The following is a 72,089-nucleotide window of genomic DNA, read 5'->3' on the forward strand; positions in this document are numbered from 1 at the left end:
TCTAAAGGTTGTGAAAAAAGGGTCCGAGAGGGAATGTCTCTCCAGACTCAAGCACCACAGGCGTCCCCATAGCGCAGGAATCAATGGACCGTGCAGTTTTTTGAGGGAGCAGAAATGGGTAAGCCAAGGCTGTTACTGCACAACCGCTATGCAACAGGGCATATAATCCAGGCTCTCGGGATTTTGGGGTACCATGGTCCCCAGCCTGTGCAGTCCCAGCTGCACTCCAATCATGCCTTGAGTGAGCCTTTTTCCCACACACAGGTGCAGCCTCCCCCGAGTGAAGGGGTCTGTGTGGGGCATCTCTCGTCAGGGGAAATTTCAACCCTGGAGTCCTGCATATCAAAGCAGTGGTAATGAACCTGGATCTGCCTGGCTGGCAGGTCTGTTATTTGGCTTCGGATGAACCGAGTGAGCCAGGAAAGTGCCCATGGCCCAAAGGCAAGGACCAGGAGCAGGCCTACACCAGGTCCTAAGAGGGAGGGAAGAAGGGTTGTTAGCTAAGGGGAGTTGGAAAACCAATTCTAGAACCACTCAAGCTCTTGTTCTCCTTTTCTTTTTTTTTCTTTTTCTAGTCCTTTACTAACCTACCATACTGACTACCCCGGTGTGGTCTGTAAAGAAGCAACATTCCTCTTTGAGCCCAGTACAAAGGCCACCCTGTTGTAGAAAGAGGAGATCCAGGCCTCTCCTGTTCTGTAAAACTACCTCAGCTAGGGAGGAAAGGGATGACTCGAGGGCAGAAATTCCCTGTTCAAATTGAGCAATACCTCATCTATGGACAGTCAAAGCTCAGATTAATGTTGGTTGTACAGGACCAGAGAGGCAATTCCTGTGCCTGTTCCCGTTGCTCCAACCCCCAGAAGGACTGCTAAGGTGATGGCAGTAACAGGCTCCCGTCAAGGCAGTCGTCTCAGCGCGGCTTCTCTTCCTAGAGATCTAGGAATTGATCTGAGGAATAATAGGTTAGTCTAGGTGGAAGGGACCTGAGTGCCCTGAGTGGCATCTCTGGTGCTACCCTGTTTGCTGTGCTACCTACCAGCCACAGGCTGTGTCAAGCTGGCCCAACATGGCTATGACCACCTGTGACACCAAGGCCAGCAGGTCCGACAAGTCTTTCTGACATCTTGGATGAAAAATTCAGCACTGCCCTTGGAAACATGACCCCTGCTGTCAGACTGGATTTGTGACAAGCAGTATCCCTGCTCAGCCCAGGATGTGATTGACTATGGGACTTGTATACTGTGTGAAAGGTCTCAAACAGTTTGCTGTAAAGTTCCCACTGTCCCCCCACAGGAACTCTGAGCAGATGATAACAGAGCTAAAGGGCTGGTGGGGGTTGCTGTGGGTGAGGACAACAGCCTGGAGGGCTTGCCGGAGGGAAAGCATTTGAAACAGAAGAAGTTTCCTCAGGAGAGGGGCTATCTCTCCTGGGCAGATCAGGTATATTTACAGCTCTAACCAGGCGTTCTGGTAACCATCTGGGAGCAGAGTGTATCTGGTCAAGAATGCAGGCCGAACCTCGTCCCCAAATAAGAACTGGGTTGGTACCCTTCCAATGCCCCGTGAGGGGATCTCGCCACATGGCTAGTGGTCGGGTGGCATCTGGAGAAGGGTGCCAGTGCCTGTCAGCAGCAGAGTGCCCTGCAGCATCTAAGGTGAGGAAGTTGAGAACAAACAGAGCATGGCTCAATTGATCTCTGGGGGAGGTAAAATGAAGGTTAGAAGACTTGAGGCGAGCCAACCAGGTCTTTAGGATCTGGTGGGCTCGTTCTATTATGCCCTGTCCCTGGGGATTGTAAGGTATCCCTGTGGTATGAATAATTTGTAGACTATCACAAAAGTTTTTGAAGCCTGTGCTGGTATAAGCAGGGCCATTGTCTGTCTTTATCTTAGCTGGTTTTCCCAAGGCAGAAAAGGCAAGAATCAGGTGAGAAAGAACATCCTTTGTAGCTTCCCCAGCATGAGGAGAGGCAAAGATAAAGCCACTAAAGGTATCTATAGAGACATGGATAAATTTTTGTCTGCCGAATTTGGGGCAATGAGTAACATCTGTCTGCCAGATTTGGTTGGGAAGGAGGCCTCGAGGGTTGACTCCCAAGTGTGGGGCAGGGTGAGAAACAACACAAGAGGGACATTGTTTGACAATTTCTCGGGCCTGTTGTTTAGAGATCTTAAAAAGAAGACGGAGGGTCTGAGAATTTAAATGGTGGATCTTATGGGCAGTTTGGGCCTGTAGGACTGAGCTGACCATGACAGGGAAAGTTAGCCTGGTGGCGGCATCTGCCTGTGCATTGCCATCAGTTAATGGTCCAGGAAGATCACTATGGGCTCTAATATGGCCTATAAAAAATGGGTGTTGGCGAGTCAGGACAAGCTGTTGAATCTGGGAGAAAAGTGGGGTGGCGTTGGAGGTAGGCCTTATGGCTGGAGAGGTTTCTAACAAGGGGATGGAAAAGACAATATAGGCACTATCTGTACAGATATTAATAGGTTGATCAGAATAGGTCTGAAAAACCTTTAAAATTGCTGAAAGTTCAACCAACTGTGCTGACCGGAAAGGCGTTAGGAAGGAGGTAGGGCGGCCTTGGGCCACAAAGGCTGCAACACCATTAGCAGAACCATCGGTAAAGACTGTAAGTGCATGAGAAATGGGACCAGTTTTTGTAATTTTTGGAAAGATGAAGGGATGTAACCAGGCAAAATGGAGCAAGGGGTCATCTGGGAGGTGATTATCCAAGGTCCCTGTAAACCCTGCCAAGGCAACACCCCACTTGTCTAAGGTTTGGAACAAAAACTGGGTTTGATCCTTGGAATAAGGTGTGAGTATGATATCAGGGTCCTTACCAAAATATTGGCGAGAGGTCTGTCGTCCTTTCATAATGAATGAGGCCACCTGTTCAGGGTAGACGGAAATGACTCTCGAAAGGGCAGCGGGCATGTGGACCCAGAGGAGTATCTTGCCTTTAAGTTTTGGTTCTTGAGCATGTTGCCAAAAGACTCCTGTGGGTGTGTGTGGTGTGGGCAGAACTATAAAATATAGAGGTATGGCATAGGAAATCTGAAAACAAGACTGTTGGTTAATGGCAATGGCTATCTGAATCAAAGCCTCATTGGCTGCAGGGGAAAGCACACGGGGTGATGTGGGGTCAGGGTCACCCCCGAGGATCTCGTAGAGGGGAAGGAGAGAATCCGTAGGAAGTTTAAGATAAGGCCTAAGCCATTGGATATGGCCGAGCAATTGTTGGAAATCATTTAGGGTATGGAGATGGTCAGTGCATAACTGGACGCGAGGAACAAGGACCCGGTTTGAATGGAGTTCCAACCCCAGGTAATTGAAAGGGTCCTGGGTTTGGACCTTATCTGGAGCAATCTGTAGTCCCAATCCATTAAGGGCTCTACTGAGTTCTGAAAAACATCGCTCAAGGGAGATGGGGTCAGGTGCAGCGAGGAGAAGGTCATCCATGTAATGTAAGATATATATCTGGGGCCAATTAAGTCTGACAGGGTCCACAGCCTGAGCCACGAATTTCTGGCAGAGAGTAGGACTGTTGGCCATGCCCTGGGGTAATACCTTCCATTGGTAGCGAAGCATGGGCCCCTGAAAATTGGGGCGGGGAAGGCTGAATGCAAAATAGGCTCTGTCCTCGGGGTGCAAGGGAATAGTAAAGAAACAATCTTTAAGGTCAATGACCATCTTGTAAAATTTAGCAGGAATAGCCACAGGTGAAGGCAATCCAGGCTGAAGTGCCCCCATAGGCCTCATTACCTTATTTACTGCCCTTAAGTCTTGAAGGAGCCTCCATTTTCCTGACTTCTTTTTGATAACAAATATAGGTGTATTCCAAGGGGAGTTGGAAGGCTCAATGTGGCCAGCCATAAGCTGCTCCTGTACAAGCATAGTGGCGGCCTGTAGCTTTTCTTGAGTAAGGGGCCACTGATCCACCCAGACAGGGGTCTGGGTCATCCAGGTAATTTTGTCTGCATGGGGTACAGGAGGGTCAGTGGCCGCTACTAAAAACCCGAATATCCCAGCCCATGTCTATCCTCCTTGGGAACGGGCTGAATTGGTTGGACTCTCCCCTGAGCTGCCTTGCCCAAGCCTGTGCCAGGGATATAATTCATCTGTAGCATTTGTTGTGTGACTGTAGAGTTTGGGCTATATAAGATTACTTGCATTTGTGAAAGTATGTCCCTTCCCCAAAGATTAACAGGCAGGCCCGGAACCACAAAAGGAGTGACAGTCCCCTGGTTTCCTTCCTCGTCCTTCCAGGAAAGTGTCCTCGAACTAATTAAAGGATTATTAGACTGACCGATTCCTTTTAAATCGGTGAGGGATGGAACCAGTGGCCAAGTGGATGGCCAGTGAGACTGTGAAATGACTGTGGTGTCTGCCCCTGTATCCAAGATACCCTGAAACTTCTTTCCCTCTATAGTAAGGGTGAGAGTAGGGCGATCCTGAGTAACAGGCTGGACCCAGTAGGCATCCGATGAACCCAATCCAGCTGACCCCCGAGGGGTGTTTGTAATTGAGGGATTATCACAGACAGAGGAGGGTAGAGGAACTAGCTGTGCCAGGCGCGTACCTTGAGGAATCGTGACCATGCCGTTTACAGCAGTGGCCAGAATCTTAATTTCACCTGTGAAATCACTATCTATTATGCCAGGGTAGACCTGGACCTCTCGGAGGGCCGCAGAAGCACGGCCAAGGACAAGCGCACAAACATTAGGAGGTAAGGGCCCTGTCACCCCTGTAGGGATGACCTGAGCCCCTTCAAGGGAGTTTAATACTGTTTCGGCGGCGGCACACAAGTCCAATCCGGCACTGCCTGGAGTTGCTCTCCGGAGGGAGGAGAATGGAACTGGGGCGGGAGAATTTGTTGAGGCTGGGGAGGCAAGAGGTGAGCGGACCTCAAGGCCCCAGGGTGCGCTCTTGGAGGCATTGGGGCCAGGGGCTGGCCCCTTTGGAAGTTTCCCGGCACCCGCGGAGGAAGGGGCTGACCGAGATAATTGACTTTTAACTTGCATTCTGTAGCCCAATTACAGCCCTTGTTGCAGCGGGGGCAGAGAGTGGAAGGCAGGGGCCTCATAGAGGTGGCCTCCTGAGCCAGCTGGGCTAAGGGCGCGAGGCTGTGACCTTTCTGGGGACATTCCCTAGCGAAATGTCTGGGTTGTTTACAGAAATAACAGGTGCGGGCTCCAGGCTGTTGTGAAGCCCTGACGGCAGCACCTATAGCTGATCCCATGGCATGGGCGGCGCCAACACCTGAACAGAGTCTCACATATTCAGACAGGTCTGCTCTGTTTTTATGAGGGCGGAGGACTTCCTGGCAGGCAGGGTTTGCATTTTCAAAGGCCAAGTGTTTAACAAAGGTGCTTTCGTGTTCGTTCGGCCCAAAAAGTCTCTCAGCTGCATCATTTAAGCGAGAGACAAATTCACTAAAAGGTTCATCAGGGCCCTGACGAATCTTTGCTAATGAGGTGGTAGCCGAACCCTTTGGGGGCAGGCGTTTCCAGGCCCGGACTCCCGCGTTTTGAATCTGGGCCAGGAGGCCAGGAGGGAATTTTGCCTGTGCTGCATTTGTATCGTAAGGGGGGTTGCCGAGGAGTTTCTTTACTGTCCAAGTTTTTGAGGACGGCTGTTCAATATTTTTTTGAGCAACTTCTCGACAATTTTCTGTAAATTCTGTTTTCCAGAGGACAAAGTCACCCCCAGAAAGAGCCGCACGGGCAAGAAAATACCAGTCATTAGGGGTCAACCAATGTTCGCTCTGGTTTTCCACCAAGGCTAATGTAAAAGGAGCCGTAGGACCATACTGAGCACAGGCAGATTTCAGCTTTTCAACTAGGCAGAAATTTAATTTGTGATAAGTCTGTCCTGGCCGGGGGGGGGGGGGGGGGGGGGGGGGGGGTGTCCTCTGGTGATGGTCCTCCTCCTCCTCCCCTTCTTCCCCCTCCTCATTTTGATCTTCCAAACCCCCTGAGGGGCCGCTCTGAGCGGCTGGCCGCCTTGGATGAGTCCCCAGAGGTCTGACTCCTGGTAACAGGAAATGCCAGGACAGGCTGAGGCTTACTCTTCGATTTACTAGATTTTTGAGATGGTTTTAGCGGACCGGGAGCCACCATTTCAAGGGCAAGATCTTTTAAGTTCTTTGTCGAGAGTTTTCAATTCCCTTAAAAGCTCAACATGTTCCCTGCGAGCCTGGAGGGCCCGTCTCAGTGAACCAAGATCTGGGACAGGGGGAGCCAACTCATCAAGAATAGGCCCGCAAAAATGGGGAGACGAGAAACATAGGGAGGGGACATTGCGGAAGGGGGAACTACCGGAGATTTTTGAGGTGGTATAAAAGGGCCCAAGGACTCCTGTGTTAAGGGGAGATTTTTGCAGGGGGTCCAGTCTGGATTATGGTAACGGGCCACCCCTTTCTCTAGGGAAGCCACCTCGGTGGGATGTAGAGGGGAGTTAGAGGTCAAATTATTAACAGAGGGATGAGGATGGGCAAAAGTGGACTCCTGGGGATTCCTAGGTTTAAAAGTTGTGAGCATCCCCTCTTCCATAGAGCGCAGGTCGTGAACCGAGGGACAGACTGAAGGCGGACCAGAAAGCAATTGGGGGTCTTAGGGCAGGTAGAGGGGGAGCGAAAGGCTTCTTTGAAGATTTTTTCTCCTATATTTTAATAACCTCATGTATGTCAGGGGAATGTTTATAGACCCTGAGAATATCAATAATCAACAAAGGCTTTAAGGTCTTTTTTCTTTACCCTAGTTCCTTGTATCTTGAGGGGCTCATTTAGGCCAGAAATAAATAAATCTCGTGACGAAGTTGCCTGTCCCATGGCTCGTCACTTTCTTACCTGCATCGTCTCCACCCTCCTCCGAGATCGTGTCCTGAACTGGGCGATTTCAGGGGGATCCAACAACTTCACCAAGGCCTTGGTCTTCCTCCGGGAGACGACGTTCCGAATCCTCAAGAGGTGGTTTCATCCACGTTGGGCGCCAGTTTGCCCCGCCTGCAGGGCTTCAACGGGTTCTCGACCACCCTAAGGATGAAATGATAATGACAGGAGATACAAAGGAAACACACCAAGTCTAGATTCTGATCAAGGTGCAACTTTATTTTTCTCCAAGAGGGTTTATATAGTTTCTGCAGGGTCGGGAGAGCAAGAAGCTGTCATCTGCATAAGGTGGGGCAAGCTATCAGGATGTTTGTATAGGATGTTTACAGGGTGAAAGGGTCAAGGGCTCTGCCTCAATGTCCTGTTGCTAGGCAACCTGACTGTAAGATGATCTAGTTCCCTGTCTTATGGGGGTCTGTACTTTTCCACTAACTAGAGATTCTATCCTTGTCCCTGACAAGGAATAATGGAAAATAGTATAAATAAAAGAAAAGAAGTAAATAAAAATGAAGGGAAGGCTGTAAAAGCAAAGAAAGTAAGTGGATGGGAGGGAAGGGCATCGAAGGGATGAGGGAAGGAAGAAGTGGGAAGAATGTACAGGAAAGAAAAGGAAGACAAGAGAAAGAAAAGGATGGGGAGGGAAGACAAAGAAAAGGAGGATGCGAGGAAAAGAGTCAAAGGCCGAGAAAAAAGAGGGAAAGGAAGTTAGTAAAAGAGAACTTGAAAGTGTCAGTAAATGAAGGGAAGCGACAGAGGGGAGAAGGGTGGAGGGAAGGCTGGGGAAAGAAAGTGCAAGGAAGCCTAGAAAAAAGACGGACTGAGAGGGGTCACGGAGGAGGGAGTGCACTTTATGAGAAAGGGATGGTGCAGAAGGGAAGAGAAGGAAAGGGAAGTTAAGAGAAATGTGGAGAATGAAAGGAAGAGAATAGAGGAAAGAAGTGAAAGGGAAATGAATGGAGAGAAAGGAAGAGGGATAACTGAAATGAATGGAAGGCAGAACAGAATGAAAATATAGAAGGACATTAAAACTAAGTAAAGGATATAAAGGCAAATAAAGTGAGTAAATGGGAAGCAGGATATAATGAAGGGTTGGGAAGAAGGAAAAAAGACAGGAGTAGACAGGAAGGGAAGGGAGAGGCCAAGGAATCAAGGAAGGGCAAGGTTAGCATCCAAGGAAGTGGAAAGGTAGTAAAGGAAATGGAATGAAAGGCAAGAACAGGAATGGAAGAGGAATGTGGGAACGGGAACCAGAAAAGGTGAAGTGCAAGAAAGGAAATGGGACAGACAAGGAAGGCAAAGAAATAAAGAGAAGGAAAATATTACTATCATTTTTGGCACTCCAAGTCTGGTCAGCTCCCTCTAGTTTCATTGAGGCTTCAGGTTTGTGGTGATAAATGGAGGAGGTGGAGCCTTTAGGAGGTAGGGACTATTAGAAAGAATTTGGACCATTGTGAGCATGCCTTTGAAGGAAATATTGAGTCCCCAGCTCCATTATTCTCTTTGCTTCATGGCTGCCATGAGGTCAGTAACCTCCTTCATATATTCATGTCACAGTAGTGTACTGCTTCACCACAGGTCTAAACACAGAAAGGGGAGGAAAGAGGGAAGGAGGGAAGGGAAGGAAAGACAGGTTTGGAAGCTATAGGACATGACTGGAAGGAAAGAGAATGGAAGAAAAGGGGAAGTGGAGGACATGAAGAAAGGCTTCTCAAGGGAAGAGAAGGGGAAGGAAGCCCATCTTTCAGTGTTCCATGACTTACAGCCTTTGCATTCTTGGTTTTGTGGGGGGTTTGGTTTTTGTTTGTTTGTTTGGTTGGTTGGTTGGTTTGGTTTGGTTTTGGTTTTTTGAGACAGGGTTTCTCTGTGTAGCAGTCCTGGATGTCCTGAAACTAGTTCTATAGACTAGGCTGGCCTCAAATTCACAGAGATCCACCTGCCTCTGCCTCCTAAATGTTGGGATCAAAGATGTGTGCCACCACTGCCCGGTCCAGTTTTGTGGTTTTTTTTTTAAGATTTGTTTTAATTATTATCACATATGTCCATGGAGGGATCTGAACTCTTGTCCTCTCAGTATGTGCTTTTAACCACTGTGCCATCTCTCCAGCCTTGGTTTTCTTTTTCTCAAATCAATTATTTCTTGCCTTTTATATTTTGTATGTGTATGGATATTTGGTCTGCATATGGGTCTGCGCATCACATGTGTGCCTGGTGGGTGCTTGCTGAGGCCATCAGAGGTGGTCCAGTCCCCTGGGACCGGAGTTACAGGTTGTTTTTAGATCTGAATGAAAATTCCAAGCAACCCAAAAGGACAGGTCCACTAACTAGGTCCAAAAGGACAGTCTTTGCTCAGCTCACACCAGGCTGATGATAGGATTGCTGGCAGATACTTTATGCATTCCTCGGGAACCTGTGATTCAGGTTTCTGTCTGTCAGGAAGAGTCACTTCCCTGTGTTCCCTTAGATGAGGGTTCTGGCTCCCTATTGACATGTACTTATGGTGCATATCAAAGCTGATGCTAGCCTCTGGTCCCTATTCACACACATTCACACATCTCAAAGACTACTTCAGCATCCTGGCTCCTCCTGTACCCTAATAATCTCCCAGGCAGCTCCAGTTCACGGACTTGCACCATCCCTCAGCTACTCATCCTTTTTTTTTCTTTAATGCCAAATGCTGTTTATTGAAGGAGGGAAGAGGTCTGAAATACAGGCTTACAGCACAATGGGAGAACCCTGGAGGGCAGAAGTTCGCTACCTGATGTTTTACAATCTTGCATCTACGCTGTTAACGCCCATTATGCAGGATACACAGACAAGGAACTTCCCTTAAGCATTCAGGAGGGTAGAATCCAGCAGGAAATTAGCATAGGGAAGATATCAAGGTCAAGGTCAGCAAGCAAGGCAACAGTTACCCAAAACAGTTACTAAAAAATGAGCTTCTGACTTAGGTTGCATGGGAAGTCAGCAGGTCACCTTACTCATCATGGAGACGCCTGCCCAGGCCACACAGGCACTCTGTCTTAGGTTGGTGGGCGCCCCCCAGGTATTACCCATCTCAGAATACTCATTATCTATCATACAGGCTCAGTTGTGTGTGAGTTGCAGAGTTAATTGCTGCCAAAGATCTCAAAGTGGCACTGGGCTTGCAATCTCTGTGTTCGACATAGAAAAGACCAACAGAGGTCCTATCCCACCCATAACCAGTAGGTTAAAGGCAACTGAGCCATTCCCTTCCTTAACAAGCCTTAATGCAAATTGGAGTTCTTGTAAGATGGTATCCTAAAAGCAAATGGAACTTGAGTTTATAAATTTATAATTTTCAAAGCCAATCGAAATGTATATAACTATTGAATTAAATTTATCATGCCCAATAGAATGAAAGATTAATTAACTGTTGTAGCTACTTTTGCTGCCAGGGTCTCCACTGTGCTAGCTGTAGTAAGCAATTATGAAATGGTAATCCCAGAAACAGTAGCAACGGTGGCCACCACTGCTATAATAGCAACAACAGCAGCAGCAATGTCAAATTCTCTTCTGGAGCGTGTGGACATCCACTGGCATGGATACAGCTCCAGGAACAAGAACCGCCAAGGCCCATTTTTCTTGAACCCAGCAAGACTTAGGCTGGCAGCTCTTCTGGAGAAACCAAAAGCATGGCTACAGTTCCTAGGCTTACTTTAATGTTTGCCAAAGCTGGCCATATTGGGCTCTCAATCTCCATTGGCATCAGAAGGGAAGAGTTTTTCATTAAGGCCCAATAGGTCTCTGTCATGTTGGGTTTCAGCAGCAGTCACAGGGCGAACACAGTGCTCAGGAATCCAAAGAGGAACCTCATTGTCCTGAGGAAAGACATAAATAGAACCCTGGGCCTACACCAACACCAGATCGGGTCTCCTTCAAATGCTAGTAGAAAGATCCTTCCATCGTTCCAGAGGGTGATTTGCAACAGGAGACCTCCAGTGGATCTGGATACTCCAGCAGAAACCACAAATAAAAAATTTAAAATATATAAAACAAGGGAAAGAATAGAATGTGAAGAGGAATGATGAGTCCCCAGTTCCCCCCCCCCCTTTTTTTTACTCCAGCAAAGTATGTTTGTTTGGCTCCTTTTTAAACAGTTTAAATTTTTTCTTTTTTTTTGTTTTTTTCATTTTTCACTATTTCAAATTAATCAATTTATCCACCTTTCTATTATCAGCTTGATACAGTATGTATTCCCATCTTAATTGTGAAATGTTTCATTGAGGCTTGCTCAGTAATTGAGTAAAACCAAAACTTATTATAAGCCACAGTCATCCTAGGGTCCCCCATGCTATATATATATAGTATCCATGATTCTGTGGGTTGTAGTCTGATTGTTCTTTATTTTATATCTAGAATCCACTTATGAGTGAGTACATACCATGTTTGTCCTTCTGGGTTTGGGTTACCTCACTCAGGATGATTTTTTTCTAGTTCCACCCATTTGCCTGAAAATTTCATGCTGTCATTGTTTTTCTCTACTGAGTAGTACTCCATTGTGTATATGTACCACATTTTCTTAAACCATTCTTCAGTTGAAGGGCATCTAGGTTGTTTCCAGGTTCTGGCTATTACAAATAGTGCTGCTATGAACATAGCTGAGCATGTATCGTTGTGGTATGAATCAGTGTTCCTTGGGTATATGCCTAAGAGTGGTATGGCTGGGTCTTGAGGTAGGTCAATTGATTCCTAATATTCTGAGAAACTGCCATACTGATTTGCACAGTGGTTATACAAGCTTGCACTCCCACCAACAGTGGAGGAGTGTTCCCTTTGCTCCACATCCTCTCCAACATTGACTGTCATTAGTGTTTTTGATCATAGCCATTCTGACAGGTGTAAGGTGGTATCTCAGAGTTGTTTTGATTTGCATTTCTCTGATGATTAAGGATGTTGAGCATTTCTTTAAATGTCTTTCATCCATTTGTGATTCTTGTTTTGTGAATTCTCTGTTTAGCTCTTTAGCCCATTTTTTAATTGGATTGTTCAGTATTTTGATGTCTAGTTTCTTGAGTTCTTTAAATACTTTGGAGATCAATCCTCTGTCAGATGTGGGATTGGTGAAGATCTTTTCCCATTCTTTTTTTTTTTTTTTTTTTTTTTTTTTTGGTTTTTTGAGACAGGGTTTCTCTGTGTAGCTTTGCGCCTTTCCTGGAACTCACTTGGTAGCCCAGGCTGGCCTCGAACTCACAGAGATCCGCCTGGCTCTGCCTCCCGAGTGCTGGGATTAAAGGCGTGCGCCACCACCGCCCAGCTATCTTTTCCCATTCTGTAGGCTGTCTTTTTGTCTTATTGACTGTGTCTTTTGCCCTGCAAAAGCTTCTCAGTTTCAAGAGGTCCCATTTATTAATTGTTGTGCTCAGGGTCTGTGCTGTTGGTGTTATATTTAGGAAGTGGTCTCTGGTGCCAATGCGTTCAAGAGTACGTCCCACTTTCTCTTCTATTAAGTTTAGTGTAACTGGATTTATGTTGAGGTCTTTGATCCACTTGGACTTGAGTTTTGTGCATGGTGACAGATATGGATCTATTTGTAATCTTTTACATACTGACATCCAGTTATGCCAGCACCATTTGGTGAAAATACTTTCTTTTTTCCATTGTATAGTTTTGGCTTCTTTGTCAAAAATCAGGTGTTCATATGTGCATGAATTAATGTCAGGGTCTTCAATTCGATTCCATTGGTCTGTATGTCAGTTTTTATACCAGTACCAAGCTGTTTTTATTACTATAGCTCTATAGTAGAGCTTGAGGTCAGGGATGGTGATGCCTCCAGAGGTTGCTTTATCATACAGGATTCTTTTAGCTATCCTGGGTCTTTTGTTTTTCCATATGAAGTTGAGTATTTTTCTTTCCAAGTCTGTGAAGAATTGTGTTGGGATTAGGATGGGGATTGCATTGAATCTGCAGATTGCTTTTGGTAAGATTGCCATTTTTACTATATTAATCCTACCGATCCATGAGCATGGGAGATCCTTCCATTTTCTGATATCTTCTTCAATTTCTTTCTTTAGAGATTTAAAGTTCTTATCAAAAAGTTCCTTCACTTGTTTAGTTAGTGTTATACCAAGGTATTTTATATTATTTGTGGCTATTGTAAAGGGTGATGTTTCTCTGACTTCTTTCTCAGCCCTTTTATCATTTGTGTATAGGAGGGCTACTGATTTTTTTTAGTTGATCTTGTATCCTGTCATTTTACTGAAGGAGTTTATCAGCTGTAGGAGTTCCCTGGTAGAATCTTTGGGGTCGCTTATGTATACTATCATATCATCTGCACATAGTAAAAGTTTGACTTCTTCTTTTCCAATTTGTATCCCTTTGATCTCCTTTTGTTGTCTTATTGCTCTAGCTAGAACTTCTAGTACTATATTGAATAAATATGGGGAGAGTGGACAGCTTTGTCTTGTTCCTGATTTTAGTGGTATCACTTTGAGTTTCTCTCCATTTAATTTGATGTTGGCTTTTGGCTTGCTGTTTTTGTTTTGGCTTGCTTTATTATGTTTAGGAATGTTCCTTGTATTCTTGATCTCTCTAAGACCTTTATCATGAAGGGGTGTTGGATTTTGTCAAAGACTTTTTCAGCATCTAATGAGATGATCATGTGGTTTTTTTCCTTTCAGTTTGTTTATATGGTGTATTACATTGACAGATTTTAATATGTTGAACCACCCTTGCATCCCTGGGATGAAACCTACTTGGTTGTGATGGATAATTGTTTTGATGTATTCTTGGATTGGGTTTGCAATATTTTGTTGAGTATTTTTGCATCAATGTTCATGAGGGAGATTGGTCTGTAATTCTCTTTCTTTGTTGCATCTTTGTGTGGTTTGGGTATCAGGGTAATTGTAGCCTCATAAAAAGAGTTTGGTAGTGTTCCTTCTGTTTCTATTGTGTGGAACAATTTGAAGAGTATCGGTATTAGTGCTTCTTTGAAAATCTGGTAGAATTCTGCACTGAAACCATCTGGTCCTGGGCTTTTTTTGGTTGGGAGACTTTTGATGACTGTTTCTATTTCTTTAGGGGTTATTGGTCTATTTAAATGGTTTATCTGGTCTTGATTTAATTTTGGTATGTGATATCTATCCAGAAAATTGTCCATTTCTTCCAGATTTTCCATTTTTGTGGAGTACACATTTTGACCTGATGATTCTCTGGATTTCCTTGTTGTCTGTTGTTATGTCTCCCTTTTCATTTCTGATTTTGTTAATTTGGGTGCTCTCTCTTTGCCTTTTGGTTAATTTGGCTGGGGGTTTGTCTATCTTGTTGATTTTTTTCAAAGACCAACTCTTTGTTTCGTTAATTTTTTGCGTTGTTCTCTTGGTTTCTATTTCATTGGTTTCAGCCCTCAATTTGATTATTTCCTGGCATCTATTTCTCCTGGGTGAGTTTGTTTCTTTTTGTTCTAGAGCTTTCAGTTGTGCTGTTAATTCATTGGTATGGGATTGCTCCATCTTCTTTACGTGTGCATTTAGAGCTATGAATTTTCCTCTTAACACTGCTTTCATAGTGTCCCATAAGTTTGGGTATGTTGTACTTTCATTTTCATTGAATTCTAGAAAATCTTTAATTTCTTTCTTTATTTCTTCCTTAACCCATTGATGTTTCAGGTGGGCATTATTCAGTTTCCATGAGATTTTAGGCTTTCTATAATTTTTGTTGTTGTTGAAGTCTAACTTTAAGGCATGGTGGTCCGATAAGATACAGGAGGTTATTCCAGTTTTTTTGTATCTGTTGAGATTTGTTTTGTGACCAAGCACATGGTCAATTTTTGAGAAGGTTCCATGGGGTGCTGAGAAGAAGGTATATTCTTTTGTGTTAGGATGGAATGTTCTGTAGATATCTATTAAGTCCATTTGAGTCATAACATTGTTAGGTCCTTTATTTCTTTGTTAAGTTTCAGTCTGGTAGATCTGTCTTTTTGTGAGAGTGGTGTGTTGAAATCTCCCACTAAGAGTGTGTGGGGTTTGATGTGCATTTTAAGTTTTAGTAATGTTTCTTTTATGAATGTGGGTGCTTTTGTATTTAGGGTATAAATGTTCAGAATCGAGACTTCATCTTGGTGGATTTTTCCTGTAATAAATATGTAATGTCCATCCTGATCTCTTTTGATTCATTTTAGTTTGAAGTCTATTTTATTAGATATTAGGATAGCTACACCAGCTTGTTTCTTAGGTCCATTTGCTTGGAAAGCCTTTTCCCAGCCCTTTACTCTGAGGTAGTGTCTGTCTTTTAAGTTAAGGTGTGTTTCTTGTATGCAGCAGATTATGGTGATATTTTATTTGTACTGAAATGTGATTTTTATTTGCATGTTAATAAATAAAGTTGCCTGGGGATCAGAGCTATTAGAGCCATAGCAAAAGCTGGGTGTTGGTGGTGCACGCCTTTAATCCCAGCACATGGTAGGCAGAGCTAGGTAGATCTCTGTGTGTTCAAGGATACAGCCAGCATTGGAGACACACGCCTTTAATCTCAATACCAACCATAGAAGACCTGGAGGTCTGTACAGACAGGCAGTGACGAGGCAGTCATGTGGTTGGGTTTACAACCAATGAAAAGGCAGAACAGAAACAGACAGGAAGTAGGGCTCTTTTTCGGAGAGATTTCTTGGCTAAAGAGGCTAGCTGCAGCAGACGGGTAAGGGTCTTCGCTCTGATCTCTTGGCTTTCTTCTTTGCATTGGTTCTGTGTTTCTTCTTTAATAAGACGGTTGGTTACATCTAAAGCAGATGGATGGATCCTGTTTTCTTATCCATTCTGTTAGTCTGTGTCTTTTTATAGGTGAGTTGAGACCATTGATATTGATGGATATTAATGACCAGTGATTGTTAATTCCTGTTATTTTTTGTGGTTGTGTTGTGTTGTCTTTCTTTGGTGTTTGTTGGTGTGGGATTATCTATTGCCTGAGTTTTCATGGGTGTGTTTAGCTTCTTTGGGTTGGATTTTTCATTCTAGTGCTTTCTGTAGGGCTGGGTTTGTGGACAGGTATTGATTAAATCTGGTTTTATCATGGAATATTTTGTTTACTCTGCCTATGGTGATTGAGAGTTTTGCTGGGTATAATAGTCTGGGTTGGCATCTGTGGTCTCTTAGTGTCTGCATAACATTTGTCCAGGACCTTCTAGCTTTCATAGTCTCTATTGAGAAGTCTGGTGTTATTCTGATGGGTTTGCCTTTATATGTTACTTGGTCTTTTTCCTTTGCGACTCAATATTTTTTCTTTGTTCTGTATGTTTAGTGTTTTGATTATTATGTGGCAAGGGGACTTTTTTTTTGGATCCAGCCTATTTGGTGTTCTGTAAGCTTCTTCTATCTTCATAGGTATTTCTTTCTTCAGGTTAGGAAAGTTTTCTTCTATGATTTTGTTGAATATATTTTCTGTGCCTTTGAGTTGGTATTCTTCTCCTTCTTCTATCCTTATTATTCTTAGGTTTGGTCTTTTCATGGTATCCCAAATTTCTTGGAGGTTTTTGTGTTATGACTTTTTTGTTTTTAGTGTTTTCTTTGACTGACGAATCTATTTTCTCTATTGTGTCTTCAGTGTCAGAGATTCTCTGTTCCATCTCTTGCATTGGATTGGTTATGCTTGTTTCTGTAGTTCCTGTTCATTTAGTCAGGATTTCTATTTCCAGCATTCCCTCAGCTTGTGTTTTCTTTATTGTCTCAATTTCAACTTTCAGATCTTTGTTTCCTTCATCTGTTTAATTACTTTTTCTTGGCTTTCTTTGATTTCTTCCTATTTTTTGTTTGTTTTTTTCTTCCATTTCTTTAAGGGAATTTTTTATTTCCTCTTTAAGGGAGTTTTTCATTTCCTCTTTGAGGGAATTTTTTATTTCTTCTTTAAGGGCCTCTATCATCTTCTTAAAGTCATTTCTAGGATTGATTTCTTTTGTTTCTTCTGTCTTGGTATGTTCAGGTCTTGCAGGTGTAGAATCACTAGGTTCTGATGTTGTCATATAGGTCTTTATGTTGTTGCCTGTATTTTTGCACTGGCGTGCATCTACTCATCTCTTCCTCTGCTTGGTGCAGGCAGCGTCTGTGTCTGAAGGTGCCTCTCTTGTTCTAATTTTTAGTCTTGGTTCACTAGGAGTTCTTGGTTAAACTGGTGCTGTTGGGCTCTGTTTCTTCGGGAGCAGCTTAGTCAAATCAGTATTAATGGGTTCTGTCTTTGGGAGCAGTTGTTCCCAGTTGGTGCAGGGTGTGCTTATGGTTTCAGTGGTTGTTAAGTTCGTAGGGGTTATTTTTTGTTTGTTTGTTTGTTTTTTGTTTTTGTTTTTGTTTTGTTTTGTTTTGTTTTTGGTGGGGGAGCAGGGAAAGGTAGCTGTCTGGTCTTTGGGACTCCAATGGGTAGGGCCTAGGGGCTAGGGACCTGATCTGTCAGTCTGGAGATTGGAGCTTACCTGTTCTCAGTCGGTGAAGTGTATACTTACAATTCTGGTGATCTGGTTCGGTGGCTGGGTGGTGCCTTCTTCTGTGTTCTCAGGTCACGTTTTGTTCATTCATCAACTCCTCAGCTGATCTTGTTTCCTCAGACTTCAAACTGTAGGGTTCTGAATCCTCTCTCAGATGGATTTCAGCTGAGCAGGGTAGTCTCACCAACACCTCCAAGTTGTTGGGTTTCGCAGGATCAGCAGGTGGACCCTGGTTGCTCTCAGAGTATTCAGATCCATTCTGGTTCCGTCCCACGGAGATGGCTCCTTCCCCGGGTGTTGGGATTAAAGGCGTCCCTGTTCCAAGCTCTTGACTAAGAGCTTGTTTTCACTAACTCTTCAGCAGGTAATAGCTCAGTTTCTGGTCTTTATTGCAACTGTGTTTCGGCTGCCACCCGCCGCCGCGCCTGCCTGCTCTGCGGGCCGCTGCCGCGCCTGCCTCCTCATCCTTCTTATAACCTGCATGATTTTTCCACAACTCCCATCTCTCTATGCCACCCCCCACAGCCTTGGAAGTTTGAGATAAACTTTTCCTTTTCCACTTAAGAGTGGCCATTTTAGTGGTTTCTTTACTGTGGCCCTCAGAGTTGTGAGCCACTATGTGAGTGCTGGGGATCGAACCCAGGTCCTGTGGAAGAGCAATCAGTCTTTTCGACCCCTGAGCAATCTTTCCAGGCCCTATGTTGTTTCAAACTGATCTCCACATCAACCTTTTGCTTAGTGCTCTTAAGTATCCTGACTACATTTGTTTGGAGGGTCATTATATTTTACAGTTCCAAATTTCCCTTGTTTCTTAAAATTTGTATCTTATGTTTCCTGATGCCTTCTTTGTTGAAACTTTTTATCATTTATTTCAAGTTTGTTCATATTTTCACCCTCGGACAATTTTATAATGTATGTTTCCACATTTAAAAATAATTCTAAATAATTTTGGTGTATTGTATTTTCCATTTAATTTGGAGTCTTTCTGATTTGTAGTAAGATGCAGTGATATTCTTTTTTATTATCATTGCTTTAAAGAATATATTAAATATTGGGGTTTTATGGAATTTTCATACATAAATACCATTTTGTTCATGTTACCTCCAAAGCACCTTCCCTCTGTGCTGTCTGGTCCCCTTCCTTCCCTCAAATAGTCCCCCTCCTGCTTTCATGTTACACACACACACACACACACACACACACACACACACACACACACTTTTTTTAAGATCGTGAAACTTCTAAAGAGGCCATAACAGTCATTGTATATGAAAGATAGTGAGTAGGACTACAAAACAGCCAGGCATTAAAAGAACAACCAAAACACAAAACAAAAAAATTCCCCCAAACAAAGACAAGCATAATCCCAGTATAGGACCATCAGAATCTAGGCATCATCACAGAGACCAAAGCCACTCTTCTGGTGACTAGAGAGGGTTCAACAGAGTGATGTAGCTGATCAAGCATCAGCAGACATCTCTATAAGGACTCATGAGGGTCAAAAGCATCATGCTGAGGTGGCTAATGTGACATCATTTGAAACCATGACGAGATGTTGTTGTTATTGTTTTATTTTGTTTTTACCATGGTGAGTTCTAATGAAGGCTGGGGTTCCTGAGGTTAGTACACTGCTCTAGGGGACAAGTAAACATCAGCATATGCAGAGATATAGGGGTAAAAGGGCTAATAGTGTGATAAAGACTGTTTTATGTGTATGTGTGCAGCATGTGTCTAGGTGAGCATGTGTATGGAGGCCAGAGGTCAACCTCTGATGTCAGTCCTCAATTTTTTTTATTAAGAAAATTTTTTTCATTCATTTTACACACCAATCAAAGATCCCCCTCTCCCCTCTTCCCACCCCCTCCCCCTCCCCCTCCCATCCCACCCAGCACTCCCCCCACACACAAGAAGGCAAGAGCCTCCCATGGGGAGGCACATCCAGTAGAGGCAAGTCCAAGCCCTTCCCCCTGCCTCAAGGCTGCAACAAGGCATCCCATCATAGGTAGTGGGCTCCAAAAAGCCTTCTCATGCACCAGGGATGGATTCTGATCCTACTGCAAGGGGGCCCTCCAAGCAGATCAAGCTACACAACTGTCTCTCCATGCAGAGGGCCTAGTCTAGTTCCATGCAGGCTCCACAGCCATTGATCCAACTTTCATGAGTTCCCACTAGTTTGGTTTGGTCATCTCTGCAGGTTTTTCCATCATGATCCTGATGCACTTGCTCATAGAACCCCTCTTCTCTCTTTTTGACTGGACTCCTGGAGCTCAACCTGGTGTTTGGTTGTAGATCTGTGCATCTGCTTCCATAAGTCATTGGAGAAAAGTTCTGTGATGTCAGTCCTCAATTTAAAAAAATTTTATTTCATTTGTGTGTGTGTGTTTGTGTGTGTGTGTGTGTGTGTGTGTGTGTGTGTGTGTGTGTGTGTGTGTGTTGCTTGTTAATGAGTGCACCTGTGCCATGGTGCATCTATGGAGCTCAGAGTACAATTTGCATGAGTTGGTTCTCTCCTACCATGTGGGTCTTAGGGATCAAACCCAGCATTAATATTACAAGTACACACCACCAGGCTGGTCTTTTTTTTTTTTATTCTTTTTTTTCTTTTACAGGGCTCACATGGGAGGTTTATTGAGAGGAGGGGAGAGAAGGGGTAGAGAAGGGAACAGAGACTGGTACCTGGGGATGAGATGGAAGGAAGAGAGAGACGGGAGGTGTACAAGGCCCGCCTTTTATAAGGAAACAGAGAATGCCTGACAGGACCCTGAGGGCAGGCCAGTACAGATGCCTGAATGCCAACATTCTTCCCTTTTGTTTACTCTAAAAAGGTGAAGAGTTAGAAAGGGTAGCAGGTGAGGCGGGGATGAGGGTGCCGTGTTCTGTGTTCTCGAGACTGCTTCCTGCTGGCCTGCGGGGCATCAATCATCTTTGCGGGACTTGAGAAAGCTGGGGTGCTGGCCACATCCTGGGGTAGCTGGCTGATTTGATTCACCGTCCAGGCTCAATCCTCTGTGTTGGATGGAGAGTCCCAGCGATCCGCTGGGTGGGAAAAGTGGGGCTGTCACCGGTGGACCAGGTTCAGGGTCCCGGCATGTCTCAGACTGCCAGGAGAGCCTATCCAAGTCTAGGCACCAAACGTACTTTTAAACCAGCAGGGAGGAAGTCACACCATACAACAGGGCCCAAGTGGGAGGCTTATTGAGGGGAGGGAAGGGTGCAGAGAAGGGAGCAGAGACCAGTTGCTGAGGACAAGAGTGAAGGAAGAGAAAGAGACAGAGCCAGGCTGGTCTTTTATATGAGTGTTAGGGATCAAACTCAGGTCCTCCTCATGCTTTTGAGGCAAGCATTTTATTAATGGAGCTATCTCCTCAGTCCCAAGACAAACTACACTTAGTAGTAGCTAATAGCTCACCAGCAAAGAAAGATTAAAGGTTAATGTGGAGTAGGTAGACACTGGGCTAAGTTTTCATGTACCTATATATAAGTTTAGCAGACATAGCAGAAACACTAATATACAATGGAAGATGTTTTAATTAAGAAACATGAAAGTTGGGCGGTGGTGGCGCTTGCCTTTGATCCCAGCACTTGGGAAGCAGAGGCATACCAATCTCTGAGTTAAGGCCAGCCTGGTAGGTCCAGAACAGAAAAGGCTACACAGAGAAACCCTGTCTCAAAGAGAAAGAGAGGGGGGAGAAGGAAGGAAGGAAGGAAACCGAGAGATGGTGGCACACGCCTTTAATCCCACTTTAATTTCAGCACTCAGGAGGCAGGGGCAACATTATCTATAGACAGCCAGGGCTACAGAGTAACCCTGTCTCAAAAAACCAAAAAGGAAAAAAGGAAAAAAGGAAGGAAGGAAGGAAGGAAGGAAGGAAGGAAGGAAGGAAGGAAAGAAAGAAGGAAGGAAAAGAAAAAAGAAGGAAGGAAAGAAACATGAGACAGATATTTTAACTAAGAAATATGAGGCAATTGACATGTTGAGCCTAATAGGCAGTGGTAGGCTGTGAAGTACAGAGCATGCTCAGTGCTAGGGCACTACTACGTTTGTGATTGGGCTTATAAGAGTTAAAGACCCTATAATTCATGGCTATTAGCTAATCAGCAAGGTGAGGCTAATGTGGACTCTGCTACTGGGTAAGGAGCTTGTAGAGGTCAAAATCTCTGCTTTGAACATGGGGGTAAAGCTCAGTTGGTAGAGTGCTATAACCGAGTGTGCACAAAGTCCTGAGTTTGATCTCCAGAACACATGAAAACTGGGTGTGGTGGCACATGCCTGTAATCCCAGCAATTATGGGGTAGAGGCAAGAAGAACAGAAGTTCAAGGTTGTCCTCAGCAAGTTTGAGGCCAGCCTAGGCAACAGGAGACCCTATCTCAAAAAAGAAAGTTGGAGAGCCAGCAACAATATGGCTTATAAGATAAAGGTGCTTGTTGCCAAGCCTGCTAAGCCTGAGTTCAATCCCTGGGAGGGAAGAACAAGCTCGTTGTCCCCAAACATCCCATGTGTGTTGTGGCTTACACTCCCCAACACAGTAAATAAATATAACACATTGGGGGGGGGGCCTTTGGGATGTTAAAAACACCCTACAGTTTCAAGGCATGGTGGCACACACCTGTAATTCCAGAATTCAGGAAGTAAAGGAAGAAAGACCTCAACTATATAGTAAGTTCAGGCCCAGCATGGGCTATATGAAACTAAAAATTAAAAAAACAAAGGCAGGGCAAAAAAGATGGCTCAGTGGATGAAGATGCTTTACCCTGACAACCTATGCTCAATCCCCAGGACCTAGGTGGCAGGAGATCTGATTCCCCAAAATTGTCCTTTGACCTCCACACATGTTCTGGCACATGCACATAAGTGCACACTAAATAAATAAATAAATAAATAAATAAATAAATAAATAAATAAATAAATAAATAAATAAATGTAATAATTTAAACACAGAACCCCAACTGTACAGTTTGCTAATGGAGGATCAGCATCAACCATAATGGAAACTAATGTGGGTAAGTAGATTCTACTGGGGCCTAAACAAGCCAATGACACTGTCTCTATGGTTAATGAGGAGGGATTTAGGTAACTGGAGAGCAGCATACTCGGAGCCAATGTGCTATACTGAAAACACAGTGGACAAATAGCAGTGGCATGACATGTAGGGTGCAAACACCGTGGGGCAACTCAACAGGTCAAAAATATGAGAGCAGTAGCCAACCAGAAAAGCTGAAGGTTGCCATGTGGCCCACAGACATCACATTTCTCAACAAAACAGAACAAAAATTAAATTGCTCAGGATAGTCACACGGGCAAACAGCATTAAAGCATTTAGAGATATAACTGCAGATACTATCATGACTGGTAGCACAAACAATGTAATGATGATTGCCTGGGACCATCCCATCCTGAAGATCCATGAAATTTTAATGATCCTTGGGGTAGGATCCATGTGGCAAGGTCAGTTATCATCAGGAAGAGAGTGACGGATTATAACCAGGGACAAGGAACGCCTCAAAACATAGGAGAGGAATACACTAGCTCAAAATTGTAAAACCTGAGGACAAACTTCATGCAGCAACAACCTTCAGTTGTTAGCTAGTATACCTGTAGAACGGAGTAGCAAACACAAGAGCCTTAATGAACATATAGATATAGGGGTCGGGGTGAGGTGAGGAGGGGGCGTCGATGGAAGGAGAAAGAAGGAAAAGGAGCCATGGCCTCCCAGTTAGGAGGCAAGGAGGGAAGTGAGGGGTAGTAGCCCGACCCTCACCCCTTGGGCCCGGGGAGAGGTGAGGATGGACTTACAGACATGGGGCTCCGGAGCAGCAGCCACAGCCACCACCACCGCCAGAGGACTCATCCCTGAGCCCCAGTGCAGCCCCCTGAGTGAGCCCTGTTGCAGCGGGCTGCGCTCTGTTGCAGTTGGCTGTGATGTGAGCAGTCAGAGGCCGTCTCCAGAAGAGTTTACAAATGAAAACTAAGAAAATGTCTTTGTCCGGCCTAGATAACAACAGACTAGAGGCTCAGGAGATAATATGCGGACCTGGTTGAGGATTCTTGTTTAGGATTCTGCTTTGAGGCACACCAGGCTGTCAAATGTGGCTACTTCTTTCTGGATGATGTGGATCCTGAGAGCATGAAGGATTTTGAGATCATGGACCAGCCTAGTTTAGACATTTTGGACAGGTTTTCAAGCAGTAAAAGAGCAAGGAGTGTGTTTGCCCCAATTGTAGCCGCAGTATTGCTGCTTCCGGCTTTGCCCCCACCCCACACACACCTAGAGAAGTGCCTGGGAATGTCATGACAGCAACCAAAACACCAACCATCAGATTGCCAATAGCAACAATATGAACACATCTGAGAGTGACCAAGAAGACAAGATAACATCAATGACAATGGCTGGTACTATAACTCAGAGAAGAAAGCCAAGGAGAGAAGATCAGACAAGAACCCTAATTCCCTTCAAAGATCAAGTCTTTAAAACACAAAACTGGGTTCTCTGTACTTCTGCATCAAACACCCTTCCCCTTCTTTTTCTCCTTCAGGGGAACTTAGCAACTCGGCTCCTTTTAAGTACAGCAACTCAACTTGGATCACCTACAAGACCTTGGGGCCAGAAGAGCTGCAGAGCCTACTCACAATGCAGTGAGTCTTTGGCTGAGTGTCTTAGGGTTTCTATTGCTGTGAAATGACACTATGACCACAGCAACTCTTATAATGGAAAGTATTTAATTTGAGTGGCTTGCTTACAGTTCAGGGGTTCAGTCCATTATCATCATGACGAGGAGCATGGCAGCATGCAGGCAGATGTGGTGCTGTAGTATCTTAGAGGCTTATATCTTGCAAGCAACAGAAAGTTGACTGAGACACTATCCTGAGCATAGGAAACCTCAAAGCTCAACCCCCAGTGACACACTTCCTCCCTTGCACTCACATAGTAGCTCACAACTGTCTGTAACTCCAGTCCCAAGGGATGTGATGCCTTCTTCTGGCCTCTGTAAGTAGCATGCAGCCATGTGATGCACAGGCACACATGCAAGCAAAACACTGATACACATAAAATTAAAAACAAATTTTAAGCTGGTTGGTGGTGGTGCACACCTTTAATCCCAGCACTCGGGAGGCAGAGACAGGCGGATCTCTGTGAGTTCAAGGCCAGCCTAGGCTACAGAGTGAGTTCCAGGAAAGGCACAAAGCTATACAGAGAAACCCTGTCTTGAAAAACAAAAACAAAAACAAACAAAAAAACCCAAAAAACAAATTTTAATTAATCAGATTACTTCCTTTGAAGAAAATCCAAATTTAAACCATGAGGTAGCTACTAAGGCTCACAACTAACCACTCATAAAGAGTCCTGTCCCTATAGGACTCAATAGCATCAAGCTGGAATGTAAGAAGCTGCACAAGGTTTGGGAATACTGAAATGGACAGATCTAGATTGAGATATAATATGAGAAGATAATATGAAAATATTTGGAATAAAAAGAAAAGTGAACTAGATACTTCTTGACATTTGGGGGGTGGTATGTGACAGACAGATACCAAGGATAGCAAAAGACAAAACAGGAACAATCAGGGCTCCTGTATCTAAACAGAAAGCACCAAAATTCATAGGACTATTTCTATTTGAGAACTGAAAACAACACATAGCTCATTGAACTATCATACTAAGACCTATACATAAAATTATAAGGAAGTCACAGGGCATTCTCTGAGGAAAAGAGCAGGAACAGGCAGTAAAAAATTAAAGATTATGCCCATACCTAGCAAAACCTGCATTACTCAATACCTAATGCTGTGTCAAGATTAGAAATCATGATTAGCCAGGCAGTGGTGATGCAAGCCTGTAATCCCAGCATTCGGGAGGCCAACCTGGTCTACAAAGCAAATTCTAGGACAGCCAAAGCTGTTACACAGAGAAACCCTATCTTGAAAAAACATAACAAAAAAGAAAGAAAAAAATCATGATTATGACATCCAGTTATTATGGATGCGGACCACTGAGCCCACCTGACATAATTTTGTTCCACTAGGATTTTGGACAACTAAATTTCCATATGCAGCAAAAATATGCCATCTTAAATGTATATTTGGCTAACTTATGAGACTTTAAAACAATATATATATAAAACTTGTGAATTTATTACTCAAATTCTGGCAGGGGAGAAAGACAAATATGTCTATGTTTCTGGTGTAGCACTCATGACAGTATGAGAGTAAAGTCTGTATAATAATTTTTCAAGAGGAAAATGATCCTGGGTTAAGTGTAGAAAATAATGAAGAGAATTAAGATAGTGATTATGTATGTAAAACCAAAGGAATATTGCTCACATAAAAATGGTTTTATGGGTCAGTGAGGTGGATCAGCAGGTAAAAGCATTTGCTGTACAAGCCTGGAAGCCTGAGTCTAATTCCCAGAATCCACATACAAGTGGAAGAAGAAAACAGACTCTACAAAGTTGTCCTGATCTCCATGTGAGTTTTATAGCACATGTACCCACTCACCCATAAACACACACACACACACACACACACACACACACAAATTTTAAAAATGGTTTGTGCACACAGATACCATATTACATCGTTCTATTTTGAAATATCTATGCACATTTATACATAGACATGTAAATGAACAAACTTGTTAAAAATTTAGAGGACTGATAATAAGTAATGATGGCTGTGGAAAATGGAAACTTTCTCACACTGCCCTTTACATTGTAATGTATACAACTTAAGGCAAGAAAAGTCCAATAATTAATAAAGCTGAAAACCTTCTGCATCAATTAGAGCCCAAGCAGGAAACATATCAGTTGTTTTAACACAGAGAACCTACTTCAAATAATTTACTGGCTATGAAATTGTTAGCCACACAAACACATGAGAACATTTAGGATATCAGGGAAGTAGCAACTGCAGAAAGCCACGGGGCAAGGTAGTAATGTCATGGGGATGAGTGGTACAGAGTTCCCTTTGTAGGTTCGTGATCTCATAAATAAAAGAATTTTAAAAGACACAGAAAGAGCTCAAGGACAATTTATTGGAGTCTGAGAAAAAAACACAGCAAACAAGCTGGAGATCTCAGCAGCTGACAGGAGACTGAAAGAGGGAAAGGAGAAAGCTACACTTTCAACAGAGCACAAGGGGAACACACTGCCAAGCACAAAGAGGGTGACCAGGCTCAGGTACAACATTACCCTAGGTTGAAGCCCCGGAAGAGAATATGTTAGAGATTTGGGCCCTTCCCTTCTGCTTTGAAAACAAGGATCCTAAAACAACGGACCCCTAAGAACCCCATGCTGAGAGAAGGGGAAAAACTAAAAGGCACTGGTGTGCAAACACCAGAGAAGGAACCTGGCTTTGGGGAAGAGATTTCCTATTGTTTTGACAGCTTATCTCGGTTAACATACGCAGTTTCTGGCTTTTCTTTCATTTCTTCTACAAAACTACAGTGATGCTACAGGAAGGGTGGAAGGAAACTAGGAGTCTTTCTTGCTATGGGATTTGCTCAAACATTTAATAAATCCATTTCCTTTACCAGTCTCTAATGTCTTTTTAAATACATGGAAACCAAGGCAGCAAATTGAAGGGCCAAACTGCCCAGCAACCCTTTGTTCTTTGTAGTTTTTATTGAAGGGGCACAAAACAGTCATCTTTTCAAGGTGACATGAGCCTTGGGCATGAAGGCAGAGCTCTACCCTTTGGGGCCAACCATGGAGGAAATGTTTAACCTTAATATCACTTGGGTTAACCTTATAGTCAGCTAAGAGTTGCTTTGGGTGACCTAGAATTCACGGTATTTCTAAAATAATAATAATAACTACATGTATTTTGCCAGTTTACCTTCTAGTTTTGTTAGTTTGGGCCAAAGAAGCAATAACTAATATCTATTGCTGTCTGATTACACTTTGATTTCATTAGCTTTGGAACAGTTTAGAGCCCCTGCCTGTCACTGGTTCATCTTTAACATTGCAATTCATTACAAGCAGCTTATGGACTGTTATCCCTCATTGAAAGGCCAGTGCTAGTTGATTTTTTTTTATAAACATGGAAAGCCAATGCCTGAAAATTAATGACAAATACCTTAGAGATTTTTCTATTATAGTCTCTGAGCTTAAGTACAGCCTGGTCTATATCATGAGTTCCAGACCAGCCAGAGCTACATAGTGAGACCCTGTCTCAAAACAACAAATGCTTTAGATTCCTTATCTATCAGGCTATTATTGACCACTGACCAGGCCATTTTTATCAGAGGCAGCTAACATGTTCTTATGTCTGAAATGGTTCCCGGAAGTAGATGCTGCAGAGGATCCTTTCTCTTTCTGCCTAGCATCCATTATCAGTAACAAAGGATGAAATCAGAATTATTTAAAAGTAGAAGGAACATGCTTGTGATACCAAGACTTGGAAGGGAGATAGCTACAGGATGATCCTGAGTTCTAAGCCAGCCTGTGCTATAAAATGAGACCCTATCTTTAATTAAAAATAATAATTAGAAGGGTATGGGAGGGGTCCTACATAGCTAGGGCTCACAGTTTAAGGTGGTGACATCATCCAGCTGATGCTTATCTCAAGAAGATGCAATACCACAAGGCTGGTTCTTTCAGAGTTGAGCATCCGATGTACTGCCAACAGGAACTCCTCTGTCCCTGTGTAGAAGAGATTCTGGGAAAACATTTGGATGAACAAGGAGCTCATGGGAAGGGGAAAAGATCAAGTCCCTTTGTCTTTAGCCCAAAGTATATATCTAGTATCTTTTTTTTCCTTTTTCCTTTTTTTTTATCCAAGACAGGGTTTCTTCATGTAGCCCTGGCTGTCCTAGGCTTTGTAGACCAGCATGGCCTCAAACTCAGAGATCTACTGCCTCCTGAGTGCTGGGGTTAAAGGCATGTGCCACCACAGCCTGGCTGTATCCAGAATCTTTTTAGCCAAGTTCCAACAGGTAGCAGCTGACAAGGCAGAATATGTTTCAGAGTAACAAAGCACATTCTAGAACGGTGGACTTACAGTAAGAACAGAATAGCTTAATAACTGGCACAAGACCTAAAGTTACCAACAGGGACAGATCTTAGGAAGGTAATGTCAATTGAAAACAAGCCAACTGCTAAGCATTTAACTACAATGTGACACCATTTCTGTAAAAAATTAACAAGACAATATAGTATTATACATTGCAGGCTCCATACTATATCAAAAAAATCTCACAGTAGATTCAAATTTTAAATGTTTGAGGAAGTATACATAAATATTACCACCTTAAAACAGACAATAGCTTAAACATAAAACTTTAGTGCAAGAAAAGAGTTAACAAAATTGAAAAACCAGCTGAGTAATCTGAGAGAAGATATTTTAACACATGAATGAGGACTTTATATGCTTACATGTTAAACAACACCAACAACAACATTTAAACCAGAGAGTAAAAGATAAAGTTCTCATTAGGAAACAGTGAACAAAGGATATAAGCAATCAGTACAGATTTAAAAAAATATTTAAATGGCTAATCATCACACAATATGTTCAACTTCATCACTAAATTGAGAAATACAAATGAAAAAAAGCCAGACAGACTGTTTTGCCTACCTGTTGTCAAAGCACTCAGAAGACTATGGCAAAAGTTCAAGGCCAGCTTGGGCTACAAAGTGTCTCAAAAAAAAAAAGCAAGCAATAATGAGCTATTCTCTAAAGGGATCAGACAAATTTTTATACCAGTCTAAGTACCACACAGTGGCAAATGTGCTTTGCATGTTCTGCTTGATTAGATGCCCCTAGGGGCTTGATCCAGTGTTGGGAGTGAGGGACTCTTCAAAGAGAAGCTTTCTCCAATGCACAAAGCAAGGATCGGCCCAAGTGAGTTCTCTGATGTTCTGTGAGGTGGGCTTTCCGACAGAAGCCCTTTCCACATTCCTGACATTCAAAAGGCCTCTCTCCTGTGTGAATTCTCTGATGCTCAATGAGGCGCACTTTCACATAAAAAGCATTTCCACACTCACTACATTCATAAGGCTTCTCACCAGTGTGAGTCCTCTTGTGCTGACGAAGGGATTTCTTCATGCTAAAGATCTTCCCACAGTCACCACATTCATATGGTTTCTCTCCTGAATGAATACGCTGATGCTCAATGAGACGAGCTTTCACATAGAAAGCATTTCCACATTTATTACATTCATAGGGCTTCTCTCCGGTATGGATTCTCTGATGGATTCCCAGAGATGAGTGTACCCTGAAGGCTTTCCCACATTCATTACAATGATAGGGTTTTTCACCTGTGTGAGTTCTTTGATGATTATTTAGAGTCATTTTCATTCGGAAGAATTTCCCACATTGTCCACACTCATAGGGTTTCTCACCTGTGTGAATTCTTTGATGTTGGTTTAGGGATTTCTTTGCTCGGAAGTTTTTCCCACAGTCCCCACATTCATAGGGTTTCTCCCCTGTGTGAGTTCTCAGGTGCTGGGTGAGAGATATCTTGACACGAAATGTCTTACCACACTCATTGCATTTATAAGGCCTCTCACCAGTGTGGGTTCTCTGGTGGATTGTGAGGGTTGCCTTCTCAGAAAAGGTTTTCCCACATTCAGTACATTCATAGGGTCTCTCTCCTGTGTGTGTTCTGCAATGTAGAATGAGTTGTGACTTCCTGCCAAAAGATTTTCTACATTCATGACATTCAAAGGGCTTTTCTCCCGTGTGAGTTTTCTGATGAGCAATGAGGTATGACCTTGCACTGAAAGTCTTTGTACATTCACCACACTCATAGGGCCTCTCCCCTGTATGTGTTCTCAGATGTTCAACAAGGTTAGATTTCCTGCAGTATACTTTTCCACATTCATGACATTCAAAGTTTTTATCTCTGGTATGAGTCCTTTTATGTTGAACAAAACCTATTTCTTCATGGAAGTCTTCCTCACATCTGTTATAATCAACATTTTGATTCAAAGTTTGAATACTCTGATACTGAAAAATGTTGTTCTCCAGCACAAGGGCATTACCCCCAATTGAACTGTTGCCACATAGCAGAGACAGAGGTCCTTTAAAAACAAGATGTGTGTCATTCATTCATGTAAAATCCCCAAATGGCTTCCCCTGTCATAATATAAAATACCTAACATAGTCTTATAATGCTATAATTTGCAGCTAGACACAGTAATTCAAACCAGTAATCTCAGTAATTGGGAGACTGAAGCAGGAGAATCACAAGTTTCAGGACAACTTGGGCTGTACGGTGAGACCTGTCTCAGAAAAACAAAAAAAGAAAAAAAAAAGAAAAGGAAAGAAAAAAATCCACCTACAATTTGCCCCCTTGCTAATTCACAGACCTCTTCACTAGTCCCAGGATACATTTCTCAGGTAAGGATCAACATTCACAATTTTCTGCCTAGAACACACCAAATCTACATAGCTCTGTCTCTCACTTCACTGACATTTGTACACTAATGTTGACCTCACCAAAAACCTTTCCATGGATATAGTCCCTAAAAGTGCACATCAATGGCTGTCTATCTTAATTTGGACTGCTTTTCTTTTCATCATCCAAAACACCAAAACACTACATATTTGTTTGTTTCTGGATGCCTTCCCTCACGAGATTGCAAGCTCCAAGAGAACAGAGATATTATTTATTAACTGCTGGACCCCAGTACCTAGAATGTGACCAGTACACATTTGACAGTCCTTTAAGTTTTGGTAGATAATTAAGTGAATATATGAACAGATGCCTGACATCAACAGCTATTAAGAAATGGAAAAATAGGGCTGGAGAGATGGCTCAGCCATTAAACGCCAGGCTCACAACCAAAAATATAAGAAATGGAAGAATAAATTTCTAACATGAGGCTGAGATCATTAAGTGCAACAGATAACATTATAAACATCAAAATACATTAGTACTAAGATGTGAGCATAATATTGGGGCAGATAATTTCGTTTAGTAATTTAATTTACTGAAGCATGTAAACTTTCTGTCCTTATTTCAAAGAGCCCAAGGCTCTAAAATGATCCCTGAAAATATTACATAAGGATGCCCTTTGACCTAAATTCCTAGGGTCTGGCTTCCCATGTGTTCAGTGTTTCTGGTTCTTGCTCACTCACCTGAGTAATCACGGCCTGAAGATTCCTCTTCTAATATCCACAGTTCTTCTCCCCTCTCCAACTTAAAGATCATGTCTGGTTTGGCCACGCAGAGGCCTGTTAATGGGAAATGGCACAGGACATGGGCCAAGAAGTTTGAGCTTTTAGGGCATCTGATGGAGGAGGAAGGTACATCTTTCATGAGCTGCACAAGGAAGGGGCCCATTTAAACCTTACATTTGGGGACATGAGAACACATTCTTCCTGGAGCCCTAAACTGATCATTTAGCTGTAACTCTTAAATCTAAAACTAATATATCACTAAACTGCAGTGGTGGCATACATGACAGGAACCATATGCTCCCAGGGATTACCCAGACACACTCATCCTCACCCACAGATGCCAAGTGACTGTAGGTCTCCAGCATCACATCCTTGTGCATGTTCCTCTGGGTAGAGTCCAGTCTGTGCCACTCTTGTTGGGTAAAATCCACAGCCACATCCTCAAATGACACAGATCCCTGTAATGACAGTCTACAGTGATCAGAGCAGGGGCATGTTATGGAGAACACATAGGTACTAATCTTCTCAGTGCAGCCCCACTGGGAGCTGAATGGAAAGAGCCATGCTGGATACCTTGGTCCATGTCTTACTTGATACTGTACAATAGAGAGGAACCCTGAAAAGCTCTGGCACCATGTTAACTTACTAATTATTAGACTAAATTCCACCACTTGTAAGGTAGAAGCAAAAGGATCAAGAGTTCAAGGCCAGTCTCAACTACATAGAGACCCTATCTCAAAACAATAATAATACCCTGGGGACTATGGAGTTAGATCACAAGACAGGAAGGTTTGAACACAGAATGTGAATTCATCAAACTACATACACTACAGTATGACAAGAAAAGTATGCTATGGGTCTAGGATGTGGCTTGTTTAAATGCACAAAGCCATGGGTTCTATCCCCAGTGCTCCATAAAACTAGGTGTGGTGATGCATATCTGTAATCCTAACATATCTGTAATCCTCGGGAGGCAGAGACAAGAAAATTAGAAGTCCAAAGTTGTCCTCAGCTAAATATTAAGTTTGAGAACTGCAAAAAAATTTTAAAGAAAGATTACCATCTAATTGTGTTTGGGTACTGGCTATGTTATCTTCCATTGTACATACTCTTCTCTCTACCTTTCCCAGCCTCTATTAATCATTATTGTACATTCCAATTAACCTTTATAACATCCACATGTAAGAGAATATGTAGAATTCCTACATCTGGCTTATTTACTTAACATAATGTCCTTCAGTTCCACCCACTTTACTGCAAATAATAGGTATATTCCTTTTTTCTTTTTTTCTTTTTCTTTTGGTTTTTCGAGACAGGGTTTCTCTGTGTATCTTTTCGCCTTCCCTGGAACTCACTCTGTAGCCCAGGCTGGCCTCAAACTCACAGAGATCCGCCTGGCTCTGCCTCCCGAGTGCTGGGATTAAAGGGGTGCGCCATCACCGCCTGGCTGGTATATTCCTTTTATGTCTCCTCGGTACTCTAGCTCAAGTAGTCTACTGTTCCCTTGCAGTGTACAACAGAAACAACTAAGATGTTCTTTAACCAATGAATGGCTCAAATGTGTTCTATCCACACCATGGAATAAGAATGAACACCCAGTGGCGGTAGCGCATGCCTTTGTGAGTTGGAGGCCAGCCTGGTCTACAGAATGAGATCCAGGAAAGGTGCAAAGCTACACAGAGAAACCCTGTCTTGAAAAACCAAAAAAAAAAAAAAAAAAGAATGAACAATCTACTGTGTCACATACAGCAATCTGTATGAAGTTATAGAGAATTATTCAGAGCGAAAAGAGTGAATCCCCAAAAAGCACATAGTGCATGATCTGATTATATAACATTCTTGAAAAAATGCATCTGTACTGTATTAGAGAACATATTAATGGTTGTCAGGGGTTAAGAGACAGAAAGGAAGTAGTCTTGGCTTTTTTTAAAATAAATAGATAAATATTTTATTGTATATATATATATATATATATATATATACACACACACACACATATATACACCCTTTTTTTTCTTTTTTTAGTTTCTCAAGACAGGGTTTCTCTGTGTACCCGCTGTGCCTGTCCTGGAACTCACTTTGTAGACCAGGATGGCCACAAACTCATGGAGATCCACCTGCCTCTGCCTCCCGAGAGCTAGGATTATAGGTGTGCACCACCACCACCCAGTGGTCTTGGCTTTCAAAGATAAAATAAGAGACACAAGTGCAGTTCAGTAATAGAGTATTTGCATAAACTTCACATAGATTCCTTCCCCCAGCATGGGAAAAAAAAGGAGAGATCCTTGTGGCCATGGAAATGTTCTGTATGTGAGAATCCAAGAAATGATCGACAAAGGTTTCACAGGATTACTACTAGGAGAAACTGAGTAAACCACACACTGCAACTGAATCTATAATTACTTCGAAAGAAACACATACCCAGATATGGTGGCACACACTTGTGATTCCAGCACGTTGGAGACTGAGGCAAGAGGAATGCCATGAGTTCAAGGCCAGCCAAGGCTACATAGCAAGATCCTGTCTCAAAAACCCCAAACAGAGTATTCTCCATTGTATCCCCTCCCACCCTTGGGAGTTCTTTTTCACTTTTCTTTAATAAATCTGTGCTGAGCTCTTAGCAAGCTTTTTTGTTGGACTATCTTTGGACCGCCAGCCCACAAATAATGACCCAGAAACTTATTATTAATTATGACAGGGTGGCCTTTAGCTTAGGCTTGTCTCAACTAACTCTTACAACTTAAATTAACCCATTTATATTAGTCTTCATTCTGTCACATGGTGTTATCTCTCTTTCATCTTGCACTTCCTGTTTCCTCTCTGTGTCTGCTGGCAACTCCACCTTTCTTCTTTCCAGAGTTCTCTCTCTGCCTGGAAGTCCCTCCTATATCTCCTGCCTAGCTATTAGCTGTTCAGCTTTTTATTACACCAATAACAGCAACACATTTTCACACAGTGTACAAATATCCCACAACATTCCCCCTTTGTCTAAATAAAAAGGAAAGGTTTTAACTCTAACATAGTAAAACTATATACAATAAGAACAATTATCAGGTAAGAATTACATTCACAATGTCCAGTCCATTTGCATTTGGCAAATTCAAAGAAAATACTCCATTATCTATCCTATCTTGGTGAGTCCAAAGTTTTGTATCTAATTCACGTTCTATCATATCTTATATTACCAGCCTTAAAATATCCTTTTAGACATTATAACATTTTCTTAAACAACTTTAGCTTTTATGTCTCTCAATCTTTTTTTGTTTGTTTGTTTTTGTTTTTCAAGACAGGGTTTCTCTGTGTAGCTTTGGAGCCTGTCCTGGATCTTGCTCTGTAGCCCAGGCTGGCCTCGAACTCATAGAGATCTGCCTGGCTCTGCCTCCCATGTGCTGGGATTAAAGGAGTGTGTCACCACCACCCGGCATGTCTCTCAATCTTATACACTTTACATCTCTTGTGAGTTTTTTTTTCTGAATTTGGTTAACAAGGAAAGCTATAACTATAACTATCTCATCTTCAACACCATCAGAGACCTGAGAAGGATATAATATTACCTGAGTAAACAGGAAGTGCAAACAAATGACTTCCAAAAATTGTAAAAAATGACAGAAACAGTTGGCTGCCTAGACAGTCATTCAAGTTTCCTCTGCAACATTGGGGCATCCATCTTCGACCTAAAGGCATCAAATATCTGACAGACTTTTCTATGAAGCAGGAATTTTGAAGAACTGTCCTACCTTGTCTTGGCAAAGTTTGGCAGTTGCCTTCTTTTGTGTCTTGCTTGTTGAATTTGGACAGCATACTGTCAGCAGTCAAGGCAAGGGCAGTTTCTTGCCCAGTGACTAACTTTGTCACAAAGAAAGCAAATTCCATACAGAATTTCTTCAATGTCCATCATCCATTTTTTGAAGTAAATTGGTGCTGCCAGGAGCAGTGTCTCATTGTCATGAAAAGCCTTATGTTATTAAAACATCTTAAATGCTATATTCTGTAGGTTTGAAGACCATCTATCTATGTAAAATATATCTGTTTGACCTTGAAAGCATGCCTAACATAACTATAAGTTTGATTGTTATGGATGACTAACTACTAACCTATGTTTCTTTTTTTTAAATATTTATTTATTTATTATGTATACAGCATATATGACTGTAGGCCAGAAGAGGGCACCAGATCTCATTACAGGTGGTTGTGAGCCACCATGTGGTTGCTGGGAATTGAACTCAGGACCTCTGGAAAAGCAGTCAGTGCTCTGAACCTCTGAGCCATCTCTCCAGCCCCTATGTTTCTTTATTATCCTAAATAGCTTCCAAAGACTAGAACTTTACATCACATTTTTAAATGAGCTGTATAGGTACAATACCTTAAACAAGAGAAGAAACATATATATAGAATGTGTTCTAACACCCTTAAATTTGCATAAATACACAAAAATTTATACCAATATAAAATATTTCAAATTAACAGTTGCTTTTTTTTTAGTTTAAAAGTAGATTCAATAATCTACCCTTTAATTCTATAATTTCTATATCCCCATTTTTTTTCTGAAAGAGATCATTGAATCTAACCTCTTCATTGGGTGGAGGTGGTGCACACCTTTAATTCCAGCATTTGGGAGGCAGAGGCAGGCAAATCTCTGTGAGTTCGAGGCCAAACTGTTCTACAGAGTGAGTTCTAGGACAGGCTCCAAAGCTACACAGAGAAACCCTGTCTCAAAAATAAAAAAAAAAAAAGGAATCTAACCTTCCTTGCTTAGTTTACTCTCTTACCATGACCAGTAACAATTTGCAACCAACCCCCCTAAATGATGACAAACATCCATAACCCACAGAATGACCAAACCCACCTATCCCACCTCTTGGGAATGTGGGCATCATGTTCTTTAAATTACTTCCTGTTGCCTGGGGGCATTGGCATCTTTAGGGAACCCTGAGAAAATTGAGATAATGGTCAAGTCCTGGGAAAACTAGATGTAACATTTGTTGTGCAGTCTCTGTGCAATGAAAAAGTACAGGGCTTATCTGAAGTCCTAGCTAGAGTAGTCTGTGAGGCTGAACCCTCCCAGCTAGCAGCTTTGAAGTTGTTCTAGATGCAGAATTTTGAGGAAACTTCAACAGAGACATTCTAAGGGGCTGGATCACCTGGGCTATTTGTCTTTATTGGTGTCTGGTCATTTCTTTTTCTGAAAATACACAAACTTTTAAAGGTAACATATATATCTGTATTAACACAAGTATAGAATGAGCAGTGTGTACAAGTCAGCTAAAGATGATTTTTTGTTCTATGTTTGGGCAGGTAAAAGGCATCTGTCAACTTTATAAGTCCATTTCAACTGCATAACCAAACTGTAATATAACTCTCTATCCATGCCATTTGAAAGAGTGGCATGTAATAATAAGTCATGAGGACTCTGTAGCTAACAAGATTTATCATGTCTCATCCAGTCTCAGAGCTATTCCCATGCAGAGATCAGCATACATGTCACCTGTCCTATAGTCTTTTCTGCCTTCCTCCCTTATGTCTGCAGCTAAGATCCTCAGAAGGTCTTTCCTAATCAAATCGGATCTTTATTAACTTTGAAGAAATCCATAGCTTTTTGTTTCCTGTGAAAACAAAAGCAAAACCTCTCCCCCAACACAACGTATTTTCTGACCTCCATATTAAAGTTAAAACATCCCCAAAATATACAGGCTGGTTTAATTTGGCAGCTCTTTTCACAATCCAATGTCTCTCAGTAGCTGTCTTTTTTGCTTATTAGCATTTAAAATATTTAAAGTTAACAAAGCACTGTATATGATCCACATGCCCTATGTTATGGTATTTCCCATCCTTATGTGGCTTTTTTTTTACATATATTACTTTACTCTCTCTTTAAAGACTTTACTTTTTTATTTTTAAAATATTTATTTTTTATGACTGTTTATACCCATTTTCTTTTCTTTCTTCAGCACCTAAGTACCTTTTTTAAGTATACTGTACCTTTTTAGAGGATTTCTATGTCTGGACCTGGCTTTAGTAAGTGCCTGACACATTTTTTGACCACATGAGACAAATCTTAAACTGTTAGGTGGCAGCTAGGGCTTCCACTGTGCACCTCTGGTAGCTGGCTTCACTCCCCTCAGTTCCCTAGGAGCCTAGTCTCATGCAAGTGGGTACCAGCAGGAGCCACATTTACCACCAAAGTTCTGGGAAGTTGCTGAGCCCACTTTCCTGAGTCCCCATGAGTGGCAACCAACTGTTGTGAGTGCTCACAGAGAGGCCCAGGTGGCGACTGCAGTGGTGCCTGCTGGCGTGACTTCTCTGTCTGTGTGGTCATGCCCCATGTTGGAGTGATAAATGTAGTGGTACTTTTTTGTTGGGACTGCCAGCCTGCAAATAATTACATGGAGACTTTTTATTAATTATGAAAGCTCGGCTTTGGCTTAGTCCTGTTCCTGACTAGTTCTTATAACTTAACCCATATTTTTTTTAATTTACGTTCTTCCTCGTGGCTCATTACCTCATCTCCATACTTCCCACCCTGCTTCCTCTGTGTCCGTCTGGCAACTCTACCTTTCTTCTTCCCAGAGTTCTCTCTCTGCCTGGAAGTCCCACTTACACCTTCTGCCTAGCTATTGGCCATTCAGTTTTTTTTACACCAATCACAGCAATACATCTTTACATAGTGTACTAATATCCTACAACAGAGCTCTACTTGAAAACAAAACAAGCCAGGTGGTGGTGGCTGCTGCGGCGGCGGCAGCGCATGCCTTTAATCCCAGCACTTGGAAGGCAGAAGCAGGTGGATCTTGGTAAGTTCGAGGCCAGTCTGGCCTATAGAGTAAGTTTCAGGACAGCCAGGACTGTTACACAGAGAAACCCTGTCTCAAAAAACAAAACAAAACAAAAAATAGCTAAAGAAACAACAAGCCCAAGAATGCAGCAGGGTTGTAGAGCATTTCTGGAACCTGCCTATAGCCCTGGGCTTCACCCCCAGCATTGAAAAAGAAGAAAAAGAATAAAATAAAAAAACAAATGGTGCGGGAGGGGGGGATACTTCTTACCTCAGCTGATCTGCTGGGTTCTTCTGAAATCAAGGCAGGAAATCTCTGGGGTGATTTCTCATTCGCTGACATGTTCACCCAGGACCTCAGCCCCTACTTCCAAAGCTGAAGAGCTGAAGAGTGCAGAAGATTCTGCAAGCCTCTAGTAAGTTGTAAAGTTCAATGAGTCTACAGAGACAGAAGAAAGAAACCCTAAAACAACACCATCCATGTGTCTTAGTTACTGTTCTATTGCTGTAAGGACACATCATGACCAAGGCAACTCATAGAGTAAAGCATTTAACTGAGGCTTGCTTACAGTTTCAGAGGGCTAGTCTATGATCATCTTGGTGGGGAGCATGGCAGCAGGCTGGTACAGCACTTGAGCAGTAGATGAAAGCTCACACTGATCTGAAAGTTGCCTACAGAACCAGAAGTTGGACCTGGTGTGGAACCCTCAAAGCCCACCCCCAGTGACACAACCTCCTCCAACAAGACCATACCTATTCCAGCAAGGCCATACCTCAATTGGGGACCAAACATTCAAATATATGTGCCTCTGGGGGCCATTCTCACCCAAACCACCACACCATGTCATTTCACACACTGACCTCACAGAGCTAAACACCACCAACTGAGATTTACTGTGGGTGGATTACAATATTCACACTCAACAGAATGAGCTGAGCCCATTATTCTCTGGTGCATCCATTAGGAGCTGCCCCTGCCCTGACCCAGCCAGGCTGTCAGCTGCAGCTAGAAGCAACTCAGGTGTCTTTTCAGAGACTTTACTCATGTGAACCCAGTATTTTTTTTCCTGAGACAGGGGGTCCCAAAAAGAAGAGACCATCATTCCAATTGAAGGGCCTAGATAAGGCAAACTACTCTTGACTAAGAGGGTATTTTTCTTATTCTTCATAAGAAAGAATAAGTCTCCATGTATTTATTTTGGAACTGGATGGCAGACCCCAAAGATCAAAGAGTAAACAAAAAAATTACAATGGTATACTGTCCAAACTGGACATGCAGGACACAAAGAAAAGTGACTGCCAAACTCTGCCAAGACAAGGCAGGACAGTCCTTCAAAATTCCTGCTTCATAGAGAAGTCTGTCAGATATTCTGCAGGACACAAAGGAAAAAGACTGCCAAAGTTTGCTAAGACAAGGCAGGGACAGTCCTTCAAAATTCCTTCTTCATAGAAAAGTCTACAAGATATTCTAGGCATGTAGGTTGAAGATGGGTGCCTCAGTGTTGCAGAGGAAACTTAGAATGTCCAGGCAGCCAGATGTCTCTATCATTTCTATGGTTTTGGAAGTTGCTTGATCTGTGTTTTCTGTTTAGTCAGGTAATATTATATCCTTCTGGAGTCTTTGATGGAGTTGAAGACTAGATAGTTATAGCTACAGTTTTCCTTAGTTACGATAGAAGATAAATTAGGTACAAAACTTAGGACTCACTAAGATAGAACAGATAACAGAGTATTTTCTCTGAATTTGACAAATGCAAATGAACTAGATATTGTAAATATAATTCTTATTGATAATTGTTCTCATTGTTATAGTTTTACTATGTTAAAGTTAAAACTCTTCCCTTTTATTTAGACAAAAAGGAGGAAATGTGGAATATTACTTTAACTATGTAAAGATGTGTTACATTTGTTTATGTTGTGGAATATCACTTTCATTATGTAAAGGTGTGTTACTTTTGTTTATGCTGCATTTGTTTAATTATGTAAAGATGCGTTGCTGTTTTACTCTGCCTGCCTAAGGCACCTGATTGGTCTAATAAAAAGCTGATTGGTCAATAGCTAGGCAGTAGAGGGATAAGTGGGGCTGGCAGCAGACAAAATAAGTAGGAGGAAGAAGAGAAGTGAAGGGAGAGAGAATGAGGGAGAAAGAGAGAGTGATGCCGGGGCCGGCCAGCCAAGCAGCTGCCAGACAGACAGACACAGAGTAGGGCATACAGAATGAAAGAAAAGTAAAAAGCCCTGAGACAAAATACAGGTGAAGAGAAACAGATTAAATTAAGTTATAAGATCTAGCAGGAAGCCAGGCGGTGGTGGCGCATGCCTTAAGTCCCAGCACTTGGGAGGCAGAGCCAGGTGGATCTCTGTGAGTTCGAGGCCAGCCTGGTCTACAGAGTGAGTTCCAGGACAGACACCAAAACTACACAGAGAAACCATGTCTCAAAAAAACATAAATAAAAATAAAACATCTTATACAATTCAGCAACCATTACTACTAATAAAAGTTCAAACTAAGCCGGGCATGGTAGTGCCTGCCTTTAATCCCAGCACTAGGGTGGGAGAGGCAGGCAGATAGATCTCTGTGAATTCAAGGCCAGCTTGATCTACATAGTGAGTTCCAGAGCAGCCGGATCTACATAGTGAAACACTGTCTTAAAAAAACAAACAAAGGGCTGGAGAGATGGCTCATTAGTTAAGAGGTCCTAAGTTCAATTCCTTGCAATCACATGGTGGCTCACAACCATCTATAATGAGACCTGGCGCTCTCTTCTGGTGTGCAAGCAAAACACTGTATACATAATAAGTAAATAAATCTTTAAAAATTTCAACTAAAATCAGGTAAAAGCTAAGTAACTCATATGAAGCAAAAATTACTTATGAAACATTGCCCGAAAAGCAGAATGATGAAGCTACTGTTAGTAATTAGTAAATAGGGTTGAAGATATAGGTCAGTAGCATGAGGCCCTGGATTCAATTCCTAACAATACACACAAACACACACACACACACACACACACACACACACACACACACACACACACACACTTAAAAAAAAGAATAAGGCCGGGCGGTGGTGGCGCACGCCTTTAATCCCAGCACTGGGAGGCAGAGCCAGGCGGATCTCTGTGAGTTCAAGGCCAGCCTGGGCTACCAAGTGAGTTCCAGGAAAAGGCGCAAAGCTACACAGAGAAACCCTGTCTCGAAAAAGAAAAAAACAAAACAAATAAAAGAATAAACTTCTAAAGTGGATGGACTTACACAATTAAAGAAGTTTTTTATTTTGTTTTTTTAATGAGCTGCAATGTAGTTCAATATAGCACAGCATTATTTTATTACACATAAGGCCCTGGGTTTTATCCCCAGCACTGCAATTCATTAACTAGTTAGTTGACAAACTAATGACCAGGCCAGGAATGGTGGCACATATCTTTTGTTTTTGTTTTTTGCTTTGTTTTTGTTTTCAAGACAAGGTTTCTCTGTGTAGTTTTGGTGCCTGTCCTGGATCTTGCTCTGTAGACCAGGCTGGCCTCAAACTCACAGAGATCCATCTGGCTCTGCCTCCTGAGTGCTGGGTTTAAAGGCGTGTGCACCACCGCCCGGCTGGAGATACATGTCTTTAATCCCAGCTCTCAGAAGGCAGAGACAGGCAGATTTCCATGTGTTTGAGACCAGCTGATCCACATAGCAAATTCGAGATGAATCAGGTCTGTATAATCAGACCATGTCTCAAAAAACAACAAATAAAAAATGCTGTGGAATAATCCTTTTGTACACTCTGAATGTGTATTGCTCTCACTGGTTTAATAAAGGGCTAACTGGCCAATAGCTAGGCAGATAGAGATTAGTCAGGAAAGCCAAACTGGGAGAACACTGGGAAGAAGAAATGTGGGTCACCAGTCAGATGCAGAGAAAGCAGGAGATGAACATGCTGTACTAAAAAAAGGTACTGCCATGTGTAGAAAATGTGGGTTACGCCGGGCGGTGGTGGCGCACACCTTTAATCCCAGCACTCGGGAGGCAGAGACAGGCGGATCTCTGTGAGTTCAAGGCCAGCCTGGGCTACCAAGTGAGTTCCAGGAAAAGGCGCAAAGCTACACAGAGAAACCCTGTCTCGAAAAACCAAAAAAAAAAAGAAAAGAAAAGAAAAAAAAAAGAAAATGTGGGTTAATTGTTAATTTAAGTTGAAAGACCCAGTTAGTAACAAGCCTAAGCTATTGGCCAAGTATTTATAATTAATAACAAGTCTCTGTGTGGTTATTTGGGGAGCCAACTGGCAGGACAGAACTGACTGGTGGGACAGAGAAAGCCCACCTACAAAAAAAAAGAGATGTCCACTAGAACTCAACATTGTTTTGTAAATTCTATATGATATGATCAGAGTAAATATTGAGAAGAAATTATAATTGTAGCTTTCTTTGACAATGATATGATCTTTATTTTTAGTTTATGTGTATGAGTATTTATTTGCATGTACGCATGTACATATGTGTACAGTGCCCACAGAGGCTAGAATAGGGCATCAGAACTCCTGTGAGCTGCATGTAGATGCTGGGAACCAAACCCAGGTCCTCTGCATGAGCATCAAGTGCTTTTAATGGCTGAACCTCTCTAGCTCCATGACTTTTTTCTTTTTCCTTTTGGACAGGGTCTTTAATACATAGCCCTGGCTGGCCTAGAACTCACTAATGTAAACCAAGCAGGCCTAGAACTTGTGGTGATCCTCCTGCATTTGCCTTTTTAGTGCTGGGATTATCTAGCAGGCTCTGCTGAAAGGCTACTAGGACTCCTAATTTATACTGATAAAGAACTGATATAAGATAATATTAGAAGAGCATGTTTTGTTGTTGTTATTTTGTTTTTTTGTTTTTCCAAACAGGGTTTCTCAATGTAGCCCTGGCTGTCCTAGAACTCCCTCTGTAGATCAGGCTGGCTTCAAACTCACAGAAATCCTCCTGCCTCTGCCTCCTAAGTGCTGGGATTAAAGGTATACACCACCATCGCCTGGCTAGAAGAGCATTTTTTTTCTCAATAATAGTTATGGGAAAATGTAAATGATTTTTAAAATCCATTCATAAAATAGCAATACATATAATAAATAATGCTTAAATATTATATTATTATTATAAGTAATAAAATAGCAATAAATTTGCAGGGCTGGAGAAATGGCTCAGCAGTTAAGAGCACTTGCTCTTAAAATGGCTGTTAAGAGTACTCAGTGCTCATCTAGATAACCCAAAATCAGTTCCTAGCTCACAACTGCCTGTAAATCCAGCTGGTCTCTGAGAGCACCTGCAGACATATGGCATACACTTACACAGACAAATATACAAAATTAAAAATAAAATAAATCTTTTTTTAGACCTTAAAAAAGAATAAACTTGCTACAGGAGCTGGACCTATGCAATTACAGAAGTCTATTCTCTAAAAACAAAAATGAGCTGGGGGCAGGAGAGTTGGCTCAGCAGTTAAGAGCACTGGCTGCTCTTCCACAGGGAGCACACACAGGTGGCTCCCAACTGCCTGTAACTCCAGTCCCAGGGGATCTGGCACCCTCTTCTGGACTCTTGAGGCACCAAAGGTGCACGTGATCCACAGACATACATTCAGGCAAAACATTCATACATATAAAAAGCTAGAAAGAACAACCATAGTAGTACACATGTGCACATCTGTATCCCAGCACTACAAAACAGCTGTATCCCAGCACTACAAAACGGGGTACACAGAAAGGCCCTTTCTATTATTAAATTAAATTAAAAACACACAAGGCCCCTTCTGCTCTCTCCTCCTCCCCCTCTCTCTCCTCCTCATGTGTCTCTTCCCAGGCCTGGCCACACTTTCTTCTGTCCCATTCCCCAATTCGTCCCAACCCCCCCTCCCCCGCATCCTCCTAAAAAGCTCTGATACTGGGAAAAAAACAAGGCTGGCAGTGGTAGCTCACGCCTTCAATCCCAGCACTTGGCAGTCAGAGGCAGGCAGATCTCTGTGAGTTCCAGGTCAGACTGATCTACAGATTGAGTTCCAGGACAGCCAAGGCTACCCAGAGAAATTCTGTCTTGGAAAAAAAAGGGATGGAAGAGATGGTTTAGCAGTTAAGAGCACTAGCTGCTCTTCCAGAGGACCTGAGTTCAATTTCCAGCACCCACATGACAGATCACAACTGTAATTTCCAGTTTCAGGGGATCTGATACCGTCATACTTACATACATGCAGGCAAAACATGAATGAACATGAAATAAAAATAAATAAATTATTTAAAAAAAAAACAAATTTAAACAGACCAAAATTGACAAATGCAAAATAGTCACATAGACACAGCATAAGTTGATCTGTAAAAAATGTCAAACCTTAGCAAGGCACATGTCTGGAGTCCTACCTACATGGAAGGCTGAGACACAGGAGTATTACTTGAACCAATAGGCTAGCAAAACTCCATGCCAACAATAATAATAGCCAACCCTCCCAAAAGTACATCAAAAAATCAACCAGGGTAGGTGAGGTATGACAAAAGACTGACGACCTGAGTCAATCTTGAAACCCATGTAAAGGTGGAAGGAGAGAACCAATTCAACAAAGTTGTCCTCTGACCTCCACATTGTCTTCTGACTTGCTCATCTGCCCTTTGGCAGGAGCTCCCCTCTCTATAGAAATAATAAAATTTTTAAAAAGAATCAGTCAATACGATTGACCATAAAGCTCAATGATAAGATCATGTATCCAAAATACTGCTAGACTGATTTTGTTTTATCTCACTGTGTAGCCTTAAGTTGGCCTCAAACTTGCAGCAATCTTCCTGTCTCAGCCTCCCATTGCTGGTATTGTAGGCTAGAAAAGATTCAAGCAGAAGTATGTGTTGTTACTGTTTTTAAAATAAAGGCTAGCCGGGCCGTAGTGGCGCATGCCTTTAATCCCAGCACTCGGGAGGCAGAGGCAGGTGGATCTCTGTGAGTTCGAGGCCAGCCTAGTCTACAGAGTGAGATCCAGGAAAGGTGCAAAGCTACACAGAGAAACCCTGTCTCAAAAAAACCAAAAACCAAAAAAAATAAAAAATAAAGGCTGAACATTAATAATTGACACTCAACTTATAAGTTAGCAAAAGATTAAAATAGTACAGCTAAGAGTCAAAATTTAGGGAAACAGAAAATAGAGGCTTGCCAGACATGGTAGCACTGAGAATCAGTCTCAAAAAGGCAGGAAGGAAGGAAGGGAGGGAGGGAGGGAGGGAGGGAAAACAAAAGCACATCAAAGAGGATCAACAAATTAGCATGCTTCTGTAAAGACTGATGAAGAAAAATCCAAACACAGTATCAAGACAAGATGTTTGAAGCTAACCTGAACACCCCAGAGGTCCTTATTCCTGATCCACACAGACTTCCATTCGCTTTCATTCCCCATCAATGTCATAAAAAATTGGTAGTTTCTCACCTCCCAACACACACACATACAAATGCAACAAAGACATCATTTGAAAATCAGCTGAGTGACTTTCATGCCATAAACCCTCTAGCACTCATTTTAGCGCTGCGCGCCAAGAGACTTAAACCGCATTTCCGTTTCCTGTCCTTGCCCGGTTATTGCGCCTTCTAGAGCCTTTGATTTTTACACACAATCATAAGGGCTGAATGGTTGCAGTCTACTCACATTGAACAAGGAGCATTTAGGGATCTGCAGAGACTTTGGCTGTGGGTGACGTTATCAGGAGACAAGCATGGCCGCGCCAAGACAGTTCTCTGTGAGGGCCGCCATCTTGACACCTATTCCGTACAGCTGGCGGTTCACAGAAGGCGGAGCGGGGCGGGGCGGGGCGGGGGCGTTCACGTCCTTCTCCAAGGCAAGCTGCCCGAAGAAGCTCGTCTTAGGAACTGCACTCTGTAGGTCTGTGCATGTGCAGAGTTTAGCTAAGCAAAAGGAATCCCCTTATCCGTGAGCACCGAGTTGTATCCTAATCTAATATAGAGACAAATTGAGCAAGAGCCGGTAGGAGTCAAGATGGTACAATCCCCTCCTTGAAAGGTACCACTGGGATGAGGGGGTAAAGTCAGGCAAGGAAGGCAGTATTTTTCCGCGTGGACGATACCATTGGAGAAGACGGGAGGAAGGAGTCAAGATGATAAAGTACCCTCTAATTGGGCCAGAACTGCTAGGAAAGAGATTTGAATCTCCCTCAATCTCCACAACCACCATAAAAGGTAATAGTCAAAAGTTATAAACCGCTAACAGCCTCTGGTATAAATAACTTGTGTTTTCCAGCACACTGCTGATGGAAAAAAAAAGAGTTATGAACATACTTTGATGAAAATGAGCAGCAAACCACGCTTTCTTTCTTTCCTTCCTACTTTCTTTCTTAAATTTCTTCTTTTGGTTTTTAAGACAGCTACCTGATCCTGCCTTGATCTTCTGATCCTCACATTTTTCTTTGATACTGGGATTGTAGATATTGGCCATCATGCTAGTCTTCCCCCACACCCCACCCCACCCCCGAGACAGGGTTTCTCTGTGTAGCTTTGGAGCCTGTCTTGAAACTCGCTCTGTAGACCAGGCTGGCCTGAAACTCACAGAGATCTGCCTGCCTCTGCCTCCCGAGTGCTGGTATTAAAGGCCTGCGCCATCACCGCCCGGCCATAGCTAGTCTTTTAATTAGATATTCACAGGCCTCTTTTGGCAGATGTCAGGGTTTCAAGTTCAAATCACATCTCAGGGTTCTTAAGCTCTCTTATCAGAAGAATCCGACAAAGGCACAGTTCACAGGAACAAGCCTTTTATTCTTATGATCCAGTTCAAGGGAGAAAGCATATCAAGAAGAATGTCCCAGGGCTGTCTCAAATGAGAGAAAAAGAAACAAAGATTTTACAGTTTTTCCCAAGTAGAAAGGACCTAGTTCTTGGAACCATCACATGTAGATGTAGAGTTCATCTGAGCCTGCACTCACTCTCCTATCATGTGTGACATGTCTCATTGTTATGTTGAATCCCCACAAAAGGTGTGATTTTTATTGTTATTAGGTGAATTTATTACAGTACAATTATTCTACACATGAGGGTGTCACTCAGGAGAATGTCTCTAAATTTTTTTGATGCCATTTTCTTTTCCTATATAAAAAAGGCTGGGCCGAATTGCACACGTCAGTAATTCCAGCTACTCAGGAGGCTGAGGGAAGAGTATTGTAACTTCAAGATCAGCCTGGGATACAGAGTAAATTAAAGACCAGGCTGAACAACTTAGTAAGACCCAATCTCAAAAATTACAAGAAATGGGGCTGGAGAGATGGCTCAGCAGTATTGGCTGCTCTTGCAAAGGACTCAGGTTTGAATGCCAGCACCCACATGGCAGTTCACAGCCCTCTACAACTTTAGTCCCAAGAGATCTGATGCCTTCGTCCAGCCTCTGCAGACACTACATGCACACGGTGCACAGATATACATACATGCAGGCAACACACCCATACAAATAAAAAAACAGAAAAAAAATTTTTTTTTGGCTTTTCAAGACAGGGTTTCTCTGTGTAACAGTCCTGGCTGTCCTGTAACTTGCTTTGTAGACCAGATTGGCCTTAAACTCACTGAGATCCACCTGCCTCTGCCTCCTGAGTGCTGGGATTAAAGGTGTGCACCACCACCACCTGGCCAAATATATATATATATATATATATATATATATATATATATATATATATATATATATATATATATATATATGTTTTAAGCTTGGTAGTGGTGATACATGTCTTTAATCCCAGCACTTGGGAGGCAGACGAAGGTGGATCTCTGAGTTTGAGACCAGCCTGGTCTACAGAGCAAGTTCCAAGACAACCATGGCTATTACATGGAGAAACCCTGTCTCAAAAAAAAAAAAAGAAAGAAAGAAAGAAAGGAAAGAAAACATTTTAATTTCTTTTTATTATCTTGTTATATGTATGAGGGTTTTTTTCCCACTGCATATATGCCTGTGTATCGTGTGTGTGACTGGTGCTTATGGAAGCCAGAAGAGGGCGTCAGATCCCTTGGAACTGGAATTACAGATGGTTGTGAGCTGCCATGAGGGTGCTGGGAATTGAATCCAGGTCCTCTGGAAGAGCAGCCAGTGTTCTTTTTTTTAATTTTTTTTATTTTACAATTAATTTAATTTTACATATCAGCCACAGATTTCCCCTGTCCTTCCTCCTCCCACCCCCAGCCTTCCCTCCCAATCTGCCCCCCATTCCCACTTCCTCCAAGGCAAGTTCTCCCCTGGGGAGTCAGCCCAGCCTGATAGATTCAGTCGAGGCAGGTCCAGTCCCCTCCTCCCTACACCAAGGCTGTGCAAAGTGTCTCAGCATAGGCCCTAGGTTCCAAGAAGCCAACTCATGCACCAAGGACAGGTCCTGGTCCCACTGTTTTGGGGGCTTCCTAAACAGTTCAAGCTAATCAACTGTCTCACTTATCCAGAGGGCCTGGTCCAGTTCCAAGGGGGCTCCTCAGCTATTTTTTTTAATGCCGAATGCCGTTTATTGATGGAGGGAGGAAGTCTTGAATACAGGCTTACAGCACAATGGGAGAACCCCAGAGGGCAGAAGTTTGCTATAGATGTTTTACAATCTTGCATCTAAGCTGTTAACACCCATTGTGCAGGATACATAGACAAGGAACTTCCCTTAAGTATTCAGGAGGGTGAAACCCGGGAGGGAATTAGCATAGGGAGGATATCAAGGTCAAGGTCAGCAAGCAATGCAACAGTTATCCAAAACGGGGGCCAGGGACCTACAGGTCCTCCTTTTACTAATAAATGAGCTTCTGACTTAGGTTGTGTGGGATGTCAGCAGGTCACCTTACCCATCATGGAGACACCTGCCCAGGCCACACAGGTGCTCTGTCTTAGGTTGGTGAGCGCCCCCCAGCAGCCAGTGTTCTTAACTGCTGAGCCATCTCTCCAGCCCCAGCAAAAATATTTTTTTATTATGAAAATAAACTAGGCATGGTATCTGTCAAGAGAGGAGATTTTTTAAATTAATTTTTAAGATTTTTTGAGACAGGGTTTTTCTGTGGAGCCCTGGCTGTCCTGGAATGTTAGCTCTGTAGACCAGGCTGGCCTTGAACTCATAGATCTGGCTTCCTATGCATCCCAAGTGCTGGAATTAAAGGCCTGCACCACCATGCCCTGTTTGAGAGGAGATATTTTAAAGTGGAACTTGTGGACTCATCTGTGAGATGGCTCACTGGGGAAAGGCTACAAAAGCCTGATGACCCAAATTCAATCTCCAGCACCCATGTCAACATGAAAGGAGAGAACCAATTCCACAGTTAGCCATGGCGTTCTTACCCTCCTGCACAGACACAAACGCTTCAGAATATCTTTCTGTAAACCAAGTTGTAAGTTGAATGGGGGCAGGATATTGTTTAGATTTAGAAAAGAGAGGAGAATACTAGAAATTCAAAATCATACATTGTTTTGTCCTAAGTAAGAACAGTTTATTTACTGTCCTTGACAAGCTGTCTTTTGGAAAACATCTATTATCTCCATGGGCAATTTGAGCTTTATCGGTGACATAAGAAGTTTCCTTTTTTTTTTGTTTGTTTGTATTTTTCATTTCGTTTTGGTTTGGTTTGGTTTTTTGAGACAGGTGTAACAGCCTTGGATGTCCTGGAACTCACTCTGTAGACCAGGCTGGCATTGAACTCAGATTAGCTTGCCTCTGCCTCATGAGTTGAAGTTTCCTGCTTTTTTTCAGCAGAAGAGGAAGAACAAATCCTGGGATCATAGGTTCTTCTGTCTCCTATCCTTCTCTTCCCTTGTCACTATAATTCCCTAGCCTTTCTATCCGTCCTCAGTACCACATTCTAAAAGGACCCGAATATCAGTGTTAGTTTTTCGGCTGCGTTGTGTTCTTACCCTGCAAGGAAATGCCACGAAACACGACAGAATCCGCTAACAAGAGTTTTATTAAAGGGACAGAGAGTGAACAGGCCTGCGGGAAACACGTGTGTGGAAAAGAAGGAACCGGGAACATGGCGCCTGATTTTAAAGGCTGGGCGTGGACAGATCAGCGTCACTACTACACGCAAGCGCGTAGATCACATGGCCACGTTGCGCGCTTACGTGGCCAGTGGGACGTCATGGATCTTGGTCACGCGAGATGCCCTGACCCGGAAATGGCTATCTGGACCTGGACCTAGCTAGGCGGAAGTATCCGCCAGGCATATGCAGATACGCCTGACCGTGGGGGCTTGTTGTAAATCTTTCAATCAGCATAAAGAAAGAGGAAAGGAAATCTACCCTCACTGTCAAGAAAATTGAGGGCAAAGAATACAATGAACCTCAAGAGGAGTGGATGCAGAATAAGGCAGTTTCAAAATAGTCTTGGTAAAAGTTAGAGAAGTCACCATGGCTTGAGAGGAAGGCAAAGCTCACATTCTGAGTGGTGTTCTCTCCATTCCTGGCCAGAAGTGGGGGAGGGGGAGCACTCCACTGTGTCTTCAGGATTGCTTCCTTCCTTGTGTAGATAGTGTTATACCTGAGAAGAAACCATTTCCATAGCTGTCTTTAGACTGGCCAGTCTGCCTCTTCAGAGAATTTCCAAGAGCAGCCCTTTACTGGCTTTTGAGGTCCCTTTTTATGGGGAAGGGTCAGGGTTGATAGAAAACAGCTGTCGAGATAATTGGCTGTTAGCACCTGGACAGAAGAGTAAGGGACTCAGGGCTCAAGGCTGCCTGTGGGGTAGATAAGTGCAAGAATCCATCATGTGGAAGGGCAGTTACCAAGGTATCTGGGAAGACACATTTTCCTTAGGCAAAAGGGCAATCATATATTACAGGTTCAGGAGGTTAGCAAGGCAAAGGGGTGGATATACATCATGGGGTCACAAGTTCAGCATAGGTTGAAAAACATGGTTTACAGAATACATTAGGATGTAGAATGTACACTTGTAAAGTGCAACTTCTGGGGCCCCATGGATTTTTTGATCAAGAGGATGGATGACTTGCCAGAGCACTTTTAGAGATGCTCTATCATTCCCTGGCATATAACTGACCAAAATATTGACTGATTTTTAAGTCCCTATATCTTCATTGCTATTGACCTCCAAGTATGCTGATTGAGCACCCAGAAAATCAGCAGTTTCACCAGTATTGAAGAATTGATTGTATTTTAAATTTTAGATGGACTGGAGAGATGACTTGGTAGTTAAAAGTGCTTACTGCTTTTAAAGAGGACCTGAGTTTAGTTCTCAGTGCCCATGCCAAGTAGCTCACAACTGCCTGTTACTCCAGATCTATGGGAAGCCAACCCTTATGGCCCCTGCAGGCACCCTCCTACACCAACACACACACACACAATTTTAGAATAATAAAAATAAATTTAATTCCTTAGTAGGAGAGGAGGTACCTAGTCTCACTGCAACTTGATATGTCATGGTTGGTTGATATCCATGGGAGGCCTGCCCCTCTCTGAAGAGAAACAGAAAAGAAATGAAAGGATGGGGGAAGGGGGCTCTGTTGAGGGACTAGGAAGACAGGAGGGAATGGAAACTTCAGTCAGGATGTAAAAACAAAAGCAAACAAATAAACAAATTAATTAATTAATTAATTAAAATTTAATTGCCATATGACACTTACATAAAGCTTGACAGAGACAGAACTTTAAATAAATCTTGACTCTCTCAACACTCATGTTTTTTAATTAGAGGCCTGACACAGTAGGAACTAAGCAATTATCTTGATAAAACATAAATCTTTTTTGAAGCATATGGATTAAATAAAACTGAAAGCATGGGGCTAAGTCATTGTCCTTATCTTTGGATTCCAGGATTTACAGAGACCTAGCATGTCCTAGGAGCTAGTTTGTTTATCTAGGCAATAGGGACTATTTTAGACCACTTGTGGGATCAGAGTTAAGGCAATAACTAACCAAATAACGTCTTGACTGAGAATTTATTTATTCATTTATTTATACTTTCTGTTTTAAAATTTTGCTTATGCTATGAACTAAAAGGCATGTGGACTAACTTAATTTTTTAAATGTATATGACCATTTACTTATAAGCCAGTTTGATGCTATGTAAACAATATAAAAACATTAGCACAAGTAACAATATATACATATACCCACAAACAAAGACAGATTTAAGGGCCAATGAGATAGATCACCAGGTAAAGGCATTTGCTTCAAAAATGTAATGACCTGAGTTCAATCCTGTGGGAGCCTACAACTGACCCAGTTTCCCAGTTTGAATCTGAAGTCTATTCTGAGTCAATAGAGTTCAAGCTTGCTTGCTCCAGGGCTGTGAGAAAGTCCCTGATTAGCCCATAGAGTCTCCTTGAAGGGCTGTGAGAAAGTCCTGATTAGCCCAAGGGAATGAACACACTATCTAGCTAGATGCAGGCTGCTGATACCAGCCGGAGGTACATTGAGATAGAAAATGAAACTCCCCGCTCCTTGACTCAAGGACAGGATAGATAGTGGTTGAATGCCTGTGCTGTGCATTGTTCTACCTCTGTCCTTCAAGACTGTATATAAGCTCGCTGTGAAATAGACTCGGAGCTGTTTGGCATTGACCAGCAGTCCTCTGGGCTCTTTTCTGTCTTCTTCATTGTCTCTACAATTCGCACACCCTCACCCAGCTGACTGTCAACAGGCTCGACACAATCCCTGGAAGCCACATGAAGGTGCAAGGATAGAATCAATTCCTTAAAGTCGTTCTCTTTAGTGTGTCATGTACACTATGGTACATGCAACCCCACACATACACATACATACACATTATTTACATATACATACAACAACAATAAAATAAAGTTTAAAATAGATTTCTAAAGATGTATTTTATGGGGACTGGAGAGATGGCTCAATGGTTAAGAGCATCCGCTGCTCTTCCAGAGGTCCTGAGTTCAATTCCCAGCAACCACATGGTGGCTCACAACCATCTGTAATGAGATCTGGTGCCCTCTTCCGGCCTGCAGGCATACATGCAGGCAGAACACTGTATACATAATAAATAAAAACCTAAAAAAAAAAAAAAAGATGTGCCGGGCGGTGGTGGCTCACGCCTTTAATCCCAGCACTCGGGAGGCAGAGGCAGGTGGATCTCTGTGAGTTCAAGGCCAGCCTGGTCTACAGAGTGAGTTCCAGGCTAGCCAGTATTGTTTCACAGAGAAACCCTGTCTCAAAAAAAAAAAGATGTATTTTATGTGTGTGTGTGTGTGTGTGTGTGTGTGTGTGTGTGTGTGTGTGTGTGTGCAGGTACCTGAAGAGATCAGAAAAGGGCCTCATATCTCCTGTGGCTGAAGTAACATGTAGTTGTGAGCCTGAACTCTGAACTCCTAACTCAGCTCTTCTGCAAGAGTAGCAAATGTTGTTAACCACTGAGCCCTTTCTCTATCCCCTAAAAACAGATTAAAGAAACTCTAAAGATGTTATAGTTTTTACTTAGATGTATTACTTGTCACTTTTAGACTGTTTATCTGCCTTTTCTTAGCTTTAAGAAGTTTTTCATCTACAATCTACACTTTTAACGACATGACTGTGAATATAAGTAGAGATTTTAGAGCTCAAAGGCATAGCCCTAACCTGAATATTATAAGGTTTTTAAGCAGGCTGAGTAGATAGCAACAATTTAGTTGTTAGATGGCCTTTATTTTCTTAGTTTAAATTGGACAAGATAAAAACCTTGATAACCCTGCTTTTGGAGGAGGAGGGCATAAGCAATAGTGTTATATCTTTAAGAAAAATTTGTACACTTTTACTTATTTATTTTGTGTGGATGTGTGCATGCCATGGCATGTGTGTCAAGGTCAGGGGACAACTTTTAGTAATCAGTTCTCTCCTTTTATCATGTGGATCCAAGAGCTCACGCTTAGGTTGCCAGGCTCGGGAGTAGGTGCCTTTGCCCACTGAGTCCCAGATTTATATGTTAATGTAATAGCTATAAGTTAACCTTTAAAGTATATTAGAAGGCAGGGCTGAAGAGATGGTTCAGCCATTAAGAGCACGTGTTGCTTTCACAGATAACTGATGTTGTTCAGTTCCCAGCACCCAAACAGTGGCTCACAAACATTTGTAACTCCAGTTCCAGGACACCCACTGAGTGGTACTGGCCCACAAGAGAGGCTATGAATGCTGAAGACATCAAAGCTTGAGGGGTGGAGCTACTAAAGCTCTTTGGAGCCCAGATGATTCTACCATAATTCCAAGATGTTAAACATGGATCTACGGTGTTTAATGTTTGTCTGCTGTGTTTTATTCTTTGTTTTGTCCTGCAATCCCTTCTTACGCACTAATTCTTCCTATAAAAAGTCTTTCTCTGTCCCATCAGCTCCCAAATGACACAGAGACTTCTTATGAATTATGAAAGTTCAGTCTATAGCTCAGACTTGTTTCTAGCTTGATCTTATAACTTAAATTACCCATTTATATTAAACTACATTCTGCCATGTGGTTTGTGGCTGTTACCTCTCCTCCTGTACATCCTGCTTACTCTTCATCTCCTAGCATCTCCACCTTTCTTCTTCCCAGAGTCCTCTCTGTCCTTGGAAGTCCCACCTATACCTCCTGCCTAGTTATTGGCCATTCAACTCTTTATTACATCAGTTACAGCAACACAACTTCATAGAGTATACAAATATTCTGCAACATCTTCCCTTTTAGAACATGAATGTTTACTTTCTGCCTTTGTATATGGGAACCATGTAACTTGTTTTTGGTGTTATAGGACACAGTTAAGAGACTGCCTTGAATCTCAGAAGAGATTTTGGCATGTTAACATGTTGGAAGTATTAAAGACTATGATGACTTTTGAACTTGGATTTAATACATTTTGCATTATGAAATGGTCATGATCCTATAGGGACAAGAAGAGAAAAAGTGATATGTTTGGGCTGGAGAGATGGTTCAGCCATTAAAGGCTAAGCACACAACCCAAAATATAAAAGTGATGTGTTTGTGGGGCCTGAAGAGATGGATCAGTGGTTAGCATGTGTTGCTCTTGCAGAGGGTCCAGGTTTGATTCCCAGAACCTACACAGTAGCTCACAACCATCAGTAACTTCAGTTCCAGGGTATCTAATGCCCACTCTTGACCTCCATAAACACAATACACACACATAGTGCATATACATACATACAGGCAAAATATTCATAAACATAAGATAAAATACATCTAAAAATTAAATGATGTATTTGTGTGTCAAGTGAACAAGGGGTGGAGCTATGATGTTTAATATTGATTCTCAACTTGACAGGATTTAGAATCACCCAGGACCCAAGCCTCTAGGCACGGCTATGAGGGATTATCTAAATTATCTTAATTGAGGTAGAAAGACCCACCTTAACTTTGGGCAGCACTATTCCAAAGCCAGGATCCTGAACTGAATAAAAAAGAAAAGGGAGGACTGAATTGATGCACTGTGTGCTCCTCCAGAGGACCCAGGTTCCATCCTTAGGACCCACATGTGGCTCACAACCCTCTGTAACTCCAGTCCCAAGAGATCCAAAACCTTCTTCTGGCCTCCCGTGGCAGTGCACACACATGGTGCACAGACGTATGTCCAGGCAAAACATAGGTACACACAAAATAATGTTTTAAAAATTTTTAAAGGAGCTAATATCAGCACTTACTACTCTCCTCTTCCTGACTGTGGGCATAATGTGACCAGCCACCTCACACTCATGTTCACCATGACTTCTTCACTGCAATGAACTTTATCCTTACAAACTGCAAACTCAAATAAACTCTTCTCCCCGTGGGTTGCTTCTTGTTAGGTATTTTGTCACAGCAACAAGTACCTAATACAGTTAGTTTGCCTAGGAGTTTGTCAATCTGTTTTATTTATTCAAGAAATCAAGTCTTTGACTGATTCTGTATATTGTCCCATTAGTCTCATTTTCATTAATTTCTGCACTGATTTTTGTTACTTTAAGACATCTACCTACTGCTTTGGTTTTGAATTGTTCTTTTCTAGGAGCTTGAGAAACATCATTAGAATATTTCAGATATTTCTGGGTTTTTATGTAAATATACACTTTAGCCTTTCCTATTTAAAACTGTTTTTCCTGCATCTCAAAAGTTTTGGTAAGTTGTGCTTTCATTTTCATTTCTTTATAGAAATTTGAAATTTTCCTCACTGATTTCTTCAATGACCAATTTGTTAATGAAGAGTGTATTTCTTAGTCTTGATGTATTTGTATTGTTTTTGTGTTTCCTCTTGCTATTGATTTTAATTTTTATTGTACTATGATATGATAAGATAGAAGAGGTTATTTCTGTTCTTTCATATTTAGTAAGACTTGGTATGCAGCCTCTTAATTGCTGTTCTATTGCTGTGAAGAGACATCATGACCACAGCAACTTTCATAAAAGAAAGCATTTCATTGGGGTTTGCTTACAGTTTCAGAGGGTCAATCCATTGTCAAGATAGAGGGGAGCATGGTCATATGCTATCAAGCACAGCCCTGGAGTTGAGGGCTTTACATCCTGATCCACAAGAAGTAGGGCAGAGACAAATGCTGAGCATGGTGTGAACCTTTTGAAACCTCCAAGCCCAACCCCTAGTGACACGCTTCCTCCAAAAAGTCATACTTACTCCAAGGCCACATCTCTTAATCTTTCTAATCCTTCTCAAATAATGCCACTCCCTGGTTACTAAGCATTCAAATCTATGAGCCTGTGGGGGTCATTTACCCACCACATTCCACTCCCTAGCCCCCATAGGCTTGTAGCCATATCATAATGCAAAAATGCACTCAGTCCAACTTCAAAAGTCCCCAAAGTCTATCATAGTCTCAACATATTTAAAAGTCCAAAGTTCAAAGTCTCTTCTGATATTCATGCAATCTAACTGTAATACCCTATAAAATCAAAATCAAAGAACAGATCACATACTTCCAACATATAATGGCACAGGATATACATGACTGTTCCAAAATGGAGGGAAGGGAGCACAATGAGAAAATACTGGAGATCCAGGACAAGCACCAAAAAAACTACATGGAGAAACCCTGTCTCGAAAAAGCAAAAAAAAAAAAAAATGCTTTATTTTATATGTAAGTGTGAGTGAGTGCATGTATGTATTGCAAGACTGAAAACCAACTGGGCAAACTCCAAACTCTGTATCTTCATGTCTGACGTCAAAGGGCTCTTCAGATCTCCAACTCCTTTCAGCTCTGTTGACTGCAACACAGCCTATGATCTATTTTTGAGGCTCCACAGCTGCTGAGAAAAATGTATGTGCTGCATGTATCTCAATCTAAGGAGTCTCTGGTGATTTTTTTTTTTCTGAGACGGGGTTTTTCTGTGTAGCCCTGGCTGTCCTGGAACTCATTCTATAGACTAGGCTGGCCTCAAACTCACAGAGATCCACCTGCCTCTGCCTCCTGAGCACTGGGATTAAAGGCGTGCACCACCACCGCCCCTGTTGTCTTCGGTGATTTTTAGTTTGGATGACTTATCTACAGATGAGAATTGGAGACTAAAATCACCCATTGTTATTATGTCATTATACCTATTTGTTATTAATAACATTGTTATTATGTTATTATACCTATTTGACCTTCTATATTCATTATTGCTTATTTTATGAAATGGAGTGCCCCAGGCCAGCAAGATGGTTCAATGAGTAAAAGTGCTTGCTATGCAAGCCCGGTATTCTGACTTTAATAAAAAAAAAAAAAGGAGTGAAACAGGGGAGGTGGGGGGAGTGGGAGGAGGGATGAGAGCGAGATCTGTGGTTGTTATGTAAAATGAATAAAAAAAATTTTTTAAAGGAGTGAAAGGAGGCTGGAGAGATGGCTCAGTGTTTAAAAGTACTGGTTGTTCATGCAAAGGACATGGGTTTGGTTCCCAGGACCTACTTGGTGGCTCCCAACCATTTGTAACTTCAGATCCAGGGGATTTGACACCCACCTCCGATCATTGTGGGTACTAGCAATGCAAGTGGTACACATACATACATGCACTCACTCACATTTACAAATAAAATAAAGCAATTTTTTTGGCTTTTCAAGACAGGGTTTCTCCATGTAGTTTTTTGTTGCTTGTCCTGGATCTCGCTCTGTAGACCAGGCTGGCCTCAAACTCACAGAGATCTGCCTGGCTCTGCCTCCCAAGTTCTGGGATTAAAGGCGTGCACCACCACCACCCAACTACAACAAATATTTTTAATGGAATGAGAGAACCAACACCACAAAGTTATTCTCTGTTCTCCATATACAATACTGTGGAGTATGTGCCCCCTCATAATATGTATATACGTATAATAATAAGTAAACAAACAAATATATGTGGAGTCCCAATTGTTAGGATTCTGCCCCTACTCCAGCTGCATGACCACACAAGAACAGTTCAGGAGCTAAGCAAGGGGTCTTGCATCTTACGTCATCAGTGCACACTGGTGATTAGTGCTATGTGCCCGCTGTGTGGTCACACAATCAGTGCATGTGTGGTGTAGCTCCGTAAGCCTACCTGCGCATGTGCACGGGAATCCTTAAAGAGCCCAACACAGACTCCCCCTCATCTCTATTCTGTTCTCTCTTCCCCCACTATCTCTCTTTCCCTGTCTCTGCCCTCTGCATGTGCTTCTTCCCCAGACCTGGTTCTTTTGTCCCCTGTCCCCTAATAAAGCTCTGATACTGGGTTTTGTCGTGGCTCATGCCTCATGACCTTTCCATATGGTAACCAGCGCCACTTATCATTTTTAAAAAAGCAACACCAATGTTGGGTACATATATTTTTCTTTAAATGATATTATTTATTTTGATCATAAATTGATTCAAGTGTGGATGAAAAGAATGCAGTATCTTTTGTCTCTCCTCCATGATCCTATTAAAAAAAAAGTGGGGGCTTAAAAAATGACTCAGTGGCTAATAGTGAGTACTGCCTTTCTAGAGGACTTGAGTTCAATTCTCCGCACCCACATCAGGCTGTAACTCAGCCCCAGGGCATCTGACTCTTCTGGATTTCATGGGCACCCACATTTGTGCATATACATACATATACATAATTAAAATATAATAAATGTTTTAAAAATAGAAAAAACACTAACCATCTCTTCATGGCCTATTTGGTTACAACTATCCTTCCTATGGTTTTGGTTTTTTGCTTTACATTGGTTTGGGCAGTGCTGGTTTGGCAGCATGCTAAGCAAGTGTTTGACCACTGAACTACATTCCCAGCTCCCACATATGGTTTTAAATGCAGACTGTAAACTGGGTGTGGTGGCTCATACTTGATTGCTCTGGAGGCTGAGATGGAGGATGGTTATAAGTTTAAGGCTATCCTGAACACATAGTGAGTCTTTGTCCAACATGGGCTACAGAATGACAGACACCCTGTCTCAAAACAAAAACAAAAAAATATACAGAAACCCAAACGAAGCCTCCACCACAAGAAAACAACAGACTGTAGCCTGATCTTTTTAAATTCTTCTTGAACTACAGCTTGTTCAGGTAAAGAAATGCTGGGAAACAAGCTCTGATGACATTGTCCATATTTTCCAAAAGTGAGGATGGTAACTGACAAGGCAATTGGGATTGGTCTTCAGCGAACTGAGGACCCCTGGGGAAGTATGCAAAGGTAAATCTTGTCAAAAGATATGAGCTTCTTCAATTAAAGCTAGAATACCACCCAAAATGGCTGACCCAACTAGAACCACTGGCCCATTTTCCTTTTTTTTTTTCCTTTCTTTTCCTAGAATGCCTCCTGTTAGGGCACTGTTAATAATGGTATTTAAGGATCTTCTTTGCTTCTGATTTGATCCATAACATAATCAATCATGGAAAACAAACCTTCCCAAATTGCAAAGCTATCTTCCATCTGTAGAACCCTGGTTTTATGGAAATGCTCTACAACTGAACTGTGTCTCTATATCTGTAGCCTAAAGCCCTGGTTTTACCTGTGAACTTCCTTACAATTTGTGGTTTGCTCATAAAACCCTCACCTGCAATTCCAGATATTACCCCTTCATGCCCCTCCTCTGTGGGGGGGCCCAAAATAGCTTGACTACACAGCTGCCATGACAGGCTTAGAGGCCCAGACACAGCTTCTAGCAGGCAACACTTGGACCCAGGAAAAGTCATAAGCTGACCATGACCTGCATCTAAGAGGGAATACCTGACATTCCAAATATTCCCTATACCCCTAGACAAATGTCAACAATCAGGGTCCTGAACCCTGGAAATCCCCTCACCCCAACCTCTGCTATGATAAAAGCCCCACACTGCCAAGGCTCTGGGCTCTCTGCTCTCACTGCTGCGTGGAACAGAGTCCAAGCTCCAAGCTTGAAATTAAATTCTCTTTGCTTTTACATATGGGATTCAGTTTCCATGGCGGTCTTTGGGGGGTCCTCTCGATCTGGGCACAACACCCCTATTCTCAGCTATATGCAATCTTGAGAGATACTAGAGTATGTAGGAAATGAAAGGTTATCTGAAGAAAAGAAAAGCCTCTATGGCCTCTATGAGATCATCACCCATGATAGGGTGGGGCTCTCTAGTGATACAACTGTTTTAAAGTCACATGCACTCTGGAAAGTAACCAGAATTATTTGCCTGTGCTCTGTAAGTTAGCCCAATAAATTCATTGGTTCATCAAATTGAACTTTGATGGAACCATATTTCGGTCTGTCTTTCTTGCCCTCTCTGAAGTGAAGAGAGATTTGTTCATTCACTCGAGGAAACATAAGTATAGCATAGTGGGGTATGACAGAATCAAAGATGAGTTTAAGAGAAGTGATTACATGACCCTGGCTTTAGATAACAAAGCATGCGACTAAAGCTGAACCATCCAAGGGTAGGACAGTCCCAACATGACTATGCCTCCCAATATGGTATGTAGGCACTTAGTGCTATGAACTTTCCTCTTATCATGACTTTCATTGTGTCCCATAAGTTTGGGTATGTTGTGCATTCATTTTCATTCAATTCTAGGAAGTCTTTCTTTCTTATTTCTGTCTTGACCCACTTTTCATTCAGGAGAGAGTTGTTCAGTTTCCATGAGTGTGTAAAGTTTCTGTTTTTTCTGTTGTTGATGATATCCAGCTTTAATTCATAGTAGTCTGATAGGGTGCAGGGAGTTATTTCAATTTTCTTGTATCTGTTGAGACTTGCTTTGTGTCTGACTATGTGGTCAGTTTTGGAGAAAGTTCAATGAGGTACTGAGAAGAAGGTATATATTTTTATGTTTGAGTGAAGTATTCTGTAAAAATCTATTAGGTTAATTTGGTTTAAAATGTCAGTTAGCTCCAGCATTTCTCTGTTTAGTTTTTGTCCAGATGATCTATCTAGTCATGAGAGTGGGGTATTGAAGTCTTCCACTGTTGATGTGTGAGAGTCAATGTGTGATTTAAGCTGTAGTAGTGTTTCTTTCCCAAACTGGTGTGCCCTTGTGTTTGGGGCATAGATGTTAAGAATTGAAGTGTCATTGCTGAAGACACACCTTGCACTTCAGAAACTGAGTCCAGAGGCTCCTGAGCTGGAACAGACCTGAATACCCCCACACCCCCATGGACTAGATTTCATGGTACCAGAAGCCACCATGCAAGCTTCCAAAGGAAGGAGGCAATGAACAGTCCTACCCAACTGTGACACTTATGAACCACATCAATAACCAGAGTGTCACAATAACTCTAAGGGTGCAGCAGTGGCACACATACCTTGGCAGTAACCAACAACTCTCTAATTGGACTTAGGATCTATTCAATAAAAGGAAAACCATGCCTGGAAAAAAAAGAAAGAATTGAAGTGTCATCTTGGTGGACTTTCAGGATCTGGTGTGGTAGGATCCATGGGATCTGGTGGAAACATATTGCACTTGCTGTTACTAATTGTGTTCTTATACTGGCATCTGGGCATCTGGGTTTGGGGTTTATTATAGGTCTAGGTGCTGATTTCTGGGTTTGTCTTATTTGGGTGGGTGTTTTCTTCCTTGGTTTCTGTTTCTTTTCTGGATTTTCAGAGAGTGTGTTTGCTGAGTGTTGCCTGATTTACTTGTCTGCTTGGCTGGTGTGTTCATGGGAATGCTTGCTGGTGTTGGAAGCTAGTCTTCTGGCATACATGGCCTGTGGTTGAACAGGGGGTGTCTGCCCACCCAGGTTGAGATCTGGGACACAGGATGAGTCACAAAGGGAAGGTGGGGGGATGGTCTGTGGGATCCACAGAAGGCATAAGCAGGGACTCCTAATTCTTTTTAAGTAGTCCCACTCCATGATGATTTAACATTCAAATCTATGGGAGCTATTCTTATTCAAACCACTACTGGATGGGTCTTCCAATCTTTTTTTTTAATTTATTTAATGCCGAATGCTATTTATTGAAGGAGGGAGGCAGTCTTAAATACAGGCTTACAGCACAATGGGAGAACCCTGGAGGGCAGAAGTTCGCTACCTGATGTTTTACAATCTTGCATCTAAGCTGTTAACGCCCATTATGCAGGATACACAGACAAGGATCTTCCCTTAAGCATTCAGGAGGGTAGAACTCAGAAGGGAATTAGCATAGGGAGGATATCAAGGTCAAGGTCAGCAAGCAAGACAACAGTTACCCAAAATGGGGGCCAGGGCCCTACAGGTCCCCTTTTACTAATAAATGAGCTTCTGACTTAGGTTGTGTGGGATGTCAGCAGGTCACCTTACCCTTCATGGAGACACCTGCCCAAGCCACACAGGCACTCTGTCTTAGGTTGGTGAGCGCCCCCCCAGGCATGACCCGTCTCTGAATACTCATTATCATACAGGCTCAATCGTGTGTGAGTTGCAGAGTTAATTGCTGCCAAAGATCTCAAAGTGGCACTGGGCTTGCAATCTCTGTGTTCGACATAGAAAAGACCAACAGAAGTCCTATCCCACCCATAGCCAGTAGGCTAAAGGCAACTGAGCCATTCCCTTACTTAACGAGCCTTACTGCAAATTGGAGTCCATGTAAGATGGTATCCCAAAAGCAAATGGAACTTGAGTTTATAAATTTATAATTTTCAAAGCCAATCAAAATGAATATAACTATTGAATTAAATTTATCATGCCCAATAGAGTGAAAGATTAACTAACTGTGGTAGCTACTTTTGCTGCCAGGATCTCCACTATGCTAGCTGTAGTAAGCAATTATGAAATGGTAATCCCAGAAACAGTAGCAGCGGTGGCCGCCACTGCTATAACAGCAACAACAGCAGCAGCAATGTCAAATTCTCTTCTGGAGCGTGTGAGCATCCACTGGCATGGATACAACTCCAGGAACATGAACCGTCAAGGCCCATTTTTCTTGATCCCAGCATGACTTAAGCTGGCAGCTCTGCAAAAGAACAACTAAGAACCATAAAGAAAAAATAGGCAGCTCATAAGGAGCATAACCAATGGTCTTATAATGGCTACATTCAAGCTCATAAATTTTAAGGTATCTTCAAAGGGGGGGCTAAATGAATTTCAGGAGGCCAATAAATGCTGCACAGAGCCACTCCTGAAAAGTAGGTACTACACCAGCTTGAAGAGGATTGTGAAAATGAAAAGGCTTAGCTGGCATGCTACTGTTAACAAATGGAGGTCAGTGACCTTCAGGGCTATCCTTAATCTCCAAGGTGTCTGGGTGACACGTTCTCAAACATACTTGAAAAAGCAGGTACCATACATTACCTTCTGGATAATCCAACCACATGGCTACAGTTCCTAGGCTTACTTTAATGCTTGCCAAAGCTGGCCATATTGGGCTCTCAATCCCCATTGGCATCAGACGGGGAGAGTTTTTCATGAAGGCCCAATAGGTCTCTGCCATGTTGGGCTTCAGCAGCAGCCACAGGGCGCACACAGTGCTCAGGAATCCAAAGGGGAACCTCATTGTCCTGAGGAAAGACATAAACAAAACCCTAGGCCCACACCAACACCAGATTGGGTCTCCTCCAAGTGCCAGTAGAAAGATCCTTCCATTATTCCAGAGGGTGATTTACAACAGGAGCACTCCAGTGCTTATCTGCAGCGGATACTCCAGCAGAATCCACTGATAAAACATTTAAAATATATAAAACAAGGAAAGAATAGAATGTGGAGAGGAATGATGAGTCCCTAGTTCCCCCTTTTTTTACTTTAGTAAAATATGTTTGTTTGGTTTTTTTTTAATAGTTGAAATTTTTCTTTCATTTTTCTTTTTTATTTTTTTAAACTAATTACTTTATTATTTTTCTATTATCAGCTTGATACAGTATAAATTTTTTTTTTGGAGCTGAGGATCGAACCCAGGGCCTTGTGCTTGCTAGGCAAGTGCTCTACCGCTGAGTTAAATCCCCAACCCCTAAATTCTTATCTTAATAGTGAAATGTTTCATTGAGGCTTGCTCAGTAATTGAGTAAAACCAAAACTTATAAGCCACAGTCATCCTAGGGTCCCCCATACTACATATATAGCCTCCATGGTTCTGTGGGTTGTAGTCTGATTGTTCTTTACTTTGTATCTAGAATCCACTTATGAGTGAGTACATACCATGTTTGTCCTTCTGGGTTTGGGTTACCTCACTCAGGATGATTTTTTCTAGTTTCAACCATTTGCCTGCAAATTTCATGCTGTCATTGTTTTTCTCTACTGAGTAGTACTCCATTGTGTATATGTACCACATTTTCTTAAACCATTCTTCAGTTGAAGGGCATCTAGGTTGTTTCCAGGTTCTGGCTATTACAAATAGTGCTGCTATGAACATAGTTGAGTGTGTATCTTTGTGGTATGAATCAGCATTCCTTGGGTATATGCCCAAGAGTGGTATGGCTGGGTCTTGAGGTAGTTCAACTGATTCCTAATTTTCTGAGAAACCACCATACTGATTTCCACAGTGGTTATACAAGCTTGCACTCCCACCAACAGTGGAGGAGTGTTCCCTTTGCTCCACATCCTCTCCAACATTGACTGTCATTAGTGTTTTTGATCATAGCCATTCTGACAGGTGTAAGGTGGTATCTCAGAGTTGTTTTGATTTGCATTTCTCTGATGATTAAGGATGTTGAGCATTTCTTTAAATGTCTTTCATCCATTTGTGATTCTTGTTTTGTGAATTCTCTGTTTAGCTCTTTAGCCCATTTTTTAATTGGATTGTTCAGTATTTTGATGTCTAGTTTCTTGAGTTCTTTAAATACTTTGGAGATCAATCCTCTGTCAGATGTGGGGTTGGTGAAGATCTTTTCCCATTCTGTAGGCTGTCTTTTTGTCTTATTGACTGTGTCTTTTGCTCTGCAAAAGCTTCTCAGTTTCAAGAGGTCCCATTTATTAATTGTTGTGCTCAGGGTCTGTGCTGTTGGTGTTATATTTAGGAAGTGGTCTCTGGTGCCAATGCGTTCAAGAGTACGTCCCACTTTCTCTTCTATTAAGTTTAGTGTAACTGGATTTATATTGAGGTCTTTGATCCACTTGGACTTGAGTTTTGTGCATGGTGACAGATATGGATCTATTTGTAATCTTTTACATATTGACATCCAGTTATGCCAGCACCATTTGTTGAAGATTCTTTTTTCCATTGTATAGTTTTGGCTTCTTTGTCAAAAATCAGGTGTTCATATGTGCATGAATTAATGTCAGGGTCTTCAATTAGATTCCATTGGCCTGTATGTCAGTTTTTATACCAGTACCAAGCTGTTTTTGTTACTATAGCTCTATAGTAGAGCTTGAGGTCAGGGATGGTGATGCCTCCAGAGGTTGCTTTATCATACAGGATTCTTTTAGCTATCCTGGGTCTTTTGTTTTTCCATATGAAGTTGAGTATTTTTCTTTCCAAGTCTGTGAAGAATTGTGTTGGGATTAGGATGGGGATTGCATTGAATCTGCAGATTGCTTTTGGTAAGATTGCCATTTTTACTATGTTAATCCTACCTATCCATGAGCATGGGAGATCCTTCCATTTTCTGATATCTTCTTCAATTTCTTTCTTTAGAGATTTAAAGTTCTTATCAAAAAGGTCCTTCACTTGTTTAGTTAGTGTTATACCAAGGTATTTTATATTATTTGTGGCTATTGTAAAGGGTGATGTTTCTCTGACTTCTTTCTCAGCCCTTTTATCATTTGTGTATAGGAGGGCTACTGATTTTTTTGAGTTGATCTTGTATCCTGCCACTTTACTGAAGGAGTTTATCAGCTTTAGGAGTTCCCTGGTAGAATTTTTGGGGTCGCTTATGTATACTATCATATCATCTGCAAATAGTGAAAGTTTGTCTTCTTCCTTTCCAATTTGTATCCTTTTGATCTCCTTTTGTTGTTTTATTGCTCTAGCTAGAACTTCTAGTACTATATTGAATAAATATGGGGAGAGTGGACAGCCTTGCCTTGTTCCTGATTTTAGTGGTATCACTTTGAGTTTCTCTCCATTTAATTTGATGTTGGCTGTTGGCTTGCTGTAAATTGCCTTTATTATGTTTAGGAATGTTCCTTGTATTCCTGATCTCTCTAAGACCTTTATCATGAAGGGGTGTTGGATTTTGTCAAAGACTTTTTCAGCATCTAATGAGATTATCATGTGGTTTTTTTTCTTTCAGTTTGTTTATATGGTGTATTACATTGACAGATTTTCGTATGTTGAACCACCCTTGCATCCCTGGGATGAAACCTACTTGGTCGTGATGGATAATTGTTTTGATGTATTCTTGGATTGGGTTTGCCAATATTTTGTTGAGTATTTTTGCATCAATGTTCATGAGGGAGATTGGTCTGTAATTCTCTTTCTTTGTTACATCTTTGTGTGGTTTGGGTATCAGGGTAATCGTAGCCTCATAAAAATGAGTTTGGTAGTGTTCCTTCTGTTTCTATTGTGTGGAATAATTTGAAGAATATTGGTATTAGTTCTTCTTGGAAAGTCTGATAGAATTCTGCACTGAAACCATCTGGTCCTGGGCTTTTTTTTTTGGTTGGGAGACTTTTGATGACTGTTTCTATTTCTTTAGGGGTTATTGGTCTATTTAAATGGTTTATCTGGTCTTGATTTAATTTTGGTATGTGGTATCTATCCAGAAAATTGTCCATTTCTTCCAGATTTTCCATTTTTGTGGAGTACACATTTTGACCTGATGATTCTCTGGATTTCCTTGTTGTCTGTTGTTATGTCTCCCTTTTCATTTCTGATTTTGTTAATTTGGGTGCTCTCTCTTTGCCTTTTGGTTAATTTGGCTAGGAGTTTGTCTATCTTGTTGATTTTTTCAAAGAACCAACTCTTTGTTTCATTATTTTTTATATTGTTCTCTTGGTTTCTATTTCATTGGTTTCAGCCCTCAATTTGATTATTTCCTGGCATCTATTTCTCCTGGGTGAGTTTGTTTCTTTTTGTTCTAGAGCTTTCAGTTGTGCTGTTAATTCATTGGTATGGGATTGCTCCATCTTCTTTATGTGTGCATTTAGAGCCATGAATTTTCCTCTTAACACTGCTTTCATAGTGTCCCATAAGTTTGGGTATGTTGTACTTTCATTTTCATTGAATTCTAGAAAATCTTTAATTTCTTCCTTGACCCATTGATGTTTCAGGTGGGCATTTTTCAACTTCCAAGAGATTTTAGGCTTTCTAATAATTTTTGTTGTTGTTGAAGTCTAACTTTAAGGCATGGTGGTCCGATAAGATACAGGAGGTTATTCCAGTTTTTTTGTATCTGTTGAGATTTGTTTTGTGACCAAGCACATGGTCAATTTTTGAGAAGGTTCCATGGGGTGCTGAGAAGAAGGTATATTCTTTTGTGTTAGGATGGAATGTTCTGTAGATATCTATTAAGTCCATTTGAGTCATAACATTGTTAGGTCCTTTATTTCTTTGTTAAGTTTCAGTCTGGTAGATCTGTCTTTTTGTGAGAGTGCTGTGTTGAAATCTCCCACTAAGAATGTGTGGGGTTTGATGTGCATTTTAAGCTTTAGTAATGTTTCTTTTATGAATGTGGGTGCCTTTGTATTTGGGGCATAAATGTTCAGAATCAAGACTTCATCTTGGTGGATTTTTCCTGTGATAAATATGTAATGTCCATCCTTATCTCTTTTGATTCATTTTAGTTTGAAGTCTATTTTATTAGATATTAGGATAGCTACACCAGCTTGTTTCTTAGGTTTCTTGCTTGGAAAGCCTTTTCCCAGCCCTTTACTCTGAGGTAGTGTCTGTCTTTGAAGTTAAGGTCTGTTTCTTGTATGCAGCAGGTGGATGGATCCTGTTTTCTTATCCATTCTGTTAATCTGTGTCTTTTTATAGGTGAGTTGAGACCATTGATATTGATGGATATTAATGACCAGTGATTGTTAATTCCTGTTATTTTTTGTGGTTGTGTTGTGTTGTCTTTCTTTGGTGTTTGTTGGTGTGGGAATATCTATTGCCTGAGTTTTCATGGGTGTGTTTAGCTTCTTTGGGTTGGATTTTTCATTCTAGTGCTTTCTGTAGGGCTGGGTTTGTGGACAGGTATTGATTAAATCTGGTTTTATCATGGAATATTTTGTTTATTCTGCCTATGGTGATTGAGAGTTTTGCTGGGTATAATAGTCTGGGTTGGCATCCATGGTCTCTTAGTGTCTGCATAACATTTGTCCAGGACCTTCTAGCCTTCATAGTCTCTATTGAGAAGTCTGGTGTTATTCTGATGGGTTTGCCTTTATATGTACTTGGTCTTTTTCCTTTGCGGCTCTTAATATTTTTTCTTTGTTCTGTGTGTTTAGTGTTTTGATTATTATGTGGCGAGGGGACTTTTTTTTTGATCCAGCCTATTTGGTGTTCTGTAAGCTTCTTGTATCTTCATAGGTATTTCTTTCTTTAGGTTAGGAAAGTTTTCTTCTATGATTTTGTTGAATATATTTTCTGTGCCTTTGAGTTGGTATTCTTCTCCTATTATTCTTAGGTTTGGTCTTTTCATGGTGTCCCAAATTTCTTGGAGGTTTTGTGTTAGACTTTTTTGTCTTTAGTGTTTTCTTTGACTGACGAATCTATTTTCTCTATTGTGTCTTCAGTGTCAGAGATTCTCTGTTCCATCTCTTGCATTCTTTTGGTTATGCTTGTTTCTGTAGTTCTTGTTCATTTAGTCAGGATTTCTATTTCCAGCATTCCCTCAGCTTGTGTTTTCTTTATTGTCTCAATTTCATTTTTCAGATCTTGGAATGTTTCTTTCATCTGTTTAATTACTTTTTCTTGGCTTTCTCTGATTTCTTCCAATTTTTTGTTTGTTTTTTCTTTCATTTCTTTAAGGGAATTTTTTATTTCCTCTTTAAGGGAGTTTTTCATTTCCTCTTTGAGGGAATTTTTTATTTCCTCTTTAATGGAGTTTTTCATTTCCTCTTTAAGGGAATTTTTTATTTCCTCTTTAAGAGAATTTTTTATTTCTTCTTTAAGGGCCTCTATCATCTTCTTCTTCTTCTTTTTTTTTTTTTTTTTTTGTTTGTTTTGTTTTTCGAGACAGGGTTTCTCTGTGTAGCTTTGCGTCTTTCCTGGAACTCTCTTGGTAGTCCCGGCTGGTCTCGAATTCACAGATACCACCTGGCTCTGCCTCCCGAGTGCTGGAATTAAAGGTGTGCGCCACCACCACCCGGCTTCTATCATCTTCTTAAAGTCATTTTTAGGATTGATTTCTTCTGTTTCTTCTGTCTTGGTATGTTCAGGTCTTGCAGGTGTAGAATCACTAGGTTTTGATGTTGTCATATAGGTCTTTATGTTGTTGCCTGTATTTTTGCACTGGCGTCTACTCATCTCTTCCTCTGCTCAGTGCAGGCAGCATCTGTGTCTGAAGGTGCCTCTCTTCTAATTTTTAGTCTTGGTTCACTAGGAGTTCTTGGTTAAATTGGTGCTGTTGGGCTCTGTTTCTTCGGGAGCAGCTTAGTCAAATCAGTGTTAGTGGGTTCTGTCTCTGGGAGCAGTTGTTCCCAGTTGGTGTAAGGTGTGCTTATGGTTTCAGTGGTTGTTAGGTTCGTAGGCATTAGTTTTTTGTTGTTTGTTTTTTGTTTTGGGGGTTTTTTTTTGGTGGGGGAGCAAGGAAAGGTCTCTGGGCCTCCGATGGGTAGGGCCTAGGGGCTAGAGACCTGTTCTGTCGGTCTGGAGATGGGAGCTTACCTGTTCTTAGTCGGTGAAGTGTATACTTACAATTCTGGTGATCTGGTTCGGTGGCTGGGTGGCACCGTCTTCTGTGTTCTCAGGTCACGTTTTTTTTGCTCATTGGTCAACTCCTCAGCTGATCTTGTTTCCTCAGACTTCAAACTGTAGGATTCTGAGTCCTCTCCCAGATGGATTTCAGCTGAGCAGGGTAGTCTCACTAACACCTCCAAGTTGTTGGGTTTCGCAGGATCAGCAGCTGGGCCCTGGGTTGGCCTCAGACAGACAGAGTGTTCAGATCCGTTCTGGTTCCATCCCACGGAGATGGCTCCTTTCCCGGTGTTGGGATTATAGTTGTCCCTGTTCCAAGCTCTTGATTAAGAGCTTGTTTTCACTAACTCTTCAGCAGGTAATAGCTCAGTTTCTGGTCTTTATTACAACTGCGTCTCGGCCGCTGCCCACTGCTCTGCCTGCCTGCCTCCCCAATCTTAGTTAGCCTAAGCATGATTACCTCTCACAAGTGTGCCTGAAACTTTGTTTCCTAGGTGATTCCAGATCCTGTCAAGTAGACAACCATAGCAGAGGTGGTGTTTGATGCTCACTTCACCAGGTCGAATAGGACAATGTTCACTAGAGAACTAAAAAAGAAGTTGATTTCAGCAGGGATCTCTACGCCGGTGTGGGGATTTAGTGGCTTTGCTGAGTCCCTTGGTGGAACATGATGTTTATGAAGTAGGAGACGTGGTAGATCTGAATGACCTAGACCAGCATATATATTGGCTCTGACATATATATGTGTTCTGTAAAGTGCTAAAGGAATCTAGAAGAAATGAAGGAAAGGCAACAAAGAAAAGGGGTTCTATCTGGTTTCTCAAAGGCAAATATAGCAAGATTTGTGTTGAGTTCCTTCTTTGTGTGTTAGTTTTGTTTTGTTTTTCAAGACAGGGTTTCTCTGTGTAACAGCCCTGGCTATCCTGGAACTCACTTTTGAAGAACAAGCTGGCCTCAAACCCACAGAGATCTGCCTGCCTCTTCCTCCTGTGCTGGGATTAAAGGCATGTGCCGCCACCACCTGGTTTGTGTTGAGTTCTTAAAGAATATTCGCCGGGCGGTGGTGGTGCACGCCTTTAATCCCAGCACTCCGGAGGCAGAGCCAGGCTGATCTCTGTGAGTTCGAGGCAAGCCTGGGCTACCAAGTGAGTTCCAGGAAAGGCACAAAGCTACACAGAGAAACCCTATCTCGAAAAACCAAAAAAAAAAAAAAAAAGTAATATTCGCTAGTTAGCTCTTAGAAGATTTTGTTGTAAAAGAATATTCCCAGTGTTGTACAGAGAGACAGAGAAATTGGGGAAACAAGCACATTGGGGTGAGACAGTCACTTCTTTCTTATTTGAATACAGATAGTGACCATTTCTTACCCTATTGGTGGAAGCTTGACCTCACAATCTAACCAAATGGCTAATTCATAGCAAGCATGTGTGAGAGAGTTAAATTGCAGAAATGTTTGACGTCTAGGTGTTGAGAAAACAGGCATGTACATGAGTTTCACAAGATGGGGCAGGTTTATGGAATCCTTACTCTTGGCAGGCTACCATCTTTGAAAACATTTCTCACTGTTTTAAAGCCTAAAGAACAATTCATAGAAGGCATGAATGATAAAATAATTCTACAAAAAAACTAAGCTTGTCCCAAGGATGGGCAATTATGACCCCAAAGTAAATGATGTACATTTATTTCCTGTTTAAAAAAAATATATGCTGAAGATGGAAACTGCTTTCCTAGCCAGGGGCTATCACAGGAGCCAGGAGTGGCTGAGGGAAAGGCAAGGGCCAGCCCCATGTCTGTGGACCCTTAGAACCTGAATGAGCATGGCCTCATTCCCCTTTGGATCCCAGGCAGGCTGAGCAGCTTGAGTTGGCC

At 42.0% G+C, this 72,089-nt stretch overlaps 1 protein-coding gene and 1 pseudogene across 3 annotated transcripts; one reads left to right on the forward strand and one right to left on the reverse strand.

The window, feature by feature from the left end:
* Window positions 1-23,280: 23,280 nt before the first annotated feature.
* On the reverse strand, window positions 23,281-46,351 carry Znf157 (zinc finger protein 157). 3 transcript variants are annotated; one of them, XM_052724929.1, is made up of 5 exons: window positions 45,856-46,351; window positions 38,489-38,656; window positions 31,777-31,903; window positions 31,404-31,499; window positions 23,281-30,343 (listed from the first exon to the last, which is right to left on the reverse strand). In XM_052724929.1, the coding sequence occupies exons 2-5, from the start codon at window positions 38,558-38,560 to the stop codon at window positions 29,118-29,120; spliced, it is 1,521 nt and encodes a 506-aa protein (XP_052580889.1). In that variant the 5' UTR covers window positions 38,561-38,656; window positions 45,856-46,351; the 3' UTR covers window positions 23,281-29,117. The 3 variants fall into 3 exon arrangements, with proteins under 3 accessions (XP_052580889.1, XP_052581638.1, XP_052582402.1); XM_052725678.1 differs by lacking the exon at window positions 45,856-46,351 and having other exon boundaries at window positions 31,404-31,555; window positions 31,777-38,606; XM_052726442.1 differs by lacking the exons at window positions 31,777-31,903; window positions 45,856-46,351 and having other exon boundaries at window positions 38,489-38,577.
* LOC128103066 (ataxin-7-like protein 3) lies at window positions 23,283-29,001 on the forward strand (annotated as a pseudogene).
* Window positions 46,352-72,089: the final 25,738 nt, after the last annotated feature.

This window comes from Peromyscus californicus, unplaced genomic scaffold (assembly GCF_007827085.1).
Source record: "Peromyscus californicus insignis strain IS unplaced genomic scaffold, ASM782708v3 Scaffold_10__1_contigs__length_136768540, whole genome shotgun sequence".
NCBI classification, from domain to species: Eukaryota; Metazoa; Chordata; class Mammalia; order Rodentia; family Cricetidae; genus Peromyscus; species Peromyscus californicus.

Excerpts from the sequence above, each read along its gene's own strand:
- Znf157 (XM_052724929.1), bottom strand. The coding sequence starts at position 38,560 with ATGTCAGCGAATGAGAAATCACCCCAGAGATTTCCTGCCTTGATTTCA. Across the intron at positions 31,500-31,776 it reads CAGTCACTTGGCATCTGTGG|GCCTCTGCGTGGCCAAACCA; the intron begins GTGAGGATGAGT and ends TCCCATTAACAG. Across the intron at positions 30,344-31,403 it reads TTCAGGCCGTGATTACTCAG|GACCTCTGTCTCTGCTATGT; the intron begins GTGAGTGAGCAA and ends TTGTTTTTAAAG.